Below are 72089 nucleotides of genomic sequence, written 5' to 3'. Positions count from 1 at the left end.
ACAAAGTTTTAGAAGTCAGATCCAGCAAAATATTGAGAGGTTAATGCATCATGAACAATTAAAAGGTATCCCTGAAATTTGGCCTAACATTTGAAAAGCAAGATATTAATTTATCATATATGTGAAATAAAGGAGAAAATTGATGTGAGTATCCAAATAAATTAAGACAAAGGGTTTGGAAAAATTGAAGTTCTCAAAATTTAAGAAAAATAACTCAACAAATTATAAATAGGAAGAAATCTTATCACTTTGGTAAGGTCTTCTTAAACAAACAGAAAAAATATAATCTCGACTTAACCTCAAGACTAATGGTGAAGAATTGAATGGTTCTTCTCATGGTTAGGCACAGGCAAGGATGTCCAAACTGAGCATTTAGTAGATGTATATATCTGAAGTATAACAAGACAAGGAAAAGAAAGAAAAAAGCAACACAAGAAAGGGAATATTGATTTTAAAAGAAGATGAAAAATGTCTTTACTTACAAATGAGATGCATGTGTTCATATAAAGCCATAATAATCAGGAAACATTGGGAACATATATGAAAGACCTTTGTACTTAAAATTACAAACTATTGATAAGAGAAATTAAAGAAGACTTAATAAATGGTGAAATATGCCATGTTTATTAATCAGAGAGCACAAAATACCATAAGACAGTGTGTATATTCATGTGTGTATATATTAACCACATTTTCCACCTTCTGTAAATTGATGCTTTAACATCTACACGTGCATCTAGTTGTCTGTCCTACATCTGTTACTCCTAGATAACTCTGCCCTGCCAGCTTACATGTAAACAGCTTCCAACTAAAAAGGGCACCATTCTCAAATATAGCCAACAATCATATGCTAGTGTGACTTTGTCCCTCCTCTGTATGCCTCACACCATGTCCACAATGTAAAGTACTTCTGCAGATTTGCCTATCTCCTATCTCCCATTATGCTAAGTGACCCAGGAAAATGTGGACATAATAGGTATCTAAAATTTTCTGCTATCTCTCTCTCTTGGTGAGTGTCTGGCCTTACCACATTTCCATCCAAAAATTAAGTAAAATAGTGTGTGTGTGTGTGTGTGTGTGTGTGTGTGTGTGTGTGTGTGCGCATGGTGAGCTATACCAAAAGTTTATGTTAGGCAAAAAAATTGAAAAAGAAAAGAGAGATTAGATACTTTTAGAAAATCCATGGTAATCATGACTCTATTATGTGCATAAATATAAAAAGTGCACCTAATAAAGAGGGCATAATAGATTCATATAGTTATAATCAATGTTTTTCAAAAGAAGACCAAGAAAAATAAATAAGGAAAGAATAGTCTTTGCAAAAAGGGTATAGAAAATCCATTTAGAAAAAAGAAAAGAAAATTATAATCCAATGTTACATCATGCTCTGCACAAAATTCACTATAAAAGGGTTATAGATATAAATGCAAACAGTGAAACAATGAAACTTCAAAGAGAAAATAGGAAAGAAAATCTTCAAGAACATGGAACAGGCAAAGATGTGTCATATAGGCTTATGTAGGACATACCACAAAAATATAAACCATGAAAGTAAAACTTGATAATATAGAGTTTATGAAATTAAATTATTTCACTCTTTATGAAACACTAAGGCACTGGAAAAGCAAGCTCAAAATTGGAAGTATATATTTTACAGTACATAAAAGAGACAGATTTTCAGAATAACATCAGGGATTACTACAATTTAATACTATGAGCACAAACAAACCACGTAGAAATGTGCACATGCTGGATACAAAATTCTCACCTGGCAGTTTTCCTTTTCAGCTTCTTAAATATATCACTGCCTTCTTTCCTCCATAGTGTCTGATGTGAAAGCAGTACTTAGTGTTATTTGGCTGCCCTTATATGTGATGAATTACTTTTCTCTTGCTGCTTTCAGAATTTTCTCCTTTTTTTGGCATTTGACAGTCTGATTACTATGTGTCTTGCAATGAGTATATTCAGACCTATTCTGTTTGGACTATGTTGGGATTCTAGGATTTGCATATTTATGCCATTTTTAAGGGTTGGGAAATTTTCAGCCATTCTTTCTTCAAACATTCTCCCTGACACTTTTCCCTACTCTCCTCTTCTGTGACAAACTTTATGCATATGTTTGTGCACTTTGTGTTGTTAATCAATTCCCTGAGACCCTGCTCAATTTTTTTTCTATTTTTCTCCATTTATTCTTTTGTCTGTTAAAATTTGATTGACCTGTTTTCTAGCTCACTGATTCTTTCTTCTGCCTCTTCAAATCTGATACTGTTTGTGTCCAGAATATTTTTAATTTCAAGTGCAGTGCCTTTTATTTCCATAATGTCTGCTATTTTTCCATGCATTCTTTCAAGTTCCTCATTATACCCTTTAAGTGCCTTCTAAATATCATTCATCTCTTTTTGTGCATCTTATTAATTTCTCTGAATTGGTCAGGAGATTTGCTTGCATTTATTTGATTAGTTGTTCCAGATTCTGTGTCTCCTCCAACTTTTTGATTTGGTCCTCTGTTAAATTTCTTCTTGAATTTCAGTATGCTTTGTGACTTTTTGCTGATATCTGCTCTTCAGATTTTCTTGATGGGTCTATTCTGAATGTCAGTTTTTCTCCCTTGTCTAGGATTTCATTGTAGCCTGATATGGTATGTGAATACATCTCATTAAATCTGCATTATCCTGGGGGATGGGCTGAACCTCAGGCTGCCCTCACTGCACCTCAGTCCAGGGATACACTGAGGGAAGGGAGAAGGGGTGCTTGGGAGAAGCCCTGGATCTCTCCCTTGGAGGAAAGGGGTGTGGGATCCTTGGTGAATAACTCTCTTATTGGCCACTTGCAGAGGTTCAGCTTCAGGATTTTTTCCTTGTGTCCAAGGTTTTGATAAGGAGCTTACAGAGGATGAGGCTTGCCTACAAATCTTGATAGAACACTTAAAGTTTTATGATGACAAACTGCAAAACTGCACAGTTGATAAGAAGAGAAGGAAATGGAAACTCTCAAAGAGGCAATAAATTGCACAGTATGATCAATTAAACAATGCATTCAGTTGTTGCAGATTGATAAAGACCACAGCAAGTTGGAGAAGCATACAGATTGAATTATAAGTACTATTAATCCTGTAGATGCAATATATCAACATAGCCCCTGGAACCTGTGATCAGCACAATGCCTTCTCAGACTGCCTTATCTCAAGAACTTGGTTGGTTGTATAAGTCAAAATAGCATCCATCTTCCCTACCAGCTGGACCTGTCTTAGCTACACTGGCATCTCATCAGACAATGGGCACTCACAGCTTAGTAACAGTCTAATGTCTCCAAGCCATTTCAACTTGTCTCTAAATACAGTCTGAGTTCTCTTATAGTAGCAGTGAGAAAGATTACTATGATGATGTTGAATTTCATCAAAATGGCTCATCCCCAAATCACTTAATAGATTCCTCTGGATCTGCTTTCATTTTGACACATAGCAGCATTAAAACATCTAGATATCACAGAACCATTGAATTCCTCCATGTCCAGTGGAACAAGTGATGCTGACCTCTTCAATTCACCTGATAACACAGATGACAAAAGGGGACACAGGGTCAGTCAAAAAGCATAAGTGCATTATCATGCATCTCTTGTCACAAGTTAGCATTGGGATGGATCAATGGATCTTGCTAAGATATTTCACCAAACATGTCTTGAAAGAAGATCTCTTTTAGAGATATATGCAGATTTTTTGAACAACTGGACCTTTCTGTCAGCATTATTGACCAGAAGGATCCCAGAAATAAAATGGTTCGTGTTGTGAAATGGTACCTCTCAGCCTTTCATGCAGAAAGGTAAGGATCATTTGCCAAGAAGCCATACAGCCCTAATGTGGATAAAATCTTTGTGTCCTTGGGCATTAACAAGTGACACTGAAGAGTTCACAGAGCTAATTTTGGAAGGAACAATTCCTTGGGTTTCCAAAAACTGTGTAACATTCATGGCTGATTTTCAAAGTATGGGATTTGGAGGAGTAGACATTTTGTCTTCAAATCATGAGGTTTTTCTAAGGACTCAAGTCAACATCATAACTTCCACCAAGAAGGGAAAAGGGAGAGCTTTTCTTTCTTTAATTTGTCATCAGTAACAAAAGTCTACTATCCCCAGGTTTCCCATAATCCACCTATTTCAGCCTTTTATGCTAAGTGTTTTAACAAGATACAATCCAATGATCACTTATGTACCAAATAAAAAGTCCTTGGGGTTTCAATTGGCAAGCACAACAGAGGGCAGGGTTGTGTCTCATCTCTAGACTATGATGAATGTTATGTTCTCACATTTCTCACTTGGTTATGGAAGATCAATCTTAGTGCCCTGAGTGGAGCTAGGAGAATGCAATATTAATTGTTTCAAAATGAGCTAGAGTGCAAATATCATCCTCTACACTGAACATTTCTATGGAGGAAAGAAGCACAGAATTACCACAGTGATTTTTTCTCCAAATGGCCAATCCTTTTTCTCAGTGGAAGGGGAATGGAATGGTGTAATGTATGCAAAATGTGCAAAGAGGAAAATACAGTCTTTATAGACACCAAGAAGTTGCCTATAATCAAGAAGAAAGTGAGGAAGTAGGAAGATCAGAATGTGTATGAATCCCATTGCCTTTGGAAGGATGTTGCTTTCAACTTAAAAATCTGAGACACTGATGCAGCATCAGAAGGAAAGCACAGACTTGAAGAAAACAGAGAGCAGAAGTGCAAGAAAGGAAGAAGAAAATTCAATAAGAGACACTGCTATTTAATGAAGATGGAGAGTGTTGGGTTTAAGATGAACCATTATTGAAATATCTTGGAGCTACCAAGCATTAGGTGTAGTAGTAGGCATAATTAAGCAACAATCTTCCTTTTTGAGAACATTTTCACTACCTTCTTACTGCAGTGGTTCCTATCTTGGGGATAGTAGACTTTTGATACAGATGAAAAATTAAAGAAAGAAAAGATCTACCTTTTCCCTCCTCAGTGGCAGTTATAATGTTGACTTGAGTCCTTAGAAAAACCTCATGTTTTGAAGACAAAATGTCTACTCCTCCAAATCCCATATTTTGAAAATCATTAATCCCAGTCCCAGACTCTGTACTCTAATACTGCTGTTGATGTATATGTTTCCTATTTCATATAACCTTAGTTTCCATATATATACCTATATCTATAGATAACTAATTTCAACAAAACCTTATATTGGCTGATACATTTTTCCCTTGAATAATTTGAAGAAGCTAAATACTTTTCCTTATCAGTGCACATATGTGGCTATCATCAGGATTTATTTCAGTGTCTTCTACAGCATTGTTCTCTCCTTCTCCCAATAGGAAAGACTAGCACTCTTTCATGCACGTAGACATATTTACTGTTTCTGTATGTAAACCCTTTGTAAATGGCTCATAGTTGCCATCTAACACAGTGGGCAGCATTACTCTCTACACACAGTAAGACCTAAGTTATTTGTTATATATAGACAAGTTGGTTTGGATATCTTCATAGCTTTTAAATGCAGATATAGTTTTTACTTGGTATGCTAGTGAACACAACCATCTGATTATCCTTGTTCTGGCTGAAATATTGAGAGATACCATTCTACAATCATCTTTTGAAGCATAAATACTATAGGCAATGGCAGCCAATGAAACCACTTAGGAGATACTTCCTCAGTTCCTGTGGAAGCATTGTTAATGCCTCCTGTCCTTTCTTTGCTCTTTCTTCAGAATTGTGGGAAGCATACTCTGATCCAAACTGAAAAATGTTCTCAGGGAGCCTATGTGAAGTTCCAAATAAAGGACAACACTTCAGGACCCAAAATTGATGAAATTATGAACATACTTCTCACAAAGATGATCTCAGGCCATGGCTTTCCCTGTACATTGGCAACAGGAAAAAACATACCTAGAAATAAAAAAACAAAGAATTTGGGGTTTACAGCAGAGATACCATGGAATAACTGGTTCAACACAAACGAATTCCCAAAGGAAGCAGGGAGGTTATATCTTAATTCATTTCACTAGGAGCCAATCAAATGCTGTATAGGCTCCAATACATTACCTTACTGAAAATAAGCATTTGCAAAAAAAATTAACTAACATTAGATTCCAGAAAACAACCCAAACAGAATATAGACTGTGAGTATACCTGTCAGAAATGGGGAGGTGGTAGGGAGTATATGCATGCCATATTACTCAAAGATAATCAGAAATGTTTATTCTCCATTCTTCTTTCTTCGGTGTTATCCCATCTCCTTTTCTTTCATATGGTCACTGTCAACCTCCTTGTTCCTTGCCCTACCATTCTTTCTTATTCTTATTTTTTATTTTTTACTTTAAAATTTGTAATGAAAGAAGTTGTAGGTACACAGATAAATCATGTAAAAATACAGCATAACCATATACCAGCCCTTTTTGAAAATCAGGGTGCAAACAATTTACAATGGATGAAAGAATATTAAAATTAAAATTGTGCTATTAACTGTAGTCCACAGTTAACAATAGGGTCTATTTTTCCATATAACACCCTATTGTTTACACCTTGCATTAGTGTAGTATATTTATTATGATTCATGAAAGAACATTTTTATAATTGTATTAATAATATACTACATTGCTTACAATAGATTTTACCATTTTTACAGTCTTATATTTTATATTTCAGTTTTTATTTTACTAACCTAAAATTTCTCCTTGTAACAACAGTCACATATACAATTCAGTGCTGTTAATTACATTCAAAATATTGTGCTACCATCAACACCCTCCATTTCCGAAATATTGCAATCAACTGAAATAGAAACTAAAATTTAAGCATTAACTCCAAATTCTCTATCACCAACTCAGTCCCCAGGTAAAATACATAGATTCTAACAATAATATCTTCAAGGTTCATCCATTTGTCACATATTTCAGGACTTCATTCTTTTTATGGCAGTATACTATTCCATTGTATGTATGAACTACATTTTTTTTATCAGTTCTTCACTTGATGGACACAGGTTGCTTCCATCATTTAACAATTGGAAATAATGCCGCTATGAATATTGGTGCACAAATATTTTCTTGAGTCTCTGTGTTCAATACTTTTTGGTATATACCTAGAAGTGGGATTGCCAGGTCACACTGTAATTCTATACTTGGCTTTATCAGGAATTGCCTATCTGTCTTCCATAGCAGCTGCAACATTTTACATTCCTTCCAGCAAAGAACAAATGTTCCTATTTCTAGGAAAAATTCTTTCCAATACTTATAACTTTCTGTTTTTTTTTTTTTTAATAGTAACCATTTCAGGGGGTGTGAAATGGTGTCTCATTTTTTCTTTGGTTTTCATTTCCTAATAGCTAATGACGTTGAGGGTGTTTTCATGGACAATTTTTGCCATTTCTATAACATCTTGGAGAAATTCCTACTCAAATATTTTGTCCATTTTTTTTAAAAAATTGGGTGTCTGCCACTTTCTTTTTGAGTTGTAAGATTTTTTTTATGTATTCTGGATATTAAACCTTTATAGGATGTGTGGTTTCCAAATACTTTCTTGAATTGAGTAGGTTGTTTTCACTTCAGGGATATAATACATTGATACACAAGAAACTTAAATTTCTTGAGGGCCCATATATACATAAATATAAAGTCTAATAAACCACTTTCTAACAAAAGATCCTGAATATGCCTCAATACATTTTCTTCTAGACATTTCATAGTCCTGTTTCTTATGTTTAGATCTTTGATACATTTGAGTTTATTTTGTATATGGTGTGAGATAGGGGTCCTCTTAATCCTCTTGACTGTGGATACCCATTCTTTCAGCACAATTTTTTGAAAAGACTACTATTTCCTAATTGACTGAACTGGAGGACCTGGTTAAAAAAATCAAGTGATCATAGATGTGAGGATCTAGGTGTGTTCCAGTTTCCTAAATCTGCCAGAAATGCAATATACCAGAAATGGATTGGCTTTAATGTAGGGGATTATTCACTCACAAATTTAGAGTTCTAAGGCCATGAAAGTGTGCAAACTAAGGCATCAACAAGAACATACCTTCACTGAATGAAGCCAATGGCATCAGGAACACCTCTGTTGCCTGGGAAGGCATGTGGCTGGCATCTGCTCGTTCTTCACTCCCAGATTGCATTAATTTCAGCTTCTGATTCCAGTAGCTTTCTCCTTAAGCATCTGCACTTCATCTCTTAACTTCTCTGGGGCAGACTCTGTGCTTCATCTTTCAGCATCTCAAAATGTACTCTTGTCTGCATGTCCAAGCATCTGGGTAGGTGTCAGCTCTGAGCATTTTCTATCTAAGTGTTTGAGCTCTCTTATAGATTCCTGTAAACTAATCAAGACCCACCCTGAGTAGGCTGTGTCACATCTCCATGGAAACAACCTAATCAAAAGATCCCACACACAATAGGCATGCTCACACAAGTTAGGATTAAGAGAACATGGCCCTTCCTGGGGTACATAATAGTTTCAAAACAGCACAATGTGAGCTCTCAGTTAGATTACATTGGTCTATATATGTGTCCTTGTGCTGGAACCATGCTGTTTTGATAAACATGGCTTTGCAATATGCTTTAAAATCAGGTAGAGTGAGTCCACAAACTTTGTTATTTCTCAAGATGCTTTTGGCTTTGCAGGCCCCTTGCCATTACAAAGGAAAATGATGAATTGCTTTTCCATTTCTTCAAAGTAGTCTGTGGGAATTTTGATTGGGATTGCATTGAATCTCGGTCTTTTTCGGTAGAATTAACATCTTAATAATATTTAGTTTTCCCATTCATGGACATGAAATGTGCTTCCATTTATTTAGATTTCCTTTTATTTCTTTTAGAAAAATAATGCAATTTTCAATGGATATATCCTTTACATCCTTGGATAAATTTATTACCAAACACTTGATTCTTTTGGTTGCTATTTCAAATGGAAGTATTTTTCTTTTCCTCCTCAAAAAACAAGTATAGTGTATTTTTATATTAGTGTACAGAAATACTGCTGATTTATTCATATTGATATTGTACAACATACTCTGCTGGGTTCATTTATTAGCTCTAGTAGCTTTGTTGTCAATATAATGGGATTGCTGTATATAAGATCATGCCATCTGTATATAGTGAAAGTTTTACATCCTCCTTTTCAATTTGGATCCTTTTATTTCTGTTTCATGCCCTAGTGCTCTGGCTAGACTTCCTGCACAGAAACAGTGATATACTTGTGATTTACCAGACAATAGAAGGAAAGTTTTCAGTCTATCACTGTCATGAATGATGTTAGCTGTGGTTTTTCCATATATGTTCTTTTTCATGTTGAAGATGTTACCATCTGTATTTGTTTGTATATATTATGTCCCACAGAAAAATCCATGTTCTTTAATACAATCTTGTGGGGGCAGACATATTAGTGGGGATAAATTTGGAACACTTGGATTCAGTTGTTTCCATGGAAATACACCCCAACCAACTGTGGGTGACAACTCTGGATAATTTCCATGGAGGTGTGGCCCTACCCATTCAGCATGGGCCTTCATCAGTTTACTGGAGCACTATATAGGCTCAGACAGAATGAGCAGACTTCTGACAGCCAAGAATGACACTTTGAAGAATGTACAGAAGCTGAGAGAGTAGCTGAAAATAAGAGACAGTTTGAAGATGGGTATTGAAAGCAGACTTTTGCTCCAGAACAGCTAAGAGAGGACAAAAACTCCAAGAACAGCTAAGGGTGACATTTTTAAGGAAATTCAGCCTGGAAAGGAACGTCCTGGGGAAAGCCATTTTGAACCCAGAACTTTGGAGAAAATGCCAGCCATGTGCTTCCCCAGCTAACAGAGGTTTTCTGGACACAATTGGCCATCCTCCAGTGAAGGTACCCAATTAGTGAAGACTTACCTTGGACACTTTATGACCTTAAGACTGTAACTTTGTAACCAAATAAACTCCCTATATAAAAGCTGATCCATTTCTCATGTTTTGCATTCCAGCAGCATTAGCAAACTAGAACAGATTTTGGTACTAGAGAAGTGGGATGCTGCTGAGTTTGCAAATACCAAACATGTTGGAATGGCTTTTTAAATGGATAAGGAGGAAATTCTAGAAAAATTGTGAGGAGCTTGATAGAAAAGGCCTAAACTGCTTTGAAAAGACTGTGGCTATATGGACTCTAAAGATACTTCTGAAGAAGACTTGAGCAGAAATAATGAATATGTTTTGCAAACTGGAAGGAAGGCAATCCTTGGTTTAAAGTGGCAGAGAATTTGGCAAAATTGAGCCCTGTTGTTGGATGGAAGGCAGAATTTAAAAGCAATGACCTGGAATATTTAGCTGATGAGATCTCCAAGCAAAATATAGAGAAGTAGCCTGGCTTTTACTTGCAGCTTATAGTAAAATGCAGAGGACAGAGATAAACTGAGAAATGAACTCTTGGTTTCAAAAACAACCAGAAATTGATGGCCTGAAAAACTCTGGGCTTCCAGGAGGTGAAACACCCGAAGCAACAGCACAACATGAGGTTGTAACCAAATATGGAATCCAGCTGCCATTTCAGTACAATCCAAGATTGTAGAAGGAGTTAAGCAGAAAGGATTTATGGTAAGTCCTACTGTCTGATGACTTTGACCTCTGTGTGTTTTGTGTGAAGCCAATAGAATTTTTGCAATCTCTTTACAGACAGAGCTGCTGCCAGTCAGGACTGGAGGAGACAGACAAGGAACAAATTGAAGGAAAAATTTCTTTAAGTATGGAGCCATGGAGTTTGAGGTCTGGAGTCAAGAAGTCTCAGGCTGGGAGAGCAGTGGCCCACACACATGGAAAGGGTGTGTTTACCCCTGAGATTGAGGATGGGCCTTCCACCTTGATAATCAGGAAAGGTGTTGCCACCTCAGACCTCAAAGTGGGTGGAGCACATTCACAGGGATGGGGGAGAGCTTGGCCACCATCCCACTGTTCTGAAGGGGTTGAGCTTCTGTCATGGAGATGGAAGAGAATCTGGGTGCTGCCCCAAGGTTTGAGGAGGGTAGGGCTGAGAATGTGGTCTCCCCAATGTGTAGATATTTTGGAGCACTCACCCCGGCATTTAGAGAGGAAAGTACTGCCACAAAGGCCCTTAGGAAGAGTCAGACTCTTGTTCTCTCAAGCCCCAAGGTTAAACGACTCTCAGACTATGAAATCTAATGGAATATGCCCTGTGAGTTTTAGGAATTGTTTTGGTGCCTTAAACCCTGTTTGCCTTTCAGTTTCTCCTTAAGGCAATGGGAATGCTTACCCTATGACTTCCCCTCCTTTTTATATTGGAAGCAGATAAATTTTCCTAAGTTTCACAGATACAGAGCCAGAAGGGAATTATGCCTTAGGTACAACCATTACTGTAATTGATTTTGATGGGGTCTTGTACTTAACTATTGTTACTGAAATGATTTAAGTTTCTGTGGTATTGTGATGGGATGAATGTATTTGTGTATGGAAAGATCATGTTTTTCTGGAGTCCAGGGGGTGGAATGTACCAGTTTGTATATATTATGTCTCCTAGAAAAAGGCATGTTCTTTGATGCAGTCATGTGGGGTTATGCATATTAGTGGGGATTAAGTTGGAATGTTTGCATTCAGTTGTTTCCATGGAAATGCAACCCACCAAACTCTGAGTCGTAAGTCTGATTGGATAATTTCCATGGATGTGTGGCCCTGCCCATTCAGCATGGGCCTTGATCAGTTTACTGGAGCACCATATAATCTGGGACATAAGGCGAAGCCTTGCTACAGCCAAGAGGGACACTTTGAAGAATGCACAGAAGCTGAGAGAGTAGCTGCAGATAAGAGACAGTTTGAAGATGACTGTTGAAACAGACTTTTGTTCCAGAGAAGGTAAGGCAGGACAAACACCCCAAGAGCAACTAAGAGTGACATTTTTGAGGAACTGCAGACTAGAGAGGAATATCCAGGGGAAAGCCATTTTGAAAGCAGAACTTTGGAGTGGATGCCAAGCACATGCCTTCCTAGCTAACAGAGGTTCTCTGGACAGCATTGGCCATCCTCCAGTGAAGATACCCAATTGTTGATGACTTACCTTGGACACTTTATGGCCTTAAGACTGTAACTTTGTAACCAAATAAACCCTCTTTGCAAAAACTGAACCATTTCCTTGTGTTTTGCATTCTAGTAGCATTAGCAAAATAGAACACCATCTATTCCTATATTTTAGGTACATTTATCAAGATAGGATGTTGGGTTTTGTCAAAAGCATTTTCAGCATCAATTGCATGGGATATTCCCCTTCATTTTGTTAATATGATACATTACATTATTGATTTTTTTATGTTGAACAACCCTTGCATACCTGGGACATAATCCACTTGAAAGTGGTATATAATTACTTTACCATGCTTTTGGATTCAATTTGCAATTATTTTGTTGAGAATTTTCCATTTATATTAATTTAAGAAATGTCTGTATATTTCTTTTCTTGTACTATATTTGTCTGGCTTATGTGTGAGGCTTGACCTCATATAATGATTTGGGTATTGTTCCAATTTTTCCAATTTTTTGGAAGAGTTTGAGATGTATTTGTATTAATTCCTCTGGTATGTTTGGTAGACTTCACCTCTGAAGCCATATGATCCTGTACTTTACATTGTTGTGAGGAGTCTGATGACCAATTCAATCTCTTTGAGGTCTTCTATTTCTTCTAGAGTCAGTGAAGCTTGTTTCTCTGTTTTTAAGAATTTGTCTTTTACAACAATGTTGTCTAATTTATTGTCATACTGTTGTTCACACTTTCCTCTTATGATAATTTTGTTTCTTTGATGTCAGTAGTAATGGCTCCACTCTCATTTATGATTTTACTTATTTGTATCTTCTCTTGTTTTATTCTTTATTAATATAGCTATGCATTTTTAAATAAAACTGATGTCTTCAAATAATGAGATTTTGATATTGTCAGTTTTTTCTCCATTTTTCTGTTTCATTTATTCCTCTCTTTCTTTTGTTATTTTCTTCTATATTTTCAAAATGTACCTCATGTGTTTGTTTTTTTCATCTGCTTCACTTCTCATTTTAAGGGAGATGAGATACTATAATGTGACTTCAAGCTCTATAGGCTTGTTTTCATATCAGTACATTTTACCAAGTCAGTATCTGACAAGCTGAAATATCCTAATTTCTCTTTATTTTTCCACTGAATAAACAGATAATATCTCCTCTATACAAGCCATGCAAATTTCTGATCAGGTTCTGATCTTCTCTTAGTAATATTTTCATTTGGTAATCAAAAGATAATTCCATCACTGTAGCTCATAGAATACATGGGCTGCCACCCTTTCAGAAGTGAACAGTGGGATTAGAAATGAAATTAGGAAAATTTTCCAAGACCTCTCTCAAATAAAAGCACACACATATATAATTCATTTATACATACCTATAATAAATAGATGTGTGCAAAAACATACATGTTTGTAGGCAAGTTTATATAACTCTACACAAACTTATAGAGATTTTAAAGGATTTACCCCAATATATATTAATATATTTTTTCTTTATTTTCATCCAATTTCCCTGTATCATTTAAGACAGCTCTGAGCAATATAGGGCATATTCTTATTGTTGGGAAATTGAAATATTTTCTGCTTGGGGCCAGCAGAAAATGTCACACATATGTAAAGATTAAAAAAAACTTTGTAGGAAAGTATAGCATATTTTGCCTATCTTTTTAGTAAATAAATATATCTCTGGTGTATTCAGAATATTCTCCAGAATTATTACCTCCACATTCCAGTGTCCAAAGGCACAAGTTAGTAGCTCTTCTGTTTTTGTGACCAACTCACAAGCAGATTTATTAATGTTCATATTATTATAATTCACTCTATATTATAACAGGAAATCCATTTCACATGTTGGAATTGCTCCATATTAGGTGAATAACAAGATGTACCCATTTATAGCAGAATAAAATTAAGACACTAGCAGAAGAGAACAGGCAAAATCACAAGAAATCAGTAAATGAGAAAGTTGCATACTTTTTTCTATATTATCACTGAGAGAATCAGCTTCCTGAGGAATTTACCAACATGACCATTATAATGGATTTCCTGATCATGGGTTTCTCTGATTAATGGATGCTACAGAGACTCTATGCCATGCTTTTCTTCCTCATTTAACTGGCAGCAGTGGTGGGGGTATCTCCTCTTTATCACCTTGACCATCATTGTGCAGCAGCTCCATGTTCCCATGTATGTACCACTGAAGAATTTGTCCTTGATTGATATCTGCCACATTTCTGTCACTGTACATAAATCCACCGGACCAAGTCTCTGGCCAACTGTCATTCCATTTCCTTCCTAGGATATGCCTCACAAGTGTTTCTTATTATCACTTTGGGGGAACAGAATTTGCCCTGCTTATATTTATGGCCTATGACCACTATGCTGTCATCTGACATTCTCTGTACTATGAAGGCATTATTAATAAAAGCACCTGCATGGATATGACAAAAGGATCATGGCTCAGTGGATGTGCCTCTGACTCCATCCTTATAGCAGATACATTCTCTATCAAGTTCTGTGAGCTTAGTATAATGCATTAGTTCTTCTGTGACATTCAATCACTGTTATAACTTTCATGTTCTGGGGTAAATATTTTAGAATATACATTTATTATTCTTAGCTGTTCTTTTTTTGTTTTTTAATAGTTTTTTTCTTGGGTTCATATATTTTTCATGCTTCTAAGACTATGCAAAGGACAGAATAAATCCCTTTTCAACTTGCCTGCTCAACTGCACCATGCCACTGTTACCTCTTTTCTGGGATTATTACATGAATTCTGCAAAAAAAAATCAAATCTTTACCTTCACCAAAATTGTTATCTGTACTTCAAACTGTTATCCCATCCCCCAGAATGTAGAGGCAGCACAAGGAAATTCAATAGCTGGAAAAACATGCAAAATGATTTCTTGATTTTCATATGTAGTGTTAAATTAAAATGAATGGCTTTTCTAAAGGAATAACTACTTCTTTTCTCATCTAATTAAGCACAGAATGTAAAAGTATGTTATCTAACAGTTCACCAATGTATGAAGTGACATGGATAGACCTTGAAGACATCATGTTGAATGAAATAAGCCAGACACAAGAGCACAAATATTTTATGACCTCACGGAAATGAAACAATTAGAATACACAAAATCATAGAGTCAAAATCTGGAATATAGGATACCAGGCTATGGCCTTGGACAGGAGATGGAATTTAAGGCTTAATATGTTCATAGTTCTTATTTAGAATGATGGCAAAGTTTTGGTAATAGATGGTGGTAATTGTAGCAGAACACTGAAAATGCAATTGGGACACTGAAATATATATCTGAATATGATTAAAAGGGGAAATGTAGGATATATATATATATATATATATATATATATATATATATATATGAAAATAATATTTTTTTTAAATCTCATGTAACTACACTACACAATCAGTTGACCCAAAGTTAAACCCTGGATTTTAATATACAATTATGAAAAATGTAACAAATGTTTCATATAATTCTGGTTTATAGTGGTGGGATGGTATCTGGAAATTTCTGTTTTTATGCAGGCTTTTTCTAAAACCCACAACTTCTGTAATTAAAAAAAGTCAAGAAAAAATATATTCTCCTCTATTTTTTTGCATATAAAATGAGTAGATTTGAAACATGTGGTTCAAAAACTCTTTCTGGTATTGATTCCATATCATCATGTTCTATTTGTAAGCAAATTCTAGATGTTTTCTATTCACTGTCTTTTCAGATACAATGCAACCTTTTGAAATTTTAGGGTCATTGCAAAATTTGCCTGTTTTAGAAGTAGATCAAGATGGCAGCATAGGGAGATGAGTGATTTTGTCTGTCCTCCAAGGCAGCTAGTAAGTAGCCAGGATCTGCCTGGAAGAACTGTCAGAGGGCTTTGAAGGTCAGATACATCACAACACTGGTCAAAAATGGATGGAAATGCTGAGAATGATAAATCACTGCACAGAACTCTAAGCAAATTCTTCCATTATGTGGAGGTAGATGTCCTTCCCCCAATGGCATGGCAGCCTTACTTAGGTCAATCCCCAGTGGCAACAAATGCCCCCTTTACTAGAAGCAAGGAAAGTGGAGCTCAGCTGCATTCCAATTTCAGTTCAAATTAAGAAAGTTGGACTGATGAATAACATGTCTGAGCACAGACAAATCTACAATGCAAACAAGAAAGTATCATCCCCACTCCCAAAATGGTTACATAGAGCTGGGTACATACTCCAACTTTTTATTGGCAAGTGCAGGGTGCTTGGGATTGGCTCTGAGAACAGCTTTTAAAAACTTTTAGAATCCCATTAAAGAAAGCAATACACATTCTCCATTTCCAGCTCTGCCCTAGGCAATAGTGGAAATAGTGCTAACTGAGAGCAAAAGTAAGCAATCAAGTGAAGGAGACAGTATCCTAAAGAGCATATATTCCCTAAGGAAAGGGGTGAACAATGGCCAGTGTAAGTGTTGGCTCTCATTCAGAGAATTAAGACATCATGGCCTGGTATATCATCAAAACATTCAACCTACAAATGTGGAACCCAGTCTGTCTCAAACACTACTTAGAGGGGTAGAGGTGGGGCTGATAGAGTCCTGTAACTTTTCCAGGATACAGGGAAGAAGTGGTTGACGAGAAGAACCTCCTTTTAAAATAAGGTGGGTCAAGGCCCAGCAGAGACATTGTTATATAGAGAACTCAGATCCCAGGAGCTGGGAAAATAGGAATAGTTTGAAATAGCTTTTATCTTGGGCCAGTGTGAGTATAAAATCTTGTGACTGACATTCCCTTTTTCCAGTGCATGGCAGATGAGTAATAAAGGAGAGACTATATATATATATATATATATATATATATATATATATATATATATATACTAAATATTTATATATATATTTGGGGGATAAGAGATGTGATGGTTAGGTTCATGTGTCAATTTGGCCAGATGATAGTACCCAGGTGAGGTGTCTGGCCAAGCAAGCACTTGTCTAAACATTACTGAAAGGACATTTGTGGCTGGTTAATAAACCAGAAGACTAGTTAAGCAAATTACCAGTCAATTGGCTGCAGCTGTGACTGATTACATCAATGAAGGGTGTGTCTTCCACAAAAGAATGCAATCAGTTGAATTTAATCCAATTAGTTGAAAACTTTTAAGTGAGACAGATAGAGAACCTTCAGTAATTCTTTGGCTAGCCAGCAAAGTGTTTCCTGAAGAGTTCATCAACACATTCATCAGAGTTGTCAGTTTATTGCCTGAGGAGATCATTGAAAACCTTTATTAGAGTTGCCAGTTTGCTGCCTACCCTATGAAATTTGACCTCATCATACCCACAGATGTGTGAGACACTTTTATAAAATTTTATATTCATAGATATCTCTTGTTGATTCTGTTTCCCTGGAGAACCCTAACTAATACAACTTGGTAGTGGGAGTGGTTCTTGAGAAACAGAATCTCAAAATGGACTTCTCCAATTGTTCTTTTACTCTGATTAGACTAAAGGTACTAATGATTCCATTTCCAGTAATCAAGATGGCACTGACAGCCCATGGCATGGTTTGGCAATGGAGATACACAAAATATCACCATTTGATTCTCCTAATCACATTCTTGTACAAAGCAAGGCAGTAGGTGATAGTGATTTTGACACCTAAACAGAGTTTTGCAGAGTTAAGATGTAAAATGATGTTGGCTGGTTGCTCTAAGATATACTGTATAAAATTATAAGAGAAATGGTTGAGCTCAAGGCTTCAAACTTGAAACTTAAGTACCATATAATAAACGTGAAGGTTTCTATGTGTGCCACAGGCATGGGATTACTGAAAACCAAACCCAAAGTCTTATTGTCTGTTTAGCAGATTTACAACATAAACTAAAATCTCAATCTCACAGTGTGTCTGTTGTTAAAATAATGGCATGGATTGGAAAAGAATGGGATACTGAAACTTGGGATGGGGACATATGGATTGATAATAATGGCAGTAAGGATATTGGAACCCTTGATTCTGCTGAGTTTTTGCTAGATATATCTGTAGCAGTCTTTCCTGAGGAAACAGTCTCCCCCAACCTCCAGTCTGCTGTGCAGAGACAGCTACCCAAACTCCAGCCTGATTTGAGGAAACAGCTTCCTAACTTCCTGCCCTGAGGATCCTGGCATCCAAACTGCACCTAAAGAGATTAACTCTTCAGTTACTGCTAAACCTGTGATCACCTCCCCTCAAGAAGCAGCCTTCTTTCATCTGTCTGGAGAGATTAATCTTGTTTCACAAGATGAAACTGCTATGGAATATCCTGAGGTAAATGGCTTGAGGGATGCTTTTAATTTTTTTCATGACCCAACCCCACCATCAGTCTTTTCTTCAAAAATTATAACTAGACTAAATCTCAACAGGCTCTGAAAAATGAGGTAAAAAGTGTAACACTTGAGGAAGTATGCAATATTCCAAAAGATCTGTATGAGTTTTCCAATATATACAGACAGAAATCAGGGGAATATGTAAGAGAATGGATATTATGGATGTGGGATAATGGTGGAAGGATTATAAAGATTGATCAGGCTGAATCTATTGATATGCACCCACTAAGAAAAGATTCTGCATTCAGTGTTGTAGCTTGAAGGGCTAGAAAGGATGATAACAGTTTGCTTGGGTGGTTGGCTTAAACATGGACCAAAAGTTGACTGACAGCACCTATAGAGGTGGGGATTCAAAGGCTTACAGAGATTGGAATGTTAGAGTGGATTTATAATGGAAAACCTGCTCACATGCACTCCTGCAATGTCCAGGAGACACAGCTTTCACCAGGACCATGAGGAATAAATTTGTGAGAGAAGCTCCATCATCCATGAAGACCTCTGTAGTCACCCTTCTGTAGGTAAGATATGATTGTGGGAACTTCTGACACTGAGCTGGAATCATTAAACAAAATGGGGATATTCAGATCCTGAGTCAGCAGAAGATATGTGGCAGCAGTTAATTATCAAAGGCAAGGTGGGCATAGCTACCATAATGGAAAACAGGCTCAAGGCAACAGTCAAAATAATCTCACAGAGACTTATTGCATTGGCTGGTAGAATATAGAATACCTAGCAGTAAAATAGATGGGCAGTCTACTAAATTCTTGTTTGAGCTGTGTAATCAGAAGAATTCTAGGTCAAGTGAACAAAAGTCTCACTTGAATTACAAAAACAGTCATGGCCCCTTAACTAATTCCAAGAAGAGACAGTTTACAGATCCAGAGACCCTTGAATGAGGGGAAGACCAGATATGCTTGGGGAAGGACACTGTTACACAGCCAAAAATGAATACTATTAATCTACTTCCCACCCTTCCCCAGGGGGACTTATGGCTTATTACCAGGGTAACTGTGCACTAGGGAAAAAAAAATGATCAGACATTTGGTAGATTATTTGACACTGGTTCAGAAGTGACATTAATTCCAGGAGACCCAAAACATCACTCTGGTCCAACATTCAGAGTTAGGGCTTATAAACTTCAGGTGATTTATGGAGTTTTAGCTCAGGTCCATCTCCCAGTGGGTCCACTGCATCCCTGGACACATTCTGTGGTTATTTTCCCAGTGCCAAAATGTGTAATTGGAATAGACATACTCAGCAACTGGCAGAATTCTCACACTGGTTCCATGAATCATGGAGTGAGGGCTATCATGGTGGGAAAAGGCAAAGTGGAAATCACTAGAACTGACCCTGCCTAACAAAATAGTAAACCAGAAGCAATACCAGATTCCAGAAGGGATTGCAGACATTAATTCCACTCTTAAGGACTTGAAGGATGCAGTCATGGAGATTCCAACCACATCCCATTTCAATTCTCCTATTTGGCAATTGCAACAATGTGACAGGATACAAGAACATGTGCTCTAGTTTGCTAATGCTGCCAGAAAGCAAAACACCAGAAATGGATCAGCTTTTCTAAAGGGGATTTATTTGGTTCCACAGTTACAGTCTTAAGGTCATAAAGTGTACAAGGTAATGCATCAACATTTGGATACCTTCACTGGAGGATGGCCAATGGTGTCCAGAAAATCTCCATTAACTGGGAAGGCACGGGGCTGGCACCTGTTCCAAAGTTCTGGGTTCAAAATGGCTTTCTCCCAAGATGTTCCCCTTCAGGCTGCTATTCCTCAAAAGTGTTACTCTTAGTTGCTCTTGGGGTGGCTGCCCACTCTTAGCAACTCTGGAGCAAGAGTCTGCTTTCAACAGCCATCTTCAAGCTGTCTCTTGCCTGCAGCTACTTTCTCAGTTTCTGTGTATTCTTCAAGGTGTCCATTTTGGCTGTAACTCCTCTTCAAAATGTCACTCTCATTTCCTTTTGTTTGTCTGCTCATTTATATGGCTCCAGTGATTTAATTTAATTCCTCCATGGAAATTATCCATTTAGAGTCATCACCCACAGTTGGGTGAGGCATATTTCGATGAAAATAACCTAATCCAAACATTCCAAGTTAATCCTCACTAATATGTCTGCTCCACAAAATTGCATCAAAGAATATGTTTTTTGGGGGATCATAAAACATTCAAAGCAGCACATTCCACCCCCTGAACCCAAGAAAAACATATTCTTTCCAAATACAAAATGCATTCATCACATCACAATATCACCAAAACTTAAATCATTTCAGTAACAATAATTAAGTACAGGATCCCATTAAATCAGTTACTGGTGTGGTCTGTCCAAAAGCAAAATTTCCCTCTGACTGTGTACATATAAACTTAGAACAAGTTATGTGTTTCCAATATGCAAATGAGAGATATTCATAGGATAAACATTCCCATTGCCATAAGGAGAAACTGAAAGGAAAACAGCATTCACAGGACCAAAATATTTCCTAAAACCTGCATGACAAACTTCATTAGCTTTCAAAATCTGGGAGTCATTTACAGAATGATGTTGCATCTTGCGGCTTGAGAGAATGGGAGCCTAACCCTTCCTAAGGGCCTGTTTGGCAGCCTTTTCCTCTCCAAATACTGGGGTGAGTTCTCCAACATATCCACCCTTTGGGGAGACCACCTTCTTGGCTCCACCCTCCTCAAACATTGGGGCAGCACCCAGATTCCCTCCCATCTCTGGGGCTCGTGTCCAACCCCTTCAGAACAGTGTGGTGACAGCCAGGCTCTCCCCAATTCCCTGGGAACGTGCACCACCATCTTTCGAGTTTGGGGTGTCAGAACATTTCCTGAGCATCAAGGTGGAAGGCCTACCTTTGGCCTCCAGGGCAAACTCACTCTTTCCATGCATGTGGGCCACTCTGCTCTCCCAGCCCAAGACCACTTGACTACAGACCTCAACCTCCATGGCTCTTTCTTTGAAGAAATTTTTCCTTCAATTTGTTCCTTGTCTGTCTCCTCCAGTCTAGAGACTCTGTATATAGAAATCTCACAAAAAATCTGTCAGCTTCACATGAATCACACAAGAATCAAAGCCATAAGACAACAGGACTTTCCACAAATTCTTTCTGCTTAATTCCATCTCCAATCTTGTCTTGTACTGAAATGGTGGTTGGTTTCCATGTTTGATTAAATCCTCACATTGGGCTCTGGCTTCTGGGATTCCACCCCCTGGAAGCCCATAATTTTCCAAGTCATCAGCTTCTGGTTTCTTTGAATCCAAGAGTTCAGTTCTCAGCTTGTTTCTGTCCTCTCACATTTTACTATAAGCTGCAAGGTGAAGCCAAGTTACCTCTTCCACCTGTAGTCTGGAGATCTCCCCAGCTAAGTATTCCAGGTTGTTGCTTTCAAATTCTTCATTCTATCTGACACCAGGACACCATTTTGCCAAATTCTCTGCCACTTTAAAACAAAGATCACCTTTCTTCCAGTTCACAACAACACATTCATCAGTTCTCCTCAAGACCTCATCAGAATTACTTTTAGAGTTCATATTTCCACAAACAGTTTCTTCAAAGCAGTTTAGGCCTTCCTTATCAATTTCATGACAATTCTTCCAGAATCTTCCCTTTATCCACTTAAAAAGCCAATCCAACAGATTTGGTATTTGCAAATACAGCAGCACCAGCATCCAATTCTTGGTACCAAAATCTGTTTTGGTTTGCCAATGCTGCAGAATGCAAAACACCAGAAATGGATTGGCTTTTATTAAGGGGGTTTATTTGGTTCCACAGTTACAGTCTTAAGGCCACAAAGTGTCCAAGGTAATGCATCAACAATTGGGTACCTTCACTAGAGGATGGCCAATGGGATGGCCCAGCTAACCTCTGTTAGCTGGGAAGGCACGTGGCTCACACCTGCTCCAAAGTTCTGGGTTCAAAATGGCTTTCTTTCAAGATATTCCCCTCAAGGCTGCCATTACTCAAAAATGTTACTCTTAGTTGCTCTTGGGGTGGTTGTCCTCTCTTAGCTTCTCTGGAGCAAGAGTCTGCTTTCAATAGTCATCTTCAAACTGTCTCTCACCTGCAGCTGCTCTCTCAGCTTCTGTGCATTATTCAAAGTGTCCCTCTTGGCTGTAGCTCTTCTTCAAAATGTCACTCTCAGCTGCACTGAGTTCCTTCTGTTTGTCAGCTTATTTATAAGTCTCCAGTGATTTAATTTAGACCCACCCTGAATGGGTGGGGTAACAACTCCATGGAAATTATCCAATTAGAGTCATCAGCCATAATTGAGTGGGGTGCATTTCCATGCAAACAACTTAATTCAAATGTTCCTACTTAATCCCCACTAATATGTCTGGCCCACAAAATTGCATCAAAGATTATGTCTTTTACTGGGGGACACAATACATTCAAACCAGCACAACATGTAAAAATCAGTAGTGTTCTATACAATAGTAATGAACAATCTGAGGGGAAAATCAAGAAAAAATTCCATTTACAATAGCAACTTAAAGAATAAAATATTTAAGAATAAATTAAAAAAGGACATAAAAGACCTATACAAAGATAACTGAAAAACATTTCTAAAACAAATTAAGGAAGACCTAAATAAATGCAAGGACATACCATTTTCATGGTTGGAAGACTAAACATAATTAGGATGCAAGTTCTATCCAAAATGAGTTATAAATGCAATGTAATACAATGAAAATCCCAACAACTGACATGGCAAATATAGAAAAAAAAATAACCAAATTTATTGGGAATGGCAGGGTGCCCTGACTAGCTAAACATATTTTGAGAACAAAAAATGAAGTTGGAGGAGATACACTACATGACATAGAACATATTTCAAAGCTATAGTGGTGAAACAGCATGGGATTTACATAAATATATACATGCTGAGCAAAGAAATTGGACTAGGAGTGCAGAAATAGACCACATCTACACACAATTTATAATTTTAATTCAGTTCTGAGATATATTCATATCCCATACAATCATCCATTGTGTACAATCAACTCTTCACAGTGCCATCATATAGTTGTCATCATATAGTATTCATCACTGCAATCAAGTTTTGAACGTTTTCCTCACACCAAAAAGGACAAAAATAAGAATAAAAGTGAAAAGTGAAAAAAAACACGGAGATCATTCCATACCCCTAATCCCAAATTAATTTTCATTTAGTTTTTGTCCCCATTTTTCTATTCATCCATCAATACATGGGATAAAGTGATTGGGAGCCATAAAGTTTTCACAATATCACCATCACACCATGTAAGCTATGTAGTTATACAATCACCTTCAAGAATTAAAGCTACTGAGCTGCAGTTCAACAGATTCAGGTATTTCTCCCTAGCTAGTCCCATACACTAAATCCTAAAAAGGGATATCTACCTATAGTGCATAACAATGTCCCGCAGAGTGACCTCTTTACTCAATTTGAAATTTCTCAGCCACTGAAACTTTCTTTTGTTTCATTTTTCTTACCCATTTTGGTCAAGAAGATTTTCTCAGTCCCATGCTGCCAGGTTCAGGCTCATCCCCAGGAATCATAGCCTGCATTGCCAGGGAGATTTAAACCTCTAAGAGTCAGGTCACATAGGGGGCAAGGCAATGAGTTCACCTCCTGAGTTGGTGTTAAGTTTGCTAATGCTGCAGAATACAAAACACCAGAGATGGATAGGCTTTTATAAAATGGGGGTTTATTTTGCTATACAGTGACCAACTTAAGGCCACAAAGCATCCAAGGTAACACCTCAGCAATTGGGCACCTTCACCGGAGGATAGCCAATGGCATCTGGAAAACCTCTGCTAGCTAGGAAGGCAGCTGGCATCTGCTCCAAAGCTCCAGCCTCAAAACGGCTTTCTCCCAGGATGTTCCTCTCTAGCAAGCTTGCTCCTCTTCAAAACATCACTCCCAGCTGCACTCCATTTCCTCCCCCTGAGTCAGCTCATTAATATAGCTCCACTAATCAAGGCCCACCCTGAATGGGTGGGGCCATGCCTCCATGAGAACATCTCATCAGAATCATTACCCACAGCTGTGTGGGGCACATTCCAAGCAAATCTAACCAGCATCAAAACTTCTGCCCCACAAAACCACAAAGATAATGGCATTTGGGGGACACAATACATTCAAACTGGCACATTCCACACCCTGGACCCACAAATGACATTATCTTTCCATATGCAAAATACATTCATTCATCACAATATCCAAAAAACTTACATCATTTCAGTAACAATAATTAAGCACAAAATCCCATCAAAATCAATTTAGACGTGGTCAGTCCCAAGGCACAATCTTTCCTTAGCTGTGGATCTGTGAACTTAGAACAAGTTATGTGCTGCCAATATACAAAGGAAATACAATCATTGCATAAACATTTCCATTGCCATAAGGAGAAAGAGTAAGGAAAACAGGGTTAACAGGAGCAAAACAGTTCCTAAAACCTGCAGGACAAACTCCATTAGATTTCAAAGTCTGAGAGTCATTTACAGAACAGCTTTGCATCCTTGGGGCTTGAGAGAGCGGGAGCCTAACCTTTCCTAAGGGCCTTTTCGGCAGTCCTTTCCTTTCCAAATGCTTGGGTGAGTGCTCCAACATATCCACACATTGGGGAGAACACCTTCTCGGACCCACCCTCCTCAAACATCGGGGCAGCTCCCGGATTCCTTTCCATCTCTGGGGCACATGATCAACCCTTTCAGAACAGTGTGGTGGCAGCCAGGCTCTCCCCAATTCCCTGGGGATGTGCTCCACCCTCTTTGGGACCTCAGATGACAAAACTCTTCCAGAGCATTGAGGCAGAAAGCGTACCCTCGACCTCCAGGGCAAACTCACCCTTCCCATGCATGTGGGCTGCTCCGCTCTCCCAGCCCGAGACCTCTTGACTCCAGACCTCAACCTCCATGGCTCTGTTTTTGAAGAAATTTTCCCTTTAATTTTTTCCTTGTCTCTCTCCTCCAGTCCAGATCGGCAATGGCTCTGTCTATAAAGATCTCACAAAAATTCTGCTGCCTTTGCATGAAGCATGCAGGGGTCAAAGCCATCAGACAATAGGACTTTCCACAAATCCTTTCTGCATAACTCCCTTTCCAATCTTGGCTTGTACTGAAATGGCGGCTGGGTTCCATGTTTGGTTACATTCTCATGTTGGGCTGTAGCTTCTGGGATTCCACCCCCTGGAAGCTCATAATTTTCCAAGCCATCAGCTTCTGGTTTCTTTGAACCCAAGAGTTCAGTTGTAAGTTTATCTCTTTCTGCTCGCATTTTACTATAAGCTGCAAGGAGAAGCCAGGTTACATCCACCACATGTAGTCTGGAGATCTCTTCAGCTAAGTATTCCAAGTTGTTGCTTCCAAATTCTTCCTTCCATCTGACACCAGGACTCAATTTTGCCAAATTCTCTGCCACTTTCAAACAAGGATCGCCTTTCTTCCAGTTTACAACAACTCATTGACCATTTCTGCTCAAATCCTCGTCAGAAGTATCTTTAGAGTCCATATTTCCACAGTCTCTTCAAAGCAGTTTAGGCCTTTTCTATCAAGCTCCTCACAACTCTTCAGAAACTCCCCATTATCCATTTAAAAAGCTGTTCCAACATGTTTGGTATTTGCAAACTCAGCAGCAAAAGCACTCCACTCCTGGTACCAAAATCTGTTCTAGTTTGCTAATGCTGCAGAATGCAAAACACCAGAGATGGACAGTTTTTATAAAATGGGGGTTTGTTTTGCTACACAGTGACAGTCTTAAGGCCACAAAGCATCCAAGGTAACACCTCAGCAATCGGGTACCTTCACTGGAGGATAGCCAATGGCATCCAGAAAACCTCTGCTAGCTAGGAAGGCAGCTGGCATCTGCTCCAAATCTCCAGCCTCAAAACGACTTTCTCCCAGGACGTTCCTCTCTAGCAACCTTGCACCTCTTCAAAACATCACTCACAGCTGCACTCCATTTCCTCCCCCTGAGTCAGCTCATTTATATAGCTCCACTGATCAAGGCCCACCCTGAATGGGTGGGGCCATGCCTCCATGAGAACATCTCATCAGAATCATTACCCACAGCTGTGTGGGGCACATTCCAAGCAAATCTAACCAGCATCAAAACTTCTGCCCCACACAAGACCACAAAGATAATGTCATTTGGGGGACACAATACATTCACACTTGCACAGTTGGCAGAGCTAGAGAGAGAAGGCCACATCTTAGCAACAAAGAGATTCTCTAGGGGAGACACTTAGGCACAATTATAAGTAAGCATAGCCTATCATTTGCAGCAACAAGCCTAATAAGTGCAAGCCCCAAGATCAAGGGCCTTGTATACAAATTTGCCAGTATACTATGTTTGTAAGAATATCAGCAATAACCCAGGTGGGGATGTCAAATATTTTTGCATTTCTCCTAGCTCTTCAAGGGGGCCATGCAAATATATTTTTATTCTCCACCCAAATTACTTTGGGATGTATTGCTATTTCACACTCACCTGTACAAACCTGCCAGATCTCACTTTTTGTTCAAGGTTCTATGTAGTTATTGTGCTTGAATAAACTGACCAAACAAATAAAACTACTTAAAGTACTGTAGAAGTTATATATCCAGCCCCAAATATACATCTCTTCCTTTGGTCTCACACAGAAATTGAAGTTTTTGTAAAACAGAGTCAAAATTGCCCTTTACCCTTTGGCTTGATTTGCCAAGTCCTAACCAGATCTGCTACATTCATAACTTTAAATGAAGTGCAGACAATTGATTTTTGAGAAAGTGTTCAAAGCAACTAAACTGGGACAGAGCATCCTCTTCTCAAGCACAAATGGTGCTTGAGAACTGGATATCCATAGCCAAAAGGAAGAAAATCCATACCTCACACCTTATAGAAAAATTAACGTAAAATGGATCAAAGGCATAAACCTTGGAGCTAAGACCATAGATATTTTTGAAGAAAATGTATGGAAATATCTTAAGTGTCTACTGGTAGGTGCTGGTTTCCTAGACCTTACATCTAAAGTGCAATCCATTAATGAAGAAAGAGATAAAATGAGTTCTCCTCAAAACTAAATACTTTTGGGAAACAAATTAGTTTGTCAGAAAAGTAAAAAGAAAGCCCAAGCAATGGGAGACAATATTTGGAAACCATATATTGGATAAGAGTTCAATAATCAAAATAAATAAATAGATTCTAAAACTCAACAACAAATCTCAAACAACACAATAAAAATTGGCAAAATCATGGATAGACACTTTTCCAATGAGGAAATCAAATGGCTTGGACACATGAAAAAATGTTTAAATTCACTGGGTACTAGGGAATGGGAAATGAAAACCACCATGAGATATCATCTCACACCTAGAACTGCCATTTTCGAAAATAAAAGAAAACTACTGAAGAGGATTTGAAAAAATAGGTACATTTATTCACTGTTAGTGGCAATGTAGAATGGTGCTGCCACTCTGGAAGGCAGTTTGGCAGTTCCTCAGGAAGATAAGTATGGAATTGCTATATGATACAGCAATCCCATTACTAGGATATACTCATAAGACGTGAAAGCAGGGACAGGAAAAGACATTTTCACACTGATGTTTATAGTGTCATTTTCATGATTGTCAATAGATGAAAACAGCCCAAATGTCCATCAGTGGATATATGGATATACAAACTAAGACACACATACATGATGAAATATTATACAGCTCTAAGGAATATAGTTGTGATGCATACAACAATGTGGATTAACCATGAAGACATTACGTTGAGTGAAATAAGTCAGAACAAAAGGACAAATACTATACAGTCTCACAAATATGAACTAAGTATAATAACCAATTACAGAATACAGATTCTAAGAAGTTAGAAAGAGGTTAGAGAATGGCCATTTGATGCTTACAGTGTACAGAATGTTTAACAAGATTGAGTGTAAATATTCAGAATTGGATAACACAGTTGTGTGTGAATCTATAAAGGGAATGGAAAAACTTTGGGGCTGTTGATAGGCCTTGATAAGGGAATTTTTCTTTGTTTTTGAAATAACTATTTTTGAAATAACTGTCTTTTGCTGGTTCCCAAAGGGAAAAATAAATAATTTGTGCTGGGAGAAAGGATGGGGGTTCAACCTGGCCCCAACTGCACAACTTTCCCAAGAAAAGGGGAGGGCAGGGCCCAGATCATGTTGTGGCCCTCCCTGAATGAACTCAGAACCCAGATGTTGGAATGAAAATATCCAGGAACAATCAGTCTGGAAGAGAGAAGGCAGGGCTAACAACAGCAAAAAACTATATTCCTTCTTATAGCTGCATAATATTTCATCATGTATGTGTATCTTTGTTTATCCATATGTCCATTGATGGACATCTGTGCTGTTTCTATCAATTGGCAATCATGAATAATGACAAAATATTTTGCATATAATGAAGCAAATCTGAGTGTGAGTAGGTTCAAAGAGGAACCCTGGAGCATGTAGTGCACCACAAGGAAATACAGATATTCAAAACAGGGACAGTATAACTTAGCAAACCTAGAGTTGACAAGGATGGTGACTAATTGTACAAATATGAGAGATTTTACATGAGTGAGAATAAATATATGCCATAATAGTTAGATACTAAAAATCAAATGGTGGGTTTCAGGGATTTCTGTGACCAGTCACCCAGTCTTGAATGGGTGGGATGGCTGAGATCTCAGCAAAATCTGTAAGACTCACTAGACAGGGGATGGGCACCCATCCCTCCCCTGGCATGGCAGTCTGACTTGGTGCTGTTTCCCCGAGGGAAAAATAAATAATTTTTGCTGTGAGAAAGGATGGCAGCTCAACCTGGCCCCAATTGAAGAATTAATTAACAAATTAAGACTGTTGAATAAAAGCTCTAAGCACAGATAAACTGAGAGCAGGCAGGAAAGTATCCAGGAACAATCAGTCTGGCAGAGAGAAGGCAGGGCTAACAACAACAGCAAAAAAGTACAGGGACTTTTGGAGGTGGAGGTGTTCAGAATACTGAAAAGGACTGGGTTCCAAGAAAAAGAAGCACATGGATACAGGTACCAGCTCTGATCTGCAAACCTGAGGAACAGGCAACCAGCTCCAAAAAGCATTTTTTCTTCTTTTCTTGCCCTCAGACCCTTTATTTTTTGCTCTTCAATAGCCCATCAGGGCTCCTGCTTCAGCACTGCCCCAGGCAAGGGTAGAATTAAAGTATCAGTGTAATTCTTCTGGTGAAAGAGCTAATAATCTAAAAGGCTTATCTTTAAACAGTCTATAAAGGGAATGGAAAAATTTTGGGGCTGTGGAAAGGCTTTGAAAAGGGATATTTTTCTTTGTTTTTGAAATAACTATCCTAAGTAACTATTTAGAGATAGCCTCAACTATTTGCAATTGGTCCCTGGGCCCAGGCAAGATCAGAACTAAGATAGCTCTGAGAGACAAAGTAATGAATCCAGTGGGGGAGAAAATTCCCTAAAAGACATAACTTTCCCAAGAAAAGGGGAGGGCAGGGCTCAGATCAACTTGTGGCCCTCCCTGAACTAACACAGAACCCAGAAGTTGGAAAGCAGAAACCAGCTCAAGTCAGCTATGGCCCTGGAAGGGATACAAGGTCTGTGGAGAATTGAAGGCACATGTGGAACATCTTTACACTGCTGGGGAGTTGTGGGCTGACAAGCACCACCTGCTGGACAAGATAGCAAAACACAGAGGCAAGTGGCTTAACAGGAGTGTCTGAAAACTGCAGGTTCCCATTCTCAGGGAGATTCCATACCCTCCTCCTAAGACCTGGGACTGTCTGGACTGGGAAAATCTGACTGGAGTCAATGATATCTAGGGAGAACCTCTCACAAAATGGTTACATAGAGGCAAAGCAAAAACTAGAAAAACAAGAGGTGAAAAAATCTGATCAACTAAACAGAAGCTAAAGTAGAGATCTAAAATAAGTTGAAATGAATGTCATAGAACAAAGCCAACCAGTAAGAATACCCTAGGTAAAAGTGGGCTCCAGAAAAAATTAATTGAGAAAATCAGATGCCTAGACAGCAAAAATAATGGACCATACAAAGAAACACAAAAATATGGACCAGCCAGAGGAAAAAAAACTGATGCTTTAACTGAGATACAGGAATTAAAAAAATAATCAAATTTTTTCAAATAAATCTAAATCAAATCAGTGAACTGAAGTAAATTGTGGCAAAAGAGAAGGACATACAGAAGACACTGGATGAACATAAAGAAGAATTCATAGGCTTGAAAAAACAAATGGCAGAACTTATGGGAAAGAAAAGCACATTAAAAGAGATTAAAAATAGAATGGAGACATACAACAGTATATTTGAAGAGGCAGAAGAAAGGATCTGTCAACTGGATAACAGGACACTTGAAATCACACACACAGACACACACAGACAAAGACCCACAGGAACAGATAAGGTAAAGAATGGAAAAATATCAGCAGGGTCTTAGGGAAATGAATGACAACATGAAGCACACAAACATATTTGTTATGGATGTCCCAGAAGGAGAAGAGAAGGGAAAAGGGGCAGAAAGAATAATAGAATAACTAATCACTGAAAATTTCACAACTATTATGAAAGACATAAAACCAGAGAATCAAGAATTGCAGCATATCCAAAACTAAATAGATCCAAATAGAAGTACTCCAAGAAACTTGCTGATCAGATTTTCCAATGTCAAAGACAAAGAGAGAATTCTGAAAAAAGCAAGAAAAAAGCAATCCATCACATACAATTGAAGCTTTATAAGACTATGTGCAGATTTCCCCATAGAAACCATGGAGGCAAGAAAGCAGTGGGTTGATTAATTTAAGATACTGAAAGAGAAAACCTGCCAAACAAGAATTCTATAACTTGCAAACTTGTCCTTCAGAAATGAGGGAGAATTTAAAATACTTTCAAACTGCCACTGAAAGGTTTGAGAATAAGAGATCTTTGCTACGAGATATACTAAAGGCAGTGCTATGGGATGATAGGAAAAAGCTGGAGAGAGAGTTTGGAGAAGAATATATAAATGAAGATTATAATGAAAGGTAAAATGAGAGAGAGAGAGACAAAAAGTTATGATATATAAAATCCAAAGAAAAAGTGATAGAAGAATATACTGTCCTTACAGTAATGACACTAAATATTAATGAATTGAACTTCCCCATAAAAAAGACATAGATTGGCAGAATGGAAAGCAATGGCACCCATCTTTATGCTGTCACTTTAGGCACAATTGCAGAAATAGGCTGAAAGTGAAAGGTTGGAAAAATATATTCCACACCCACAAGTAGGAAAATGCAGGAGTAGCTACATTAATATCAGAAAAATTAGACTTCAAATGTAAAATAATACAATGAGACAAAGAAAGACACTATATATTAATAAAGTGGTCAACTCATCAGGAAAACATAACAATCATAAACATGTATGCACTGAGCCATTGTGCCTCAAAATACATGTGGAAAACCCTGGACAACACTGAAGGGAGAAGTAGATTCTTCTAAAATAATATTTAGAGACTTCAATACACCACTCTCTTCAATTGATATAACATCTAGACAGAGGATCAATAAGTGAAAAGAGATATTTAATTTTATGATACATGAACTAGACTTGACAGAAATTTATAGAATGCTATACCTCACTAAAGAAGGATACACACTTTTCTCAAATGCCTATGGGTCATTCTCTAGAGTAGACAACACATTGGATCACAAAGAAAATTTAAGCACATTTGCCGAGGTCCTGCCTCAGCAAACATGACAGGGTCCTAAAGTGGGGGTCGGCGTCGGTGCAGCAAGGAAGGAGACAGACACGCAAAGTGTCTGGGACGAAGCTCAGGGTTCCGACAATTTTAATGAAAAAGTGATTTTCTTTTATAGCTCAAAGTTACATAAGCTCTGCACCTGGATCACGCGGGTGAGAGCTGGCAAGCACAGCATATAAATCACAAAACCATTGTTACTTAATTCCAGGGGACATTGGGGTCCGAACAGGGCGGGGGGACTGAGCAGTGTGTGTTTTCATCCCTATGTTAAGACAACTTTATTCCGGTGCAGACCTTCCAAGTTCCTCATAATATTCTTCCTTGTTCTCAGTAATGATCTCTGTTTTGGCTATTTTTAATTATTTAGGAGGGCTTGTTTTTGTACCTAAAGTAAATTAGCTGTGGGCTCATACAAGGAACTACTCTCGTACCATAAGCCCGTGGGGTGGGTGCCCAAAGAATTTCTTGTATGTTCTGGCTGCCCGAGGCCAGCCATAAGGCACTAGTGGAGCGTGTTGACCCTGATTCAGTTCTAACCTCAGCAAACAACGGGGCCTGTCAAGGAACTGGGTGATGAATTACGTGGTTTACATTGCTTCTGCTTTGGCCTTCTAATCACTTTCTCAGTGGAATATTTTTGGATGTCAAAGGAGGAACTTGTGTAAAGGAGGATGTCTGGAAAGGGGCAAGGGGGCTTCAGGTGGCTAAACGGGGTGGCTGCTTTCTCATAGGTGGAGGAGGGGGTTCATCGAAAGGTAAAATCATCGGAAGGTGCCCAACACTTTGTCATATCTTTGATTATTATCCAGAGTATATCCCAAATTATTACATTAGTAAAGAAAAAGAGAAAGCAGAAGCACAAAGATTAAAAGAATCAGCATTGCAATAGTCCATCGGTGGTAGGCTTTGCCAGGATCCGTCGAGGGGCCACGCCCGCTGCTGTGCGGCACATCCACAGTAATGTTTTCTGTTGAACCTGAGGCTTTGCCATCAGGTTTAGGATGTGGCGATTTGGCTCCCGACACACATTTAAAAATATTTATATTATGCAAAACATTTTCTCAGATCATAATGGAATGTAGTTGAGAATCAATAAGAGTCAGAAGGTTGGGAAATTCACAAATATTTGGGGGCTAAAGAACACCCTCTTAGACAACCAGTGTAAAGGAAGAAATAATAAGTGAAATTATTAAATACCTAGAGGGAAATGACAATGAAAACAAAACATGTCAAAACTTATGGGATGCAGCAAATGCAGTGCTGAGAGGGAAATTTATCTCCCTAAACATCTATATATAAAGAGAAGAAAGAAAAAAATGAGGAATTAACAGTTCACTTGGAGAAACAAGAGAAATAACAGCAAACTAACCCCAAAGAAAAGAGAAGGAAAGAGATAACAAAGACTAGAGCAGAAATAAATGAAATTGAGAAAAGGAAGAAAAAGAGAGGATCCACAAAACCAGAAGTTGGTTCTTTGAGAAAATCAATAAATTGATGTGTCCCTTGGTAGGCTAACAAAAAAATGAGATAGTGTTTACAAATAAAGAAAATCAGAAATGGGAAAGGGAACATAACTACTGTTCTCACAGAAATAAAGTAAATAATGAGAAGATGCTATAAGCATCTATCTGCTAATAAACTAGACAACTTAGGTGAAATGGACAACTTCCTAGAAAAGCATAAACAACCAACATTGCCCTGATAAGAAATAGATGACCCCAACAAATCAATCATAGATAAAGAGATTGAGTCAGTCATTAAAATGTTCCACCAAAAGAAAAAGCCTAAGACCAGATGGCTTCACATGAGAATTCTACTGAGCATTCAAGAAAGAATTAATACCACTCCTGCTCAAACTCTTCATAAAAATTGAAGAGTAGGGAAAGATACCTAACTCATTCTATGAAGTCAAATATACTACACAAAAAGAAAATTAAGGATCAAACTATTAATTGAATATAGATGAAAAAATCCTCAAGAGAATACTCACAAATTGAATCCAGCAGCACTTTAAAAGAATTAAACATCATGACCATGTGGGATGTACTCCAGGTATGCAGTATTGGTGAAACACAAGATAATCAATTAATGTAACATACCACATCAGTAAATCAAAGCAGAAGAACTATCTGATCTTCTCAATTTATGCATAAAAATCATTTGACAAAATTCAATGTCCTCTCAGTGAAAACACTTCAAAGGAATGGAATAAAAAAGAACTTTCTCAATATGATAAATACAGTATATGAAAAGCCCACAGCTAACATCATACTCAGTGGGGAAGAACTGAAAAATTCCCTCTAAGATCAAGAAGAAGACAATGTTGCCCACTGTCAACATTTTCCAACATTGTGCTGGAATTTCTAGCAAGGAAAAGAAATAAAATCATCCAAATTGGAGAGAAAATCTAAAACTTTCTCCCTTTGTAGATGATCTGCTACTATATATAGAAAATCAAGAAAAACCTACAATGAAGCTACTAGAGCTAATCAAATACAGAAAAATGGCATGCTGCAAGATAAACATAGAAAAATTAGTCATGTTCCTATGCACAAATAATGAGCAACAGGAGGAGGAAATGAATTAAAAAATTCTACTTACAATAGCAGAAAAAGAGTCAAGTATTTATGAGTAAACTTAACCAAGGTGACAAAAGACCTATATAGAGAAAACTACAAGAAACTGCAAAAAGACACCAAACAGGACTTTAAAAAATGGAAGAACATATTGTGTTCATGGATTGGAAGGCTAAATATAGTTTAGATATCAATTCTACCTAAATTGATTTATAGATTCAATGCAATACCAGTTAAAATCCCAACAACATACTTTGCAGAAATAGAAAAATGAATAGTGTAATTTATTTGGATAGGCAGTGTGCCTTAAGTAGTCAAAAATATCTCAGGAGGAAGGATGTGGGAGATATCACACTACCTGGCTTTGAGGCATAGTACAAAGCAGCAATGGTCAAAACAGCATGGTACTAGCATAAAGATAGGTATGCCAACCAAGCAATTGAATTGAGTGTTCAGATAAGGACCTTCTCATGTACAGACAATTGATTTTTGATAAGACCATCAAGACAACATAACTGGGGCAAAGCAACCTCTTCAATAAATCATGTTTGGAGAACTGGATAGCCATATCCAAAAGAATAAAGAGGACTCCTGTTTCACATCTTATACAAAAAACCAACCAACCAACCAACCAACAAAACTAAAAATGGATCAAGGACCTAAACATTAAGAATTAAGATTATAAAACTTTTAGAAGAAATTGTAGGGAATATCTTAAAGATGTTGTGATAGGAGGAGGTAGCCTAGACTTTACACCCAAAGCACAAACAATCAAAGGGTAAATAAATAAATGGGATCACCTCAAAATTAACCATTTTTTACTTCAAAGGACTTTGTCAGAAATGTAAAAAGTCAGCCTACAAATATCAGATAAGTGTTTAATATCCAGAGATCCCATAACTCAACAACAGAAAGACAAACCACCCAATTAAAAAACAGATAAAAGTCATAGATGCTTTTATGAAAAGGAAATACGAATGGCTCAAAAACATATGGAAAGATGCTCAACTTCATTGGTTATTAGGGAATCCCAATCAAAATCACAATGAGATACAATCTCACCCCTACCAGAATGGCCATTATCAAAAAAAGAAAGAGAAAATTCCAAGTACTGGAAAGGATGTGGGTAAAGATGTACACTTATTCACTGTTGGTGGGTATGTAGAATGCTGCAGCCATTTGAAAGACTGTGGTGGTTCCTAAGGAATCTATGTATAGAATGGCTGTATGATGAAGCAATTCCATTACTAGTTATATACACAGAGGAACAAAAAGCTAAGACACGAATGGACATTTGTAAACTGATGTTTATAGCAGCATTATTCACAATTGCCAACAGATCAAAATAGCCCAAATGTACATCAATGGATGAGTGGATAAACAAACTGTAGTATACATACACAATGGAATATTACACAGCTGTAAGACAGAACCAAGTCATGTTATATATAATAAAATGAATAAACCTTGACTATGTTATTTTGAGTGGTTAGCCAGAAAAAAATGGACAAATAATGCATGGTCTCATTGGTTTGAACTAGCATTGATGAACAAACTTTGAGACTTCAAGCTGAAAACACAGATTACCATGAGATAGAAATGTGGTAGGGAACAGGCATTTGAGGCTGAAGGATTACAGAAAGTTCTGCAGGATTGATTGTGTAGATCCAGAAATGGATAGCACAGTGCTGTGTGATGCTACCACAGTACTGTATAGACAGTGACCAAAGATAACCTTGTGAGTAAACTTGGGGACATGTATGATACCAGAGGGAAGGAAGGATGGTAAAGACTGGGACTGTGTAACTTAGTGAAACCTAGAGGGGTCAGTGATGGTGAAAAAATGTAAAAATATTTTTACATGTGGGAGAACAAATGATTGTTAACCTCATAAGGTGTTGAAAAGGGTATGGTATTGGGGAAAGATATAATCAATGAAACTGGAGTCTGGGGTTAATATAACATTATAATATGCTCCCATTAAATGTAACAAAGACAATGTACTAAAGCTAAATATCTCTGAGAGGGGGGTGTAAGGGAGGGGTATGGGATTCTTGGTACTGGTGTTGTTGACTGACTTTACTGTTGTATTTTTTCTTATCTTTACATTTTCTTTTATCTTATATTTGTTTTAATTCCTTTTTTGAGTTGTGAATATGTGTCAGTGCTGATTGTGGTGATGAATGCACAACTATAGCATGATTCTATAAATGATTGTACAGTGTGAATGATCACATGGTATGTGAATATATCCCTATAAAATTGCAGGGAAAAATAGCAGGGCACAAGTGTTGGAGAGAACTTTGATAGAGGGATATATGTATTCACTGTTGGTGGGAAGTGGAATAGTGTAGCCTATCTGGAGAACAGTGTGGTGGTTCCCCAAGAAGCTAGGTATGTGGGTGACACAAGGTCCTGCAACCTCATTATAAGGTATATACTTGGAAGATCTGAGAGCAGAGACATGAATGGACATTTGCACACTGGGATTTATGGTGGCAATATCCACTATTTTCAATGGATGGAAGTGCCCAAAGGGTAACTTGACTGAAGAACAGAATGGTGAACCATGGTGTATGCATACAATAGAAAACTGAATCACTGCAAGAAGGAATGAAGTTGTGAGTAGAGCATTTTGAGTGAAGTATACCAGACAGGAAAAGACAAACATTATAATACCACACTAATATGGACTTAGTATAGTGCACAAACACTGAGAATTGAATCTTAGAGCACAGTTTATAAGGGAAAATCTTGTAATGGTCCCTGGATTGTAAGCTCTTACAGCAGTCACATCTATTCCAGAGTTGCAATGGTTATCTCTAAATTCTGAAACATTGAACTGTTTGTGTATAACTTGGTCAATCTCTTGAACTTTGGGCATTTGTGTGACACCTGAGTCTTGGAGCTATAGCTTGGCAGCTATGAATATCAGTATCACTTCATATGGCAACTGTTGAAAGAGCTTGAAAAGAGTTGAGGCTTAAATTAGAGATATGAAGTAAATGGATCTGGCTAGGACTAAGGCAAATCATGCTGAAGGGTAAAGGATGATACTGACTGGGTTTTAAAACTAAAACTTCTGTGCAAGACCAAAGGAGGAGATGTTTATGTGTTGCAGGGTCTATATTTTCTGTAGCATACTAGATAATTTAACTTGCATGGTCAGTTTGTTTGAACACCATAGTTGCATGGAGCTTTGCAAGGGAACTGGGATTTGGTGAGTTTGTACAGGCTGGGGTGAAATTCTGATACATCCAAAAGTCATTTTGGCAGAGTAAAAGTGTATTTGCAGGGCTCTAGAGGAACTGGGGAAAAATGCAGAAATATTGGACTTTCCTACCTGGGTTATTGCTGCTATTCTTGCAAATATCACAGACTGTCTATTTCATGTGTTGAGCCCTTAATCTGGGGGCTTTCCCTTGTGAGGCTTGTTGCTGCTAAGGAGAGGTTAAGCCTACTAATAATGGTGTCTAAGAGTCTCCCCCCAGATATCCTCTTTGTTGCTCATATTTGCCACCTTCTAAGCCTACTTGTCTGGTGAACTCACTGCCCTCCCTATGTGAGACATGACTCCCAGAGTGTGAATCCACCTGGCAGTGTGGGAAATGACTCCTGGAGATGAGCCTGGACCCAGCATCATGGGATTGAGAACATCTTATTGACCAAAATGGGGAAGATAGATGAAAAAAAATAAGGTGTCAGAGGCTAAAAGATTTCAAATGGTGTTAAGAGGTCACTCTATAGGCTATATGTATGTTCTATATAGATATCTCTTTTTAGATTTTAGTCGGTTGGAATGGCTACAGGGAAATACCTGAAGCTCTCAAATTGCAACCCAGCGACCTTGATTCTTCAAAGGATTGTATAACTCTGTAGCTGGCACAGTGTGACTGTGTGATGGTGAAAACTTCATGACTCACACACCCTTTTTCCAGTTATAGGCAGATATATGGAAAAATGGGGACAAAAATTAGATGAAGAATAGAGTAGGATGAAGGGGATGGAAAGTTTAGGTGTTCTTTTTGCTTTTATTTTTATTTTTATGGAGTAAGGACAAGTTTCAAAAATTGATTCTGGTGATTAATGCACAACTTTATGATGGTTCTTTGAATAATTGTACACTGTAGATGATTGTAGGGTGTGTGAATATAGCTCAATAAAACTGTATTAAAAAGTAAATAAACAATGGGAAGGAGGAAATATATGGGATATTTTGGATGTTCTTTCTTACTTTAATTTTTATTCTTATTTTTTTGGAGTAATGAAAATGTTCACTTGGTGATGAATGCACAAATATATAATGATACTGTGAACAACTGATTATAGGCTTTGGATAATTGTATGGTATGTGAATATTCACATACATCTCAATAAAATTGCATTAAAATCAGGTGGTATAAAATGAATGCAAACTAGGGTCTATAGTTAATGGTAACGTGATAATCTTTCATTATTTGTAGAAAAGGCAATATACCATAGAAAAATATCAATAAGATTGAATATAAGAGAGGGGTATTGGATATTTTCTCTCCATTTTCCTTTATTTGTCCCATATATTTTTCCCTTTTCCTTCTTTTCCTCTTTCTTTATGGAGAAATGGAAATGTTCTCATTTAGATTATGATGTTGGATGTATAATTGTGTGATTATACAAGGAACCATTGATTGTACACTTAAGATATGTTGTATAGTGTTTGAATAAAAGAGATTAAAAATAAATAGAAAAATGCAAGTGCTGGAGAAGCTGGAGAATGAGGCACACCTATTCACTTTTGGCAGGGAAACAGAATGGAGCTTCCCCTCTGGAGGACAGTGTGGTGATTACACAGTAAGGTAACTATATGCATGCCATATGATCCCACAATCCCTGTACTAGGTATATATTTAGAAGAACTGAAAGCAAGGACACAAATATATATTTGAACAACAATGTTTATGACAGCATTATTCATGATTGCCAATGGGTGGAGGTGGCCAAAGAGATCATCAATGGATGAGCAGAAGGTGTACTGTGGTGCATAATATGATATATGATGGAATGTTGTGCAGCTACAAAAAGGAATGAAGTCACAAAGTCTGCAATGAGGTGAATGAAACTTGCAGATGTACTGCTTAGTGAAATAAGCCAGAGTTAAAAGAACAAATATTGCATGGTATCACCAACATAAACTATTTGGAGCAAACTCTGAGAATTAAATTCGAGAACATAGGTTATCAAGAGATAGAAAGTGGGCAAAGACAAGATGATGGCATACGGAGGTGTGAAGTTTCTATCATCCTCTAGAGCAGCTAGTAAATATCCAGGTACTTTCTGGAGCAATTGTTTGGGGGGCTTCCACAATCACACAAACAGTACACAAGTCTGGAATGGGTGGAAGCACTGAAATTACAGTGCAGAACTGTGAGTAAAGTCTCCCAATTTGTGAGACTTATGACCCTCCTCACTATTACAGCAGTATGGTCTAGAATCACTTCTCCATGGGAAAAAGAAACAGTCTCTCATAGGTGCAATGAAAGGTAGCTCAAACTCCAATTGCAGATTTAATTAACAAATTGAGACGGCCTAATGCATGCTCTGAGCACAGATAAAAGTGAACTGAATGACAAAGAAGGGAGAAAACAAAGGCAGTCAACTAGAAAACCATAGGTAAGAGAGAAAACAACCTTCAAAATAAACAAGTCAATGAATCACATGCCTAGACAACAGCAAAAAATTGTGAGACATAGCAGGAAGCACAAACATATGGTTCAGTCAAAGGAAGAGACTAGCACTCCAAATGAGAGACTAGAGTTGAAACAAAATTAAAGATGTTCAAACAAATCTTCTTAATCAAATCAATGAGTTTAAGGAAAATGTGGTGAAAGAGATGAAGGATATAGAGAAGACACATCAAAGATGAAGGTTATACAGAAGAACTTGGACATTTCAAAAAGAAATTGGTGGAATGAAAGGCACAATAGAAGAGATGGAAAATGCAATTGAGACTTAAAACAGCAGATATGAAGAGGCAGAAAAACAATGATTCAACTAGAGGACATGAAAATTAAAATCCTACAAAAACAGATGGAGAAAAGAATGGAAAAATGTGAACAGGGTCTCAGAGAACTGAATGATAACAGGGAATACACAAATATGTGTTATGGGTGTCCCATAAGGAGAAGAGTAGGGTAAAGAGGCAGAAAGAATAATGGAAGAAATAATCACTGAAAATATCCCAACTCTTGGGAAAGACATGAAATTACATATCCAAGAAGTACACCACACACCAAGCATAAAATATATGAATAGATCTACTTAAAGACATGAAGGAGAATTTTCAAATTTCAAAGACAAAGAGATAATTCTGATAGAAGCAAGATAAAACTGATCCATCATATACAAGGAAAGTTTGATAAGACTATGTGTGGATTGATCAGAAACCATGGAGCTGAGAAAGCAGTGGTATGATATATTTAAGACACTGAAAGAGAAAAACTGTCAACCATGAATCCTATATCCAGCAAAACTGTCCTTCAGAATAAGGGAGACTTTAAAATATTTCAGACAGATAGACACTGAGATAGTTTATGAACAAGAGACAGACTCTAAGAAATTCTAATTGGAACACTATAGGGAAATAGGAAAAGATATTAGAGAGAGAGTTTTGGAGAAAATTTTAGAAAAGAATATTCCCAATAAAGGTAAAAAGAGCAGAAGAAATGATATGACATATAAAATCCAAAATCCAAAATGGTAGATTACTGCATTTACAGCAGTAACATTAAATGTTATTAGAGTAAACTCCCCAATAAAAAGACATAGACTGGCAAAATGGATTAAAATACAGTACTCATCTATATGCTGTCTTCAAGAGACACACTTTAAACCTGAATACAAAATTCGGTTTGTGCCAGTTTGGATGTATTATGTATCCCCAAATGCTCTGTTCTTTGATGCAAGCTTGTGGGGGCAGATATATTAGTGTTGATTAGGTTGGAATCCTTTATTGATGTTTCCATGGAGATGTCACTTAATCAGCTGTAGACAAGAGCTTTGATTGGATATTTTCCATGGAGGTGTTATGCCACCCCTTCAGGGTGGGTCTTAATTGAATCACTGGAGTTCTATAAAAGTGTTCACAAAGAGAAGGAGATGCTACAGCCAAAAGAGACACTTTCAAGAACACAGGAGCTGAGAGTGGAGCTGGAACACAACCTTGGATCAGCAGATGCAAGTCCCATGCCTTCCTAGCTAACAGGTTTTTCAGATGTCTTTAGCCTTCCTTCAGTGAAAGTATACTTGTTTTCAGGCATACACTTTGACATTTTCATAGCTTTCAGACTGCATATTTGTAAATAAATAAACCCCATTTATAAAAGCCTATCCATTTCTAGTATTTTGCATAATGGCAGCATTAGGAAACCAGAGCAGTTTGAGTGAAAAACTGGAAAATTATATTTCACCAAAAATATCCAGGAAAGAGCAGGGATAGCTATATTAATATCATGCAAATTGTATTTCAAAAGTAAATCAATTACAAGAGAAAAAGAAGGACACTATTTATTAATATAAGGGAAATTCATCAAGAAAACATAACAATGATACATTTTATGCACAAAGCAACATTGCCCCAAAATACATGAGGCAAACACTGACAACACTGATGGGAGAAGTAGACAACTCTAAAATAATATATGAAGGCTTCAATATGCCACTCTCATCAATAGATAGAACATCTAGATAGATGATCAATAAGGAAACAGATTTTGAATAATGTGATAAATGAACTAGATTTAGCAGACATTTACAGATTGTTGCACATCAAATCAGCAGGATATACATTTTTCTCAAGTGCTCATGGATGAGTCTAAAGGATAAACCACATGCTCGTTCACAAAGCAAGTCTCAATAACTTTAAAAATAACGAAATTATGCAAAATAATTTTCAGGTCTAGTGGAATGAATTTGGAAATCAATAACAGGCTGAAGTCTGGAAAGTTCTGAAATATATGGAGGCTAAACAGCACAAACAGTGGGTCAAGGAGGAAATTAGAAGACAAATCAGTAAATACCTCAGAGCAAATAAAATGAGAACACAACATATCAAAGTTTATGGGATGAGGCAAGGGCAATGATCAGAGGGAAATTTATTGCTTCAAATGCCTATAATAAAAAAAGATGAAAAACCAAAATTTGGGGAATTATCAGCTCACCTAGAAAAGCTAGATAAAGAACAGCAAACTTGCCATGAAGCAAAGAGAAGGTAATCAATAACAAAGTTACAGCAGAAATAAATGAAAGTTTGAATATGAAAACAATAGAAATAATCATCAAAAGCAGATGTTGATTTTTGAGAAAATAAAACAAGATGGACACTTAGCCAGGCAGCCAATGATAAAAACATAGAGGATTCAAGTAATGACTATCAGAAATTGGAAGGGACATAATAACTGACTCTGAAGAGATAAAAAGGGATAAAGATTGGACATAATGAGCAACTGTATCCTAACAAATTAGACAACCTAGATGAAATATAAAACATTGTATGTACCCACAATCCAAAACAATTTTGATGAACTCTAATCATATTTTCTACATTAGCAGTTTTATGCAAATAGATTAATTCAATAATGAATTAGTTTCAGACCACCTGAGAACTACTCTTAAATGTGATGTTTAAATTTAGTGCTTTACTAATTTGTATCTGTTGTTTAAGTAAGCTTCTAAGTTGAAATGTTAATATTTCCTTAGAAGGAATAAAGGAATCAGGAATTCACTGGCTTGGTGGTTTAGGAAGAACCCTTGGTGATGGTGGCTTACAAAATTTGGATCCAGCATACTTCTGACTAGTTTCAGACTTTAAAAATTAAGCTGGAACTTGATAAGCCAGAGTTCCAATTCTAAATATTTGGAAGATGTAGTTTTTTTCTTCCCTCTAATGTGCATTGACTAACATGTAGCTGTTGATGTGTAAAAACCATGTCTTCTTTGTTTCTTGTTATGAACAACCTTCATCTGAGAATTCTAGTCCTTGGTCTTCTGTCTATTAAGCTGTTTTTGGTTTACACTAGCATTTCTAGATTGACAAACTGCAATGTTATACCTCTCTCCATTACCCATTATCAGGATCTTTGCTATGTATCAGTCTGCTTTTCAGATTGCAGAATTTCCACTACCCATCCTCTTTCTTGTTGCCAAGCCCATGACCATTGTTTTCGGACAGATACTTTCTTTTCCCTGAATGCAGAAGTTTTCATGGGCCAATCTGCTAAGTTCAGTCTAAGAGCTGAGGTAAACATCTGAGTTTCCTCTGCACAAAAGTATGAGGGAACTCCTAGCAACTTCAACTTTGGAACTCTGATGGCAGCAGATCGTACTTGACATTGAAGCCTCCCTCCCATTCCAGGGAGAGAAAAGGTATGGTCAAAGCCCAAGAGCACTGACAAATTACCTGCAAGCTACCCCAGCATCCACAAACACTATTACCACAATATACTTTTCAATATTTTCATAACATGATCTTTGGGATTTTCTCCATGGTTTATCTATTCTTTAAGATTTTATCCAGTTACTGATATAATTGAGATTTCCTTCAGTGCTAGGAATTAAGTAAAACATACAAACAAATGTCAGAAATCATTTTTGCAGTCTTTGCCAAATGACTCTTACTGGTGCCATCCTTCAGAGATTAACCCTCCTATCAAGATTAACCAAAGGCAAATTTGAAGTACAGGGTTCACTTTATCTACTCTGTGTCTGTGTCCTGCCTGGGGGTTTATGCTACCTTGTGACCTTAAGAATACCTTGTTTTACAGTAATTTCAATATCCTCTCTAATACCAATGAAATAAACTTCCACTTTCTCTTGAATGCTTTATTGTGTGACTTAAACCAGGTAATCCATTGCACCAGTCCACTTTGACTTGATGGCTTTCCATTAGCATCTTTTTTCATTTCAGTTTTATGGAGATATATTCACATACCATGCAGTCATACAAAGATTACATTCAGTTGTTCACAGAATCATTACATGGTTATGTGTTCATCACCAATGTTAATTTTTGAACATTTTCATTACCACACACACAAAAATAATAAGTATAAAAATTAAAGTGAAAAAGAACAAATAAAGTAAAAAGAACAGTGGGTGCCTTTTTTTTGCCCCCATTATTCTACTCATCCATCCACACACTGGAAAAAGGGGAGTGTGGTCCATATGCCTTTCCAATCACATTGTCACCCCTCATAGGCTACATTTTTATACAATTGTCTTCAGGATTCAAGGGTTCTGGGTTGTAGTTTGATAGTTTCAGGTATTTACTGCTAGCTATTCCAGTTCACTAGAACCTAAAAATGGTTATCTATATGGTGCATAAGAGTGCCCAACAGAGTGACCTCTCAGCTCCTTTTGGAATCTCTCTGCTACTGAAGCTTATTTCATTTCCTTTTACATCTCACCTTTGGTCTAGAAGATGCTATTGATCTCACAATGCTGGGTCTAGATTCCTCCTTGGGAGTCATATTCCACCTTGCCAGAGAGATTTAGTCCCATGGCTGTCAGATCCCATGTAGGGGACATGGCAGTGAGTTTACATGCAAGTTGGATTAGCTAGAGAGAGAGGGCCACATCTGAGCAACAAAGAGGCATTCAGGAGGAGATTCTTAGGCACAATTATAGGTAGGCCTAGCCTCTCTGGTAGAGGGCTCAGCCCATCAAACCACCAGTCTCCTATGTCTGTAAGCACATAAGCAACCATCAAGGTGGGGAAACCCAACACCCCTACAATCTCCACCAGCTCCTCAGGGAGGCTGTGCATATTTTTTTTCATTGCTTTGTTTTTTAAATAACTCTTGTTAATTAACTGTTAACCATATCAAAAAAAATTTAAAAAACACAGAAAAAAAATTTCAAACAAACCATAAAAAGGGAGTAAGAAAAAGACAACTAACCTAAAATAACTACTTTATTTCCAACATATTCCTACTCTACCCCAAGAAAATAAACTACCATAGCAACATTTCTGTGAACTTGTTCCTATCATACCCACCAGAAATTAACAAACCATAGTCATTCTTAGGCATTCCCAGAACATTTTAATTTACCCATGATAGCTTATCTGTTCTTATTGGGTTATCATTCCCCCTTCATTTGTTGCTCTCTATTGCTAGTTCCCCTACATTCTACATTATGAACCATTTATTTTACATTTTTCAATGTTCACATTATTGGTAGCATTAGACTGATAAAATCAGAAACAGAGAAGATCCAAATAAACAAAATCAGAAATGAGATAGGTGACATTTCTGGGGATCCTGAAGAAATTTAAAATCCATAAGAAAATAATATGAACAAATGTATGCCAACAAACTAGACAATTTTGGGGAAATGGATGATTCTCTGGAAACAAATGTACAGCCATATTGACCCCAGAGGAAACAGAAGACCACAGCAAACCAATTAAAAGTAAAGAGATCCAATCATTCATCAAATAGCTTCCTAAAAAGAAATGCCCATAGACAGATGGATTCACAGGGGGATTTTCTCAACATTTCCAGAAAGAACTGACATCATTCCTGTTCAAATTCTTTCAAAAGGTGAAGGAAATGTAACACTACCTATCTTATTTTATGAAACTAATATTACTCTAAGAACAAAATCAGATAAAGATACTACAAGAAAGGAAAACCACAGGTCTATCTCCCTAATGAATATAGATGCAAAAATAATCAACAAAATACTTGCAAATTGATTCCACAGGAACATTAAATGTATCATATGACACAACAAAGTGGGGTTCATTCCTGGCATAACAGTGGCACAACATAAGAAAATCAATCAAATACAACAAAATACAAATCAAAAAGGGAAAGGGAAAAGCAAATGATTATCATCAATAGATGCTAAAAGCATTTGACAAATTTCAGCATTTTTTTTGATAAATACACCCCAAATGTAGGAATTGAAGGAAACTTCCTCAATATGATAAAGGGCACATATGGAAAACCCACAATCAGCATAGCACTCAATGGTGAGAAGCTCAAAGCCTTCCCCCTAATATCAAGAATGAGTCAAGGATGGCCACTGTCACAACTATTATTCAGCATTGTGCTCGAAGTTCTAGCCAAAGCAATATGGTAATACAATGAAATAAAAGACATGCAAACTGGAAAGGAATATTTAAAGCTGTCATTATTTGTAGATAATATGATTGGATATTTGGAAAATCCTGGGAAATCAATGACAGAACCATTTCAGATAATCAACAAATTAAGCAAAGTGGCAGGATACAAGATTAATGTGTTAAAGTCAGTAATGTTCCTATACACTAGAAATTACCTAAATGAAGGGACACTAAAGAAAAACCTCCATTCACAATAGCAACTAAAAATCAAGTACTTAGGAATAAACTTAACCAAGGACATAAAAACCCCTATATAGAAAATTACATCATTTTACTAAAATTAATCAAAGGAGACCTAAAGATGTGGAAATATATTCCGTTTTCATGTAGGAATGCCAAATATCATTAAGAGGTCAATTCTACCCAAACTGATCTGCAGATTCAATGCAATTCCAATCAAAATTCCAACAACCTACTTTTAGGACTTGGAAAAGATAATTATGAAATTTATTTGGAAGGGAAAGGGACCTCCAATTGCTAAAACTGTTTTTAAAGGAAGAACAAAGTGGGAGGACTTACACTTCATGAGTTGAAAGCCTACTATAAAGCCACAGTAATTAAAACAGCATGGTACTGGCATAAAGATAGATACACTGATCAATGAAAATGAATTGGGAATTCAGAAATAGATCCTCAGATCCATATATTTGAGTGATTTTTTTAATTTAGTTTTATTGAGATTTTTCACATACTATACAATTTTCCAAAGATCAAATGTGTACAATCACTCACAGTACCATCAAACAGCTGTGCATCCATCACCCCAATTATTTTTTTCAATTTTTAGAATGTTTTCATTACTTCAGAAAAGAAGTAAAGAGAAAAACATCTCAAATACTCCTGTAGCCCTAACCACCCCTCTCTGTTATTGACTCATTGTGTTGGTATAGTAAATTTGTTACAATTGATGAAAGAATGTTAAAATACTACTAACTGTAGTACACAGTTCACAGCAGGTGTACTTTCCTTATATAACCCTCTATTATTAGCATCTAATTATAATGTCATACATTTGTTCTAGTTCATGAAAAAGATTTCTAATATTTGTACTGTTAATCATGGAGATTGTCCACCACAAGATTCACTGTTTTATGCATTCCCATCTTTAACCTCCAACTTTCCTTCTAGTGACATACATGACTCTAAGTTTCTCCTTTCCACCACATTCACACACCATTCAGCAGTTCTCCCCATTCTTAACCTCATTCTACATCCTGGTAACATATTTCATGTCTATGAGTTTACATATTATAATTAGTTCATGACAGTGAGACCATGCAATCTTTCTCCTTAGATGTCTGCCTTATTTCACTCAATTTAGAGCACTCAAGATTTCTTCTTCAATCCAAGTTTTTTAAAGATGGTTTTGTTCACACATGATAATGAAGATTGAGAAAGTCATTAAGTGAGAGGAAAGGATTGAAACAGACAAGAAAGGATTTAACAAAGGATTTCAAATCCTGAAGCCATATATATATCAGGATTTGTAATACTTTGTTAATGCTAGGGTATTAGAATAGCCAGAAGGAAATAACTGAAATTGTGGAAGTGTAACTCATATCATTGTTTGAAATTTGTTTTCAAACTACTTGTTAAATTATACTCAGAAAGTTATCACTGTTCTCTATACATGTTAAATTTCACAATAAAAATGTATTTTAATAAAACCAAAGTGAGATAGCACTTCACACCCCCCAGGATGTTTACAATTTTAAAGAGAAAAAGAAGAATATAGAAAGAATTGGCAAGGGTTTGTAGAAATTTTAAACCTCATGCATTTTTGGAGGAATGTAATATAGTTCAACCACTTTGGAAAATACACTGACAGTTCCTCAAGCCATTAAATATACAATTCCATATGACCCAGTGTGCTGGTTTGAATATATTATGTCCCCCAGAAAAAAAGCCATATTCCTTGATGCAATCTTGTGAGGCAGGCATTTTAGTGCTGATTAGATTGGAATTTTTGGAGTGTTTCCATGGAGATATGCCCCACCCAACTGTAGGTGATAACTCTGATGAGATATTTCCATGGAGGCATGGCCCCACCCATTCAGGGTGGGCCTTGGTCAGTGGAGCTATATAAATGAGCTGATGGACAGAGGAAACCCAGTGCAGCTGAGAGTGACATTTTTAAGAAGAGCTACAGTCAAAAGGGACAGTTTGAAGAAAGCACAGGTGCTCCAGATGAGAGACAGTGTGAAGATGGCCACTGAAAGCAGACCCTTGATCTGGAGAAGCTGAGAGAGGACAAATATCCCAAGTGCAACTAAGAGTGACATTTTTGAGGAACTGCAGCCTAGAGAGGAACATCCTGGGAGAAAGCCATTTTGAAAACAGAAATTTGGACCAGACACCAGCCATGTGCCTTCCCAGCTAACAGAGGTTTTCTGGACACCATTGGCAATCCTCCAGTGAAGGTACATGATTGCTGATGTGTTACCTTGGACACTATGGCCTTAAGACTGTAACTGTGTAACCAAATAACCCCTCTTTTATAAAAGCCAATCCATTCCTGGTGTTTTGTATTCCAGCAGCATTAGCAAACTAGAACACCCAGTAATTCCACTCCTAGGTTTGTACCCAAGGAAAATGAAAATGAGAAACTTGTTCATGAGCAGTGATCACAACAAATGGGAAGCAACCCAAATATACTTCACATGATAAACAGATTAGTAATATTGCTATACCCATATAATGGAATACATTTGGGTAATAAACAGAATATCAATATATGCTAAAACATGAAAGATGTATTTTTAAGTTCTTAAAGCAGCAACTAAAATAAAAATAGAGATATCTAATGAAAACAAAATATTTTTAAAATGTCAGTGAGTTGGAATCCTGAAAGACAGAATAATGAAAAATTATGTTGAGAAAGAAAAAAATACAGATTACTAAAATAATGAATGATAGAGGAGACATCATAATAGATTCTAAAGGCAGCAATGGAGGTATTATGAATATGTGAATAATTTTCCCTATTTAATAATAATGAAATTGATAAAATTGTGAGGTACAAACTAGTCTAGAACGCTGAAGGAACAGAAGGCCTGAATGGCCCTTAAGGAACAAATAAATTGAAACTAGGTAAAAACTTTAACATGGTGACTATTTCTGTTCAAAATGGCTTCACTGGTGAATTATGTGAAACACATAAATACATAAATAAATAAATAAATAAATAAATAAATAAATAAATAAATTCTTGTAATATGCTAAAGAGCAGGGATCACTTCCCAGTAATACTTTAAGGCCAAATCACCCCGCTTTTAAATTCAGAAAAAGACATGACAAATAAAGAAAACTTGTATATATTATGAATAGAGATGTAAAAATCATCTACTGAATACTAACAAACAGAATCCAGCAACATGTAAATATGCTTACACAGTATAGCCCAATGGGAATGCAGTGGAGTGTGTGCATATCCAAAATGCATTAATTGGCTGTATCAATTGAATAAAACATAGGAAAGCACAAATGACCATCTTAATAGAAACAGAAAATCAGTTGACAAAATTCAACCCACTTTCATAATTTTTGAAAGATGCAATGAGGAACAGAATGGAAGTTGCTCAACCTTATAAAGGGACAACTACAGAAGAATATAGATACCACCATATTAATACTCAAAGACTGATGGCTTTCCCTCTAGTATCAGGAACAAGACAAGAATACCCATACACACCATTTCTATTCAACATTTTATTGGAAGTTCTAGCCAAGGTATTAGGCAAGAAAATTAAATAAAAGCCATCAGTATTGGAAGGAAAAAGTAAAAATATCTCCATTTCAGATAATATAATCTTATATACAGAAAATCATAAGGCATCCAATTAAGAAATTAGTAAGAATAAAATAAGAATTCAGCATTTGCATTATATTAGAACATAAAATCATTTGTATTTTTATATACTTGCTGTGAAAATAGCAGAAATTAAAGTAAGAAAACAATTCCATTTATGATAGAATAAAAATAAATTACTTAGGTATAAATTTAGAAAAGAAAAAAGTGCATTTGCAAACTACAAAAATTCACTGAAATAAATTATAGAAAACATAAGTATATTGAAATGCATAAAAACATCATAGCTTAGAGATTTTATACTGTGAAAATGTTAGTACTACCCAAATGGATATACAGACTCAAAGAAATTGCAATGAAAACCTCAATGGGCTTTTCTGCAGAAATTGACAAGTTTATCCTAAAATTCATAGGCAAATCCCAGGGACCCACATTAGGCAAAACAGTCTGGAAAAAGGAAAAGAAAAACAATTTGGAGGACTCACACTTTTTTAAAAATTTAGTGTAAAGCTAAAATAAGGCATGTGTTACTGTCAGAAGCATAAATATATAGAAACATAGAGACAGAAAGTAGATTAGACAATGCCTAAAATAGGAATGGAGGCAGGCACTGGAAAGAAATCGGGAGTCATTCCAAAAGAATATTGGGTTTCCTTTTGTAGGGGCGCATTCAAAAAGCTTCAGAACTGATTATGTTTACCCAACTCTGTGAAAACAATGAAAACCTGGAATATTGCATTTCATATTGGTGAATTGCATGGAAAATGTACTATATTTCCAGTGCTGCTAAAAATAAATATAAATAATATGATTGAAAATGCCTTTGTTTCTGAACAAAGTCTAAAGTAGAAAATGGTTTTTCAGATATTCATTGGTCCTCTTCTTAAGAGCACACTTGCCAATCACAAATGTATACTCATGAAAAACCTCCCACATCCCTTCAGTTCTGTTTTCCTTCCCTATGTGCAACATCTAAAGGCCCAAAACAGAAGCTAATAGATACTAGACAATAAATATATGGACAGTTTAGAAACAGAGCACATTCTCTGAAACAGGTTTAAATAATAAAGATAACTATATTCCTTGATAAAATGTTTGCACTGATCAGAAGAGAAGTAGATTGTGTGGTTGATAGTGGCAAAAAACTGGATTGCAGAGGAAGATGAATCATTAGTTTCATTTCTTCCCCAATATAAAATAGTTGACTTCCAAAAGACTAACTGCAAAAATAAGAAATGAAAGAAAAACAGAACTTACCATCTAGTAAAATAAAGACAATACTTTGGAATATTGTTGTGGCTAGAACCACCTACATGACAACAAAAACCACAAGATAAAAATAAATCATTTGTTACTATTAAAATAAAAATTATTTCTCCAAAGAATTATAAACAAGTTAACAGAAGAATTAAGCAATAGGTCATTCTTTTCCTTGCTTCTAACAGATAAGGAATACATACATGCTAATATAGGTTTAAAAGACAGTTATAAATGTAAGGGATGTAGCCAGACATCCAATATAGACAGGAAAAATAAGCATTTTAGAGGATGTATAAGATGACTCCCATGTATCTGTGAATTATGAGTACAGAATCTCTAAATCACCTGGAATCTGAAATATGAAGCCCAGATAAAATGAGACACATTTTGTAGATAATAGAATGGCCAGCATTGAGAAACTGAGTTTTCACATACTTTACTGAGGATAGTCTATAAAAGCAATGCTGAAACATTACTGAAGGGAGTGTAAATAGCCAAAGATACTCTGAAAATATAACTATTTAGTAAGCTGGGAATTGGAAAAATATTTGTATTTGTTGATTAGGGAACAGATAAATAAAAAGTAGTGGATGCTAGGCAGGGAATTTGAGTAGTTGGGACAACAAAAATCAGTTATGCTTCAGCAAATTTCACTGTTCTTTGTTTTAAATAAATAAAACAATGATTTGTATTTCAGAGTAATATTTATTGTAATTAACAAAACATACAAATACATATGATACCCACATTCAATATGCCTATTGTACTTGTAGGAGAAATATTTGGGCATTTTGTTGAATTGAGACCCAAATCAATATTGACTGTCAAAGTTTGTTCAGTTCAAGACTTAGGAGGAGGGAATATGGCAGATTAGTAGAGTCACAGCAAAAAATATCTCCATGAAAAACTTTAGGTAAAAGACAGAAAGTGTCCCAGAATACAAGTTCCAATGCTGCACCAACTGGACAAGGTCTGCTGAATCCACAGGGACTGTGCGATTGATGAAACTGAGAGACTGCATTCAGAAAAAAGTGAGTGGGACTGCTAGGGAACCAGCAATCACACCATGTTTGGGAGAAACTGAAAGTTGGTGTTTGGAAAGGGATAAGTTGTAAAACCCCAAAAGCAGCTGTGGATCTGGCAGCAAGAGCCGCACAGCTGAGTCTGGGGGTGTGCCTTCCCCAACCCAGGCACCCACCTCAGTATCTGGTTTGGACAATAGCCTTTCACACACCTGCATCTAATTTTCTCAGAGCTAAGTAGGTAGAGGTCCACAAAGATGGGGAAATTATGATGCCCAATACAGCCATCTTTTCAGCATGCTGGTTGGGCAACAACCTCAGTATCTGGCATAGATAATTGCCTTTCACACATCCACAGCTAACTGTCCTGGAGTTAAGGCAGAGGTCTGCTGAAGGGGGAATTTACCATGCCACATACAGCCAAATTTTCACTGGGCTAGGAATGCCCTTGCAAGGTGCATCTGTGCAGAGATTCCCTTGAAGACTGTGCTCATCTCTGCTATTGCACTGTCTTAACCCCATGGAGACTCTTGGAAGAAGGAACTGCATGGAAATACCTGAGGCCCTACACCAATACAACAGAGTTGTGCATCCATGTCAGGGACAGACTGTGGGGAGACTGAGCTGAAGGTTTGGTCTCATGCAATAGCTTTACATCTCTAGGAATGCCTGGGAGATTTGATTCTTAAAGCTGTCTGCCCTCCCTAACTGCTACACACCCCCAATATTCAGTGCTGGCAGCACCAACTACACATGAGAATCTAGTGCACTGAATGGACCCCCACAAGTTTTGGACCCCCACTTACCACGTACACAAGTTTGGGGATAAGAGACTTGGGGGTAACAGGTGGCTCACAGGTGTCATCTGCTGGTAACTCAGAAAAAGTGCACATTACCAAGCTGTAGCTCTGACGAATTAGGGATAATTGTTCAAATAACTCTGCATATCCTAAAAGAACCCAATCAAGATAAGCAAATTCCAAGAGGTCAAAAACATCAGAAAATTTTAAAGCATATGAAGAAACCATAAGATATGGATAACCAAAACCCAAACAACCGAATCAAAAGATCAGAAGAGGCGGAGTACTTGGAGCAATTAATCAAAGAACTAATGACAAAAAATGAGATTATGGCACAGGATATAAAGGACATAAAGAATACCCTAGAAGGGCATAAAGAAGAATTTGCAAGAGTAAATAAAAAATAGATGATCTTATGGAAATAAAAGAAAATGTTGATCAAATTAAAAAGGTCCTCAATACAAAGAGTACTAGATTAGAGGAAGCAGAGGAGAGAATCAGCAAGCTGGAAGAAACCAGAATGGACAGTGAAAGTACAAAAATAAAGAATTGGGAAAAATCAAAAATATGAAATGGACCTCAGGGATAAAATGGACAAAATAAAGTAAACAAATATAAGAACCATTGGTGCTCCAGAAGGGGAAGAGAATGGTAAAGATCTAAGAAGAATATTCAAGGAAATTGTAGGGGAAAAGTTTCCATATCTTCTAAATGACATAAATACACATATCGTAGGCGCACAATGAACTCCAAACAGAATAAACACAAAGAAAGCCACTTCAAGACATATTCTGACCAGATTGTCAAATGCTCAAGAGGAGGAGAAAGTTCTGAAAACAGCAAGAAAAAAGCAATTTACCACATTCAAGGGAAACAGCATGACTAAGCAGTGACTACTCAGTGGCCACCATGGGGGCAAGAAGGCAGTGTTATGACATATTTAAAATACTGAGAAAGAAAATTTGCCAACCAAGAATTCTTTATCCAGCAAAACTCTCCTTCAAATTTGAGGGTGTGCTTAAAGTTTTCACAGAAAAACAAATGCTGAGAGAATATGCTAACAAGGGACCTGCCTTATTTGAGACACTAAAGGGAGCCCTACCAACAGAGAAACAAAGAAAGGAGAAAGAGGTATGGAGAAAGGTTCAGAACTAAAGAAATTTAGTAAGGATACATTACAGGAAATTAAGAGAAAGAGAGGGAAATATATCTAACAAACATAAACCAAAGGATAGGGTGACAGATTCAAGAGATGCCTTCACAGTAATACATTGAATGTGAATGGATTAAACTTCCCAATTAAAAGACATAGATTGGCAGAATGGATTAAAAAAATGAACCATCAATATGTTGCTTACAAGATACTCATCTTCATCATAGGGACAAAAAGAAATTGATAATTAAAGGATGTAAAAAATATTCCATGCAAGCCAGAGTCAAAAGAAAGCAAGAGTAGTGTGATGGTTAGTTTCCCGTGTCAACTTGGCCATGTGATGTTACCCTGGTATTTTGTCAAGCAAGCCCTGGCCTAACCATTACTGCAAGGATGTTTGTGGCTGCTTAATAAACCCATAGACTGGTTTGCTTGTTCTTCTTGTATATTATTTGAGTTAGGGAATTGACTCCCAAATCAAAATGCATAAGGATGAATATTCATAGCTTTAGTAAAGTTAACATATTCAGTTAATATGCTTATATTCTTTTGAAAATGCCTACAATCTCATTTCCATAAGAAATGAGTAGTATATGTGGTGTTTAAGAAATAAATTAACTCTTGATTAAAAAACTGAGTAACAGTGGGAGTCTTGAGTAGGCTGTCTGAATGTTCTCCACTAGGACCATTATTTTTTTCCACCCTGAAGTCAGGACACAATCCTTCAATAGGCCAGTTATATTATTTTCAATGATTGGAAATAATTTCTTATTTATAACTTGTTCTTGTTCAGTTATAGTTCTAGCAACCTGTCACCAACTATCATACATATTTGTGGAACAAAAGTTATCCTGTTAATATGTAGCATTGTCTCTAGGCTTACAATATGCAAGAGTAGATGCATAATTTTGATTATCAATAGTCCAATTTCTTGGTCTCATTACTTGTGGTTGAATATAATACATCCAGGCATTAAGTCTGATAGTATCAGAGACACCACTAGATGGTGGTATAAGGCAATGATCCTGTATAATTTCAGAAGATTGCCAAGTTCTGTCTGAACCATAATTTACTAAATAGCAAGCCCAAATTCTTGAGAACAATTCTTTTGTTGATATTGTTCCTGAGTGTGTGGCTAGTCTAGAGGTAAAGTAAAAGGAAAGAAAATTTCCTGCAATTGGGCAAATTTGTTATCAATTAACTGATTCAAGATTTTTTTCCTTGCATGGTATATGTCAGATTATCTTGTGCCAAACTAGAGGTATATAATGAGGATTTGTGAGAAACACACAGCTCATTGCTTGTGTATAATAGGCTAAGGGAATGGTTCCCAAAATATACCTTGTTGAAGACCACATATTTCTAAATGAACATTCCTAAGTGTAGGATGGATGCTCATCATTCTTGATATTGTGGGAGAGCAGCAGGGATATCAGCCATGGGTGTGACATGAATTAAATTCCAAGAGATTAACAGACCAGTATGATGTATAGCATTTTCCCTTTGCAATCAAAAAGTGCTGATAGAATAAACCCCAGGATAAATCCAATACCGATTAGTCCTAAAAAGAACCAGCAAAATATTCATGTAGATGTGGCACACAAGGTATACATAAAAATCTGAATATACCTGTGCAGAGGGTTTTAAGATTTCTTCACTTTTGCAAACCTGGGTCTTCTGGAACAATTTTGGTAATTTTCTTCATAAAAAAATTCATATCTTTTGCTCTATTCCATATCATCCAATCCTGAAGATTGAGGACTGGTGTATATTTATCATTAATGAGCAGTGGGCTTCAAATTATCAATACCAACTTTTCAACATTGGCCAAGAGGGTCCGTTTTCTTGAAAGTGTGACCATTAAATACTGTAAGAATTTGTGTGCTTTTTCCAACATGGACCTAGAGGAGTATACTTCTGTACAATCTCCTGGATGAAGTGGCCAACAAAAAGTTTCCAGGAGGATGATGCAGCATGTCTAAGCTCATCTCTGAGTTCCTGCAGTAAGGATAATTGTTCTTCTCTAGACAAATTGCCATCATCTATATTTGCAAAGGGCAAATTAGAATCAACACAAATACTAACTGATTCTTTCACTGTTATTGTAATTGGAACTGTTTTCTTGATTTCCTCCTCATGTTCTCATTACTGGTGTACAGGAACACTACTGAATTTGCATGTTGATCTTGTACCCTGCCACATTGTTGAATTCATTTATTATCTCTAGTAGCTTTGCTGTAGATTTTTCCAGATTTTCTACATACAGGATCATGTCATCTGCAAATAGTGAAAGTTTTAATTCTTCCTCTCCAGTTTGGATGACTTTTATTTCTTTTTCTTGCCTAATTGCTCTAGCTAGAACATCCAGCACAATGTTGAATAACCAATGGTTGATAAGCTGCAAAATCTCATTTTAGAATCTGCTAACTTCAATTAGGTTCTTGAGAAAACAGAATCTGAGAATGAGAGTGGCATTCAAGTGGTTTATTAGGGAGTGCTTTCAAGTTAAAAATCTATGGGTATGAATAGAAAAATGCAGAACTGTGCAGAAAGAGAAGTTGAAATCTGATGCAGTTGCAACAGAGGCCTCAGGTGATTTCATGGGGAACTCTGAAGCTGGGTTTGTCACTCAGAAATGCCCTACCTTGAAGCAAAGAGACCAAAACATTGACCCCCACATTGGCCAGTCTTTGGATTAGGGCTATTTCTCATGATGGGGCCAAATTTGGGGCAAAAAGCCTCTCATTTGCTGAAGGCAATTCTTGGGTATGCACTCATATGTGAATCATCAGTTAGGTAAACTGGATTAAGTTAAATATGTATTCTTTAAACCTAAAATCAAACACTAACATAACAGCCAGTGAACGACTGTCTTTATTCTAAAGATAGTGAGTGGATGGTGGAGTCAGGAGAGAGCTGAAAACTTGGGCAATACCTCAAGATCTATTTAAAGGCCAATACAGAATAACAGGAGAATTTATTTATATTTTACTATTGAGTTAAAAATGTAATTTTGTCTCTATTCTTAGGGTTCTGTGAGCTAGATGATAAGAAAAAGAACCACTACCATCTGACTTTCTTTGGGAGAGAGGGGGTGATATTAGCAAACAGTTCACTGGGAATTTTTGGCACATTTCAAAAGGGCCCTAAAATATGTAGGTCCCCTTTATTAACAGTTATGAAATTACTGCATACTTATGATATATAGTTCTAAAATCTGTAAGTCCACTTTACTTATATTTGTCAAACTGTTACAAACTTATGATATATAGTTATTTTACTTCTTCCGTTAGATAAATGGACATATCAGTATATCAGGGGAGGAAGGGAAAAGGCCAATGGAACAATGATTCTAACCAATACTAATTTAAAAACAAACCTATTTGACAAGTACTAATTCTTCTCAGTTGTCAGTATGAGTACTAATTTTCTATTTCATTCTCTTTGGAACCTATTTCAGTTTGCTAAGGCTTCCAGAATTCATCATACCAGAAATGGGTTGACTTTTAACAATGGGGATTTATTAAGTTAGAAGCTACAATACTAAGGATTTGAAAATGTCCTTATCAAAGGAAGACACCTTTTTCTGAGAAATGCTACTGGCATCTAGAATTTCTCTGTCAGATAGAAAAGCACATGGCCAGCATGTGCTGGCCCTTTGCTCCCATGTTCCTCTGTCAGATAGCACAGTATATGGCAAAGGTCTGCTTGTCCTTCACTCCCAGGTTTCATTGCTTTCAGCTTCTGATTCCAGTGGTTTTCTCTCTGAGTCTGTGTGTTCATTCTTAGCATCTCCAGTGCATCTCTTTCTCTAAGCTCTCTCCAAACGTCTTTGCTTTTTATCCTCTCATAAAGGACTCTAGCAAAGGATTAGGATCCTTTAAGGGGCAGGGTCACACCTCAATTAAAACAACCTAATCAAAAGGTCCCACCCACAGTATGCCTGCACCCACAAGGGTGGATTAAAAGAACATGGCCTTTTCTGCTCCAAACCAGCACATTCCACCATCTGGACATCCAAAGGACATGTTCTTCCCATATACAAAATACATTAATTCCATCATAATATAACAAAAGCTTAAATTATTTCAGTATCTATAAGTACAAAGTTTTACCAAAATCAGTTACAGATATGGTTTATCCAAAGGCAAAGTTCTCTTCTGGCTGTGGACCTGTGAAACTTGAAACAAGTTACATGCTTCCAATATACAAAAGAGGGAAAGTCATAGTATTAAATTTCCAATTTCCATAGGGAAAACTTGGAAGTAAAACAGGGGTCAAAGTTAACAAAGAGTTCCAAAAACCTGCAGGAAAACTACATTATATTTCAAAGTCTAAGTCATCTACAGAAAGATGTTTTATCTCCAGAGCTTGAGAGAGCAGCAATCCCACCCTCTCTAAGGGATTACACAGAAGTGCTGCTTTCTCCAAACACTGGGATAAGGGTTCCAAAACCTCCAAGCTTTGGGGAGAGAACTCAGTTTTTGGCTCCAACATTTTCAAGAATGAGGGTGGCACCTGGACTCTCTGCCACTCTGGGGCACACTCTCAATCCCCCTTAGAACAGTGGGGTAGTGGCAAGGATCTCCCTAATCCCCAGGAAATGTGCTCCACCTTCTGTGTAACCTGGTGCAGCAGCATTATCCCTGAACAATGGGGCAGCCAAATTCCCCTCATTCCCCATGCATCTGAGACCACTGGGGTAGTAACAGTCTTCATGAATAATAGGGAGGAAAGGCCACCTTCTGCTAACCCTGGGCAAAACTCACATTCTCCATGTGCTTAGGTGGATCACCTCTCCTGGCCCAAGGTTTCAGAACTCCAGGCCTCAACTTCCACGGTTCTGCCTATTAAGTCATTTTCCTTCAATCTGTCTCTATTCTGTCCCTTTTAGTCCAGGCTGGTGGTGGTTCCATTTATACAGATCACACAACAAACTTGATGGTTTAACATGTAACACACAGGCATCCCAATCATCAGTCAATAGGACTTTCCACAAATCCTTTCTGTATAACTCCATCTCTAATCTTAATTTGCCCTGAAATGGCTGACTGGTTCCATGTTTGGTTAAATCCTCATATTAGGCAGTAACCTTTGGGGACTTATTTTCCAAAGGCTCAGAATTTTCCAAACTATCAATTTTTGGTTTCACTGTACCTGAGTTCAGTTCTCAGCTTATCTCTTTCTCTCACATTTTACTCTAAGCTTCAAGGAGAAGTCAGGCTGCATTTTCCACATTTATTTTGGAAATTTCCTTGGCTAGATATCCAAGCTCTCCACTTATAAATTCTCTTTCATGTGACATCAAGACTCAATTTTGACAAATTCACTACCACTTTAAAATAAGGATTGCCTTTCTTCCAGTTGGCAATGACATAGTAAACATTTCTGTCTAAAGCCTCATAAAAAGTACTTTTAGGATACATATTTCTACCAACAATTTCTTCAAAGCAATCTAGGCTTTCTTATCAAGATGCTCACAATTCTTCCTGAATCTTCCCCTTATCCATTTTTGTAGCAATTCCAGCATTTTTGGTATTTGCAAATTGTAGCACCCTATTCCTGGTACCAAGGTCTCTTTCAGTTTACTAAAGATGGTAGATTGCAATATATCAAAAATAGCCTTTTAACAATTGGAGTTTATTAAGTTACAAGTTACAATTTTAAGGATGTGAAAATGTGAAATTAAGGCATCAACAAGAGGATACCTTCCCTAAAGAAAGGCTGTTGGCATCTGAGGTTTTTCTGTCAGACAGCAAGGCCCATGGCAGGCATCTGCTGGTCCTTTGCTGTGCCTTTGCTCCTGGGTTTCATTGCTTTCAGCTTCTGATTCAAGTGGCATTCTCTCTGAGTGTCAGTAGATTCTCTCTTCACATTTATGGGGAATTTCTCTCTAAACTCTCTCCAAATGTATCTGCATTTTGTCCTCTCATAAAGGACTCCATTAAAGTATTAAGAATGACCTTGAATGGGCTGGTTCACATTTCAGTTGAAACAACCTAATCAAAAGTTCCCAACAACAATAGGTCTGCACCCAAAAGAATGGATTGAATGAATGTGGCCTTTACTGGGGTACATAAAAGTTCCAAATCAGCACAGACCCTTCTTGGAGGATTTGTCTACTCAATCCAACAATCAAAGAAAATATCATTTTGGGTGAATGTGGTATGTAAACAAAAAGTTGCCTGAGTTGTTTTTCCCAATATTCACCATATGTGGAATAAGTATTATTAGACCACAACTTCCTTCTGCCTCTATTTAGCTCAAGTCCTCCTCCCATGTAGAAATTATTGTCTTTTAGATTTAATAGAAGATACACTCATCTGAAAGCAAAGAACAGCCCAAACATCAAAGGTAGACAGTTACACATTCCTCACTTAAACTAGATTTATTCCAAATTCTCATTTAAATGCAGTTTTGAAAGAATCCACCACATATATTCTCCACATAGTACCTATCAGAGTCACAAGAACCCATCCAGACAACCATCACAATTTCAAACTCCACCACCAAAGTAAGCTTTGAGAAACTACATGCCATGAAACCCATGTTACAGGAGCATAACATTTCAGAAAACATCAGGACAGAAACAACACTTGCTTTAAATTCCTAAAAAGCATTGCAGAACTCTGATGCTTAGATTACTAATATCAATGTGGTAAGTTAAATAACACACTCAGAGATTCAAGATTTTGTACTCTTAGCCAGTTTTTTTCCTAGCATTTTAAATTCAAGAATTAAAATCACAAAAGCACAAAAATATATTTAACAACTGCTTTTACACATAGCTTTAATGATATTAAGAAAATGTTTACATACACACTTTTTTACTACAGCATTTTTATTAGTCAGGATTATTCAGAGAATCAGAACAAATAGGATGTGTGTGTCTGTGTGTGTTTGTGTGTGGAGAGAAAGGGAAAGAGAGAAAGAGAAAGATAAATAGATTTATTATAAGGATTTGTCTTATGTGACAATGGGTGTTGGCATGTCCTAACTGGGTAGTGCAGTCTTCAAGCTGGAAACTCACAAACATGATGCTAAGTCCTGATGATAAACCTTAGACTGAATTCCCCAGGTGAAACTGTTTGATTGGGGATTCTGACAAGAACCAATGTAGAAGTTAAGTCCAAATTCCAATTCTGACCTCTGAAATCCTCAATTCTACTTGTTTAAAACCTCTAATTGATTGGATGAGAAGACCCCCACATTGCTGAGTAAAATTTCCTTTGTTGATCACAGATATAATCAGCTGATTATAAATGCAAATACTAATTTGAAATACTCTCACATTAACATGCAGGCCAGTGCTTGACCAAACACCTGGACACCATAACCTAGGCATGTTAACACATGAAATTAACCATCAAAGTATTATATTTCATTTTGTACTTTGATTGGATATTTTGTATTTTGATATAAACATCTTTCACATTATGCAGAAAGCTTAAGCATTGAGAAATTATGGTCAATTGAATTGTCTGGTTAGTTAAATATTAAGGCAGAAGACCCTTTAATTAAATATTTTCTGAATACACAAAACACACATTATACAAACATACACACATTTTGCTTATAAATTGCCTAATTCAATCATTTTTGTGATTCTTTATAATTTATAAGCCTTCAAGAAGTCTTTTACCAGCAATATATTATACTATAAATGCAGACCATGAATGCTGATTTGTTTTGTGCATGTCAAAGGTAGACTTTTTGTGTTTTCAATTTTCTGAAAAGGAGAAAGAGAAATAATTTAGAGCACTCCATTAAGTGGATGAAGTATAGACTGATAAAGAACTTGTGCAAGTCCAGCCAATAAAGAGGTTCAGGGTTACCATAAAACAGAATAACCAAAACGAAAGTAATCTGTTACCCACAATGACAAAAGCAAATTGCCATTATGTATAGTATCCTAAAGTAGAAGATGAAGTCATTCATAATATTACAGTCATTCTGACTTTGGTCCTTCCAACTACAGAATATTCAGAAGTCTTTAATAGTAAATTCAAAGAGTTTCTGTCTTGAAAGATAACTTTGACTAAAAGACCTAAATTGTCTTACTTTTTATACTTTCAAAAAGTGTGAATTTGACTAATGATATTCAATATAAAAATTTGAATTAACTCCCCACTCACTTCTAAGCAAGAGCTACCTGGGAAGTAACAGATTCCTTTCATATTCATCCCATTTATGTTTTCTAGTCCAATGTACAATCTGATGTGTTAACTTAACAATTGGTTCTACTTTCCTAACAGCTGCAAGAATGACTGAGATTTGGGTAGAAAAGTGAACAACTGGGGTGACTTTCTCAAAACATGGGTATGTGTGCAGCAGAAATATGGCTTTATGGAGTTTAAACTATCAAGTTTGGATGTAATGGAAATTGCTGCACAGGAACGTACTTGATGGGGTTCCTTACATATGACACTCAAGAATACCACTTTTGGAGTGATGTCACCGACATAGCAATGAAAACAGCTACCAAAAATTTCTCTCAAGAGATTCAAGAAAAAAGAGAACATTCCAAATTGTGTAAAACTGTGGAGGAGGAAATTGACTGTAGTATGACCCCAAAAATGCCTAATTAAAGAAAGAGAAATATCAGGTAGGAATTTTCCATTCCAGACCAGTAGGTCATCTCCCCTCCTCCTCAGTCAGTCTCCATGAGGGTAAGGCAAAGAAGGCACAGATAGGACCCCTCTCACTGGGGACACAGATTTGGAAATCTCACAGCAGTGAAAAATACCCTCACTGTTTGAAGACCTGGTGGACAGGGGAGGATATTTCAAGGCCCAGATCACTGAGGAATGAAGAGACTGAGAAAATGTGGACAGACTGTGTTTCCAGCCCTGGGTCCAAAGGCACCTTCCCTCATCCTGCAGCCAAGCTCTGAGGCAGACCAGCCTCTGAGGATATTTGTTGCTGAACAGTGCCATCTGCTGGACAGCCCTTTCTTAGGAAGACAGAAGCAGATCTATATGCCCTGTACAGAAACATGGCCCTGTTTTGGCTGAGAAATAGGGAAGACCCAACTATTGAAGCAGATACCCAAATCAAACTCGGTCATGCTAGCTGGTGGAAAACAAAGCACCAATGGAAGTCAGTAGATCCATATTACCACTTACAGTGAAATTGCTGGGGTGTCCAATGCCTACTTCCCATCTGTATTAGTTAGGGTTATCCTTGGAAACAGAATCAATGAGAGATGTCTCTGATTATCAAATTGTAAAAGTGACTCACACAACTGCGGGCACGCACGAGTCCAAATTCTGCAGGGCCGTCAACAAACTGTCAACTCCAAGGAAGATGTCCAACGAACTCCTCAGGAAATGAACCAACAACTTTGATGAACTCCTCAGAAAATGAACCAGCAACTTTGACAAGCTCCCCAGGAAATGCTTTACTGAGCAGCTGAAGAAGTGAAGGTTCTCTAACCATCTGGCTTATAAGCCTCCAACTGATCACCCAGACCAAATCCAGCCAATTGCATTCTCTCATTGTGGAAGACATGCCCCTTGATGAGTCATCAGTCAGCTGCAGTCAATTGACTGATGATCTGACAAACCAGCCCATTGGTTTATTAACCAGCCTCAAATATCCTCACTGCAATCATCAGGCCAGTGCCTGCTTGACCAGACAGCTAGGCCACCTAGCTAAGTTGACACATGATCCCAACCATCACACTGTCTCTGTGGCAGGCCACAGTGAGCAGCTGAAATTGGGGAAAAGTCTGGGGTCAGAGCCAATTGACAACTGGCCAGGGAGAGTAAAAAGAAAAAGTGGAGATCAAAGTCAACCACCAAGAAAACCTTAGGCAAAAGGGGGAAAACAACTTTCAGAATAAACCAATCAAGAACATCAGATGCCTAGACACCAGCAAAAAGTCACAAGCCACATCAGGTAACAGGAAGATATGGCCCAGTCAAAGGAAGAAACTAACATTTCAACAGAGATTCAAGAGTTGAAATGACTAATTATAGATGTTCAAACAAAAATTTTATATCCAATCAACAAGGTGAGAGAGACTGGGACAAAAGAGGTAAGGGATATAAAGAAGACACTGGGTAATCATAGGGAAGAATTTGTCAGCTTGAAAAAACAAATGGCAGAACTTATCAGAATGAAAGTCATGATAGAAGAAATGAAAAACACAATGGAGACATACAACAGCAGACAGAAAGGCAGAAGAAATGATCAATTAGATGGAGGACAGGACAACTGAAATCCTGTACACAAGAGAACAAATCAGGAAAAGAAAAGGAAACTATGAGCAGGATCTCAGGGAACTGAAAGCAACATGAAGCACACAAATACAGGTGTTAAAGTTGCCCCAGAAGGAGAAGAGAAGGGGAAAGAGGCAAAAGGAATATTATAGGAAATAATCAATGAAAATTTCCCAACTTTTATGAAAGACATACAATTTCAAGTCCTAGAGGCACAGCATACAGCAAACAGAATTGATCCAAATAGACCTACACCAAGACACTTACAAATCAGACTGTTCAATGTCAAAGACAAAGAGATAATTCTGAAAGCAGCAAGAGAAAAGCAATCCATCATATACAAGGGAAGCTCAATAAGACTAAGTGTGGATCTCTCAACAGAATCCATGGAGGCGAGAAGGAGGGTTATGACATATACAAGATACTGAAAGAGAAAAACTGCTAACCAAGAATCCTAGATCAGGCAAAACTCTCCTTCAAATATTAAGGAGAGTTTAAAATATTTACAGATAAAGAAACACTAAGAGAGTTCATAACAGGAAACCTCCTCCAAAGGGAGTCCTACAGACAGATAGGAAAAGACAGGAGAGAGAGGTTTGTAGAAGAGTGTAGAAATGAAGATATCAGGTGATAGAAAGAGGGCAGAAACTGATCATTTGATGTTGAAGGAGTATGGAATGTTGTAGAAGATTGTGTAGAACTAGAAACAGATAGTAGATCACAGTGTGATGGTAGCACAATATTGTACTTACACTGAAAAAATGACTGTGAATATGTTTGAAAGAAGAAGGCAAGGGATCTGCATGACACCAGAAGGAAAGATAGAAGATAAAGACTGGCACAGTATATCTTAGTGAAACATAGGGTGGTCAATGAATGTGATTAAATGTACAAATATAAGAATGCTTTTCCATGAAAGATCAATGAAGAATGAAGATGTGAGGTATGCAGTAAGGTGAATGGACTGTGAGGAGAGTAGGTTGAGTGAAGTAAACCAGAGTCGAAAGGACACACATTATAAAGACTCACTAATATGGAATAACTACAGTGTGGAAACTCTAAGAATTGAATCTTGGAGTACAGGCTATAAGGGGAAGATCTTTGTGGAGGTTCCTAGATTGTAAGCTCTTACAGCTGTCATATTTACCCATTTCTAAATTTTTGAGATTCTGATGTGTTTGTGTGTGATGGAGTCAGTCCCTTGAGCTTCAGGTGTCTGTGTGCCACCTGGAACTTGTGGCAGGGGCTTGGCAATGGTGTGTGTCAGCATTGCCCCCTGAATCAACTACTAAAGATCAGACTTTGAGTGAAGATGTGAACAAAATGGACTCAATAAGACTAAGTGTGGATCTCTCAACAGAATCCATGGAGGTAAGAAGGAGGGGTATGACATATTCAAGATAATGAAAGACAAAAACTGCCAACCAAGAATTCTAGATCAGGCAAAATTCTCCTTCAAATATGAAGGAAAGTTTAAAATATTTACAGATAAAGAAACACAGAGAGTTCATAACTGAGATTGGGGTAGTTCTGATTAAAGGGTACAGGATGTTACTAACCATGTTTTGAAATTTTGACTTCTGTGTGGGATGAAAGGAAGAGATGGTTTTATGGTGCAAAATTTGTATTTTCTGTATCACAACAAATAACTTGACTTGTAAATTCAATTTACTCAAATGCCATGATTGCATGGAACCTTGACTAGGTAGTGAGACCTTGTTTTCACTGATTAGCATGAAGCCGCAATGTAACCCAGAGTAATTTGGGCAGAGAATAAAAAGCATTTACAAAGCCCCCTCAAGGGATTGTGGAAAATTATGTAAATATTAAACTTCCCCAGTTGGGGAATTTCTGATATCCTCACAAACATTGGGAACCACCAGCTTGGTGGGCTGAGCACTAGACCTTGGGGCTTGCCCTTATGAAGCTTGATACTACAAAGAAAAGGCTACTCCTACCCATAATTGTGCCTAGGAGTCACTCCCAGAGGGCTTAATTTGTTGGTCAGATGTGGTCTCTCTCTCTAAGCCAACTCAGCAAGTAAACTCACTGCCCTCCCCCTGTGTGGGACATGACTCCCAGGGCTATAAATCTCCCTGGCAATGTGGAACATGACTCCCAGGAATGAGCCTGATCCTGCATCATGTGATCCAGAAAGCCTTTTGGGCCAAAATGGGGAGGAGAATTGAAACAAAATAAAGTTTCAATGGCTCAGAGATTTCAAATGGATTTGAGAGGTCATTTGGGAGGTGACTCATGCACTATATAGATATCTCTTTTTAGTTTTTAGTTTATTAGAATAGTTAGAAGGAAATATATGAAAAGTTTAAATTACAATCCAGTATCTTTGATTCTTGAAGGTGAGTGTATAACTATATGGCTTAAATGGTATGACTGCAATTTTGAAAACCTTGTGGTTCATATGCCCCATACCCAGTGTTTAGGAAAAAAGTAGATAAAACGGGGACACATTTAGATGAATAATGCAGAGGAGGGGCATGTGAGACTTTTGAGTGTTCCTTCAACTTTTATTTTTATTATTATTTTTATTTTTTGGAGTAATGGAAAAGATCAAAATTTGCATGAGGTGAAGAATACACAAGTGTATGATGATACTGTGAATATTTTATATTCTGTATTATTACAGATATATGATATTCACATATACACAATTAAAAATTTTTGCACAATTAAAAATGTAAGTGAGGGGGAGGGGTAAGTTATGCTTTGAGTGTTCTCTTACTTTTGTTTTAATTCTTACTTTCATTTTTATTTTTCTACCTTTTGAAGGGATGAAAATGTTCAAAAATTGATTGTGGTGCTGAATACAGAACTATATGATAAAACTGTGAACTGTTGTACACTTTGGATGATTCTATGGTATATGAATATATCTTAATAAAATTACATTAAAAAAAGATACCAGTATGCCAGTTTGAATGTATTATGTCCCCCAGAAAAAGCCATACTCTTTGATGCAGTCTTGTGGGGCAGACGTTTTGGTGCTGATTAAATTTGTATGAAAATGTGCACCACTCAACTATCAGTGATAACTCTGGTGAGATATTTCCATGGAGGCATGGACCCATCCATTCAGGGTGGGCCTTGATCAGTGGAGCCATATAAATGAGCTGACTTAAAGAGAAGAAACTCAGTGCAGCTGTGAGTGACATTTTGAAGAGGAGCTATAACAAAGAGGGACACTTTGAAGAAATCACAGGAGCTGCAGAAGAGAGACAGTTTGAAGATGGCTGTTGAAAGCAGACTCTGGCTCCAGAGAAGCTAAGAGAGGAGAAATACACCAAATGCAACTAAGAGTGACATTTTTGAGAAACTGCAGCCTAGACAGGAACTTCCTGGGAGAAAGCCATTTTGAAACCAGAATTTTGGAGCAGATGCCAGCCACGTGCCTTCCCAGCTAACAGAGGTTTTCTGGAAACCATTGGCCATCCTCCAGTGAAGGTACCTGACTGCTGATGTTTTACCTTGGTCACTTTATGGCCTTAAGACTGTAACTGTGTAACCAAATAAACCCCCTTTTATAAAGCCAATCCATCTCTGGTGTTTTTGTATTCCAGCAGCATTAGCAAACTATAAAAGATTTTGGTACCAGGAATGGGGTGCTGGTGCTGCTGTGTTTGAAAATACCAAACATGTTGGAACAGCTTCTTAAATGGATAAGAGGAAGATTCTGGAAGAATTGTGAGGAGCTTGATAGAAAAGGGCTAAACTGCTTTGGAGAGACTGTTTGTGGAAATATGGACTCTAAAGATACTTCTGAGGCCTTGAACAGAAATGATGAACGTGTTGTGAACTGCAAGAAAGGCAATCTTTGTTTTAAAGTGGCAAAAAAATCGGGAAAATTGAGTCCTGGTATGAGATGAAAGGAAGAATTTGAAAGTGACAACCTGGAATACTTAACTGAGATCTCTAGACTACCTGTGGAGGATGTACCTTGGCTTCTCCTTGCAGCTTATAGTACAATGTGAGCAGAGAGAGATAAACTTAGAACTGAACTCTTTGGTTCAAAGAAACAAGAAGCTGATGGCTTGGAAAATTACAGGCTTCCAGGGGGTGGAATTCCAGAAGCTACAGCCCAACATGAGGATGTAACCAAACATGAAACCCAACCACCATTTCAGTACAAGCCAAGATTGGAAAAGGAGTTAAGCAGAAATGATTTATGGAAAGTCCTACTGTCTGATGGCTTTGACCCCTGCATACTTCATGTGAAGCCAACAGAATTTTTGTGAGATCTTTATAGACAGAGCTGCTGCCAGTTGGGACTAAAGGAGAAAGACAAGGAACAAATTGAAGGAAAAATTTTCTTCAAAGACAGAGCCATGGAAGTTGAGGTCTGGAGTCAAGAGGCCTTGGGCTGGGAGAGCAGAGCAGACCACAGGCATGGAAAGGATGAGTTTGCCCTGGAGGTTGAGGGTGGGTGTTCCTCCTCGATGCTCAGGAAATGTCCTGCCAAACCAAGACCCAAAGAGGGTGGAGTAAATTCCCAGGGAACTGGGAAGAGCCTGGCTTCCACCACACTGTTCTGAAGGGGTTGTGCATGTGACCCAGAGATGGAGGGAATCCGGGAACTGCCCTGATATTTGAGGAGGGTGGGGCCAAGAAGGTGGTCTCCTCAATGTGTGGATAGGATGGAGCACTCAACCAAGCATTTGTGGAGGAAAGGGCTGCCAAACAGGCCCTTAGGAAGGGTTAGACACCCACTCTTTCAAGCGCAAGAATGCAACATCATTCTGTAAATGACTCTCAGACTCTGAAATCTAATGGAATTTATCCTGCATGTTTTAGGAACGGTTTTGGTCTTTTAACTCTGTTTTCCTTACTCTTTCTCCTTATGGCATTGGGAATGTTTATCATATGAATGTCCCTCCTTTGTATATTGGAAGCACATAAGTTGTTCTAAGTTCACAGATCCATAGCTAAAGGAAAAGTATGCCTTAAGACTGACCACATCTGTAATTGATTTTGATGGGATCTTGTACTTAACTTTTGTTACTGAAATGTTTTAAGTTTTTGTGATATTGTGATGGGATGAATGTATTTTGTATTTGGAAAGAATATGTTTCTCTGGGGTCCAGGGGATGGAATATGCCAGTTTAAATATATTACATCCCCCAGAAAAAGCTATATTCTTTGATGAAGTCTTGTGGGGCAGATGTTTTGGTGCTGATTAGATTTGCATGGAAATGTACCCCACCCAACTGTAGGTGATAACTCTGGTGAGATATGTCCATGGAGGTATGGCCCCACGCATTCAGGGTGGGCCTTTATCAGTGGAGCCATACAAATGAGCTGACAGGCAGAAGGAACTCAGTGCAGCTGTGAGTGACATTTTGAAGAGGAGCTACAGCCAAGAGGGACACTTTGAAGAAAGCACAGGAGCTGCAGATGAGAGAGAGTTTGAAGACGGCTGTTGAAAGCAGATGCTTGCTCCAGAGAAGCTAAGAGAGGACAAATACCCCAAGTGCAACTAAGATTGACATTTTTGAGGAACTGCAGCCTAGACAGGAACTTCCTGGGAGAAAGCCATTTTGAAACCAGAACTTTGGAGCAGACGCCAGCCACATGCCTTCCCAACAAATAGAGGTTTTCTGGACACCATTGGCCATCTTCCAGTGAAAGTACCTGATTGCTGATGTTTTGCCTTGGACACTTTATGGCCTTAAGACTGTAACTGTGAAAGCAAATAAACCCCCTTTTATAAAAACCAATCCATCTCTGGTGTTTTGCATTCCAGCAGCATTAGCAAACTAGAACTACCAGCTTCTCCCAAAGGCCTTTTCCTCTCACCAAAGAAAACATATATGAATTTCTCCTCACAAGTCCATTTTTTAGGCAGTGCACATAATTCTCCTTATATTATTTGCAAATCTTCTATCCCAACTTCATTTGATTATCTTATTTCCCTACCCAGGAATCAGTATGATTCTAACTGCTTTAAATCCTATTCTTTAGAGGCATACATCCAATGAATCTTCAATGGTAACTTCATTAGAAATGGTCTTTTATATTTCATACATCCCATAGCCTATTCTAAAAATCTCTAGCTCTTGGATATATGATTCTTAAGCTGAGAAATAAAACAGTAGTCTTTAGACACATTGGACAAGATAGGGAATTCATCAATCCACATTCATGTCTGATCCCACAATTCCCCAGTGTGAAATAAGCAATGGGCTTGTAAACTGTTCCTGTAAAATGACAGATGAAGCTTATATCTTTATTATTGTCCCCCAAAGAATCACCCTCCCATCAAAAATGGTTAACATTTGTGGTTGGTTAATATTTTTATTAGTTTGGTTTAACTTTAAATGTATAAAATTAAAAAAATATCCTTATCCCAAGGAAATTGAGGTAAAAAAGGCAATCAAAGCAAGGATTTTGATGCACTCAGTTTCAAATTTTTTCACATTTTTCATAAATTTGTTATGCTCAGAACCTGTTTTCCAATTTAACATTTGGGACAAAGCAATGTACATGTCTATAACCTTATTTATCAAGAAATAAAAGTTACGAATGAGAGTCAAGTTTGATTTACAAGAGTACACTAGACAGGCCTAGGCAGCTTCCATTCTCCATCTTAAAATTACTTACTTTTGTTGAAAATAATAAAACATTGAAATGAGAATTCTAAAACTCAAACTAGTTTCTGTTCTCCCAGGAGAGCCTGCCTGCCTGATTTTGATCTTTCATGTGTCATTGTCACTCAAACTTGGCATTTCATGGGATAGTACCTTTCCAATACGCAGTGTTGGCATTAATGAGAATTATATTTAGCATCCTTCCACTGTGATATAGAATACAATACTAAACTTGTGAATTTTCAGGTCATGAAAAGGGCTAGTTGAAGTTTCAAAACTATGTAAAATAGCTTGTTCTAGTTTGCTAATGCTGCCAGAATGCAAAACACCAGAGATGGATTGGCTTTTATAAAAGAGGT

The 72089-nt window shown here is 37.3% G+C and overlaps 2 pseudogenes; one reads left to right on the top strand and one right to left on the bottom strand.

The window, feature by feature from the left end:
* Nucleotides 1–2813: 2813 nt before the first annotated feature.
* On the top strand, nucleotides 2814–4832 carry LOC119505252 (annotated as a pseudogene).
* Nucleotides 4833–43322: 38490 nt separating this feature from the next.
* On the bottom strand, nucleotides 43323–43801 carry LOC119505163 (annotated as a pseudogene).
* Nucleotides 43802–72089: the final 28288 nt, after the last annotated feature.

Source organism: Choloepus didactylus, chromosome 10 (assembly GCF_015220235.1).
Source record: "Choloepus didactylus isolate mChoDid1 chromosome 10, mChoDid1.pri, whole genome shotgun sequence".
NCBI lineage: Eukaryota > Metazoa > Chordata > Mammalia > Pilosa > Megalonychidae > Choloepus > Choloepus didactylus.
This window is presented reverse-complemented; position numbering and strand designations above follow the sequence as displayed.